The 72,089-nt window shown below is 38.9% G+C and overlaps 1 long non-coding RNA gene across 1 annotated transcript; it reads right to left on the minus strand.

The window, feature by feature from the left end:
• Positions 1 to 7,574: 7,574 nt before the first annotated feature.
• On the minus strand, positions 7,575 to 57,223 carry LOC146763511 (uncharacterized). The gene is made up of 2 exons (XR_014951814.1): positions 13,162 to 57,223; positions 7,575 to 12,577 (listed from the first exon to the last, which is right to left on the minus strand). It is a non-coding gene; the product is annotated as an uncharacterized LOC146763511 (long non-coding RNA).
• Positions 57,224 to 72,089: the final 14,866 nt, after the last annotated feature.

A 72,089-nucleotide genomic window follows, 5' to 3' on the forward strand; every position in this document is an offset into this window, starting at 1 on the left:
TTTCAGAAATACTGTTCATAAGCTCTGTTTTTTTGAAAAGCAATATTTGTAAGCACAAGATCGTTCTACACATCTCTCCTAACTCCCTCTAGCACTCAAAACAAAATCCAAAGGAAAAATCTAAAAATCTACACAAACATCAGCCTAGGATTGATCTCTGCCATTAATTTAGCAGAACAAAAATATTGCAATTCCTTTTCCTTCTATTCCTGCAGCTCAGAGATCCAATTTATGTAACCTATTTTAAGATGACCAGCAAAGGAAGTTTTTCTTCTGGTTTTGGAGAAAATTCATAGTAGAATACAGTAACAACTCTGTGGATACATGCCATGGCTATGTTTTAAAAATGCATGGGCTATAAAGAAGACAGTAAATTTTGTCTACTGGTTATATCACGGGAAAAGGCTGGCAAATTGAGAACACTTCATTGTGAGTTTATTTTGTAGAAATATTTCTTTGCTGGGCAGTGAGGCTTCTCCTGTGCTTTGAGATCCACAGTAGAGAAAGACCCCCTATAAATACAGAGCCTTCTCTGCTCTGCTCATTTTTAAATAAAATCCTGAGGATGATTTCTGCCTCATTTGCTGTACCACGGGAGAATGTGCTAAAGAGGTTCAGGAAAAGGCCAGTTCTTGCTTGACTTCCATGCTATGGTTTTATTCTCTTCTGCTTTGTCCTTTGAAATGCAGCATGTTGTGGCGTGGCCTGAGAAAGGCAGAGCCTGCTCCCTCCTCTCTGTGAACCTGCGTGGGTGGGAAGTGATGCTTGGCAGAGCCCAGCCTGGTTCAGGGGCTCCATGTGGTGGAAAAGTCTCTCCTCCAACCTGTGCTTCCAAAGCAAGGCTCAGCAGTCTCTGTTCAATCTCCAGACAGTTTATTGTAAGTTATCTAAAAGATTTTCTTCTCAGGCTGCTGCAGTTTGCTCAGCAGCTCAGGCAGAGGCACACACACACCCTGACATCCTCTCTGACTCCCGACTGCTTCTCTCCCCCTGCCCAGGGCTGCTGCTATCTTTTATATGGTACATTACGTGTTACATGTTTACAGTTTTTCCCCAATACCTACTACCTGTATTAAATGGTGCTTTTCTACTCTAAACCAATTTGTGAGTGCCAGCATCATCAGGAACATGGAGGTAAGGAAGAAGAAAGAGGAAGGACAGAACTGGCCTACATCCCTCCTTCTTAAAACCTCTGACCCCAAAACCCTCCTGTACAGGTGTTAAAATTCCCCTGTACAGCACTAAAAAATTCTTCCCTCTACTTTGTGACTACTTCTACTATAACATTTAAACATTTGTGACTTCTTGTTCTTCCTGCAAGGTCGGTAAATCGTTCCATGGTTCAAACCCAAAATCACAGCTGTTTCCAGCTGCCTGCCACGGTCTCAAATGCTTCTGACCGGGGCCTGGAACCTCTAAAAATGTCTGAGGGACATTTTGAGTTCCAACAATGCTTAGAAAATTTCACTTTCATAGGCCATTTTCCTAGAAGCAAAGAGAGAATAGAGATCTCTGGTTGGAAGTGTCAAACCACACCTTGAGTTCTGCAGCAGGAATACCCTGGGAGTGTAGGACTGCTGTCAGCCATCAAAGCACGCAGCCTTTTCTGGAGAGCAGAGGGAGAACCTGACCCTCCGGAGTCAGGAGCATGGGCTGCCTTTGCACCCAGCTGCTTGTGCACCCTCCACACTGCAGTGGATGTTTGCTTGAGGATACAATCCTGCTGCCACTCATTTCCAGGATTCCTGCTGAATCCAGTACTGAGTTTTGAACTGTGATGAAAATAGCCATCACATAAAAAATAGTAATTTCTTCCTGGAACTTTAATCAGCTCAGTCATAATTACGGTACATCTGTTGTTACTAGATTATTTGCTAGCACACACACATGCCTGCACACTCTCTGATAGAGTAAGGACATGCTGGCATTTCTCTGAGATGTTGACAGAGAGACAATGTGTGCAGGCTGAGGCATTCTAACTCCATTGTTGTTTTAACTCCCTGCATTATCATCAAGGACTGAGAACAGAGGAGGTCAAACCCACAGGTTATTCAGGCTTATGGCTGCTCTGATTTAGAATGTTCTTTTAATGTTTCATCGCAGAAACAAAAGGAAATTCCTGCAGTAGTGTTGAACTGGCCACTGTGTATCATTTTGTCAATTTAAAATACTAATTTAGTTCAAGATGTTAGATGTGGATTGCTTGCTGATGAATTTTATTCCTATATACCTCATGCTAAGGCTTCTGCTCTGTGTTTAATTTGCAGTGAGAAGGCAGATTACCTTTTATTATTTACTCTAAGTCATAGATTTTTATTATCAGATGCCAGTGTGGCTGGCCTTTTTTGTGCTTTACACAAATACTGAAACAAATCAGCATGGAAATTCAATCAAAGTGCAATTTCACCTAGAAAACTTCTCTAATGTTACACTCAGCTTATATTATTCAGTTATTTTATTATATAATATAATACAGAACCCCTTACAGATCAGTTAAAGTATCTAACTTTCTAATTCTGAATGCCTGTAAGATAGTACCTGGCTTTCTGTGTTAGGCTTCCTAAAGCAAACAATACTCAGTTTGAGCAAAAAAAATTGTTTGAGACAAAATGTCAAGTACCACAAATTTGTTGTAAATGTTCTCTGCAACTCATTTCTGTATAGCACTTTCAGTCAAGAGCCTGAGGAGGCCAATTTAGACTCAACTGAATGCTAAAGAAGTGACTAGAAAATTGCAAACCTCTCATTAATCTGCTGTGCTTACTTTCCCACTGAAACCATCTTCCAGATTCTGCATAGGCTCATAACTTAAAATAGATCTGGAAAAGGTAAAATACTACAAGTCCAGTGATGAATGTATTCCCAGGTGTGTTCAGATCATCTGAACTTCTTTGTTTAGAAAAACGTCAGCAGCATTGTTTAACAAAATATAAATCAGTGCAGCATTTCCCTTGATAACACTAAAAAGACAAAGCCCATTTTGTACGACCACCATAATCATGAGCTGATTACTTATGGAAAATAAATGCTTGGCCTATGCTTGGCACTGATCCCTTTCCAAGGTGATAAAGGGTAAAGCTACTTAAGGGATTGATCTACTAGACAGAAAATCAGCTCTTGTCTGCATGCCAAGAGAAGTTATGTTAGCAAAACTCTGCATATCCTAGCTGGAGGCAATGATTCAGAATTAAACCTGCATAAATAATAGAGGATTCATTGTGGGATAAACCAGAATGTGTTGTTTGACCTCAGAATAAAGGAGGAAATGCTTCATTTATGGGTTATAAAGCCTTTAGTATAAAACTTTTTTTTCTAATTGATGCTAATTTAAATTTGAAAAATTATGTTTAAAAAAGTCAGTCATTTCATAAACTCAGAAAAAAAAATTCTTACATGGAAATTAATTTTAACATTTTTGATTTTCTGTTGTTTAAACAGACCCTATCTATGAAGTTTTCAAAATAGTATTTCAGCTGAATGCATTATTTGGTGGGGAAAATATATTGTCATCTACTCTGATTCATTTCTGGCAAAATGAATCAGGCAGAGGAGAGCAGGAGATCACAGTGGGGTTGTTCTTCTACTTAGCTCTCATGGATCTGAGGTTTGAAGTGGCCAAGTTCACCTGGGTGGCAGAGAGCAGGTGCCTGAGCTCATCCTGCCTCCCAGAGCTGGGACTGTGTCCTGCTCCCAGACATTTCCCTGGAGCAGCACCCTTGGTGCCATTGACTGGGCTGTGGCTGAGTCCAGCATGGACAATTCACGGAGTGCCTGATAACCTGCCAGAGAACCAGTGTTTGAAGCCCAACTCTATGAGCACTCCTGCTTAAATCTAGCTGTAAGATACAAGATCTGTCACCAGTCATAACTTTTCCTTGCTATAGAACCAGCTGGTGTGATTCCAGGCGATATCACACCCATTATTTCCTGTGTAATTTTGTTGCTTTCCTGAATGATAGTTTATAAGTTTCAGTTAAAAAAACAACCAAAAATATGGTCAGAACAGCCTGATTTTCCAGCCTGATTTTTCCTGAGACTACTTTTTTTGTGGTTTTCCTAGTATATCTTTAATTTGAAAAATGCTAATGTTCCATCATACTCAGCATTACTGCTGTTCACTGCCTAATGAATTAGGCTTTGACACACATTCTGATAACTGTCCAACACATCATCTTTCCTCTTTATATCCCATTACTCCTAATTACTCTTTTGTGCATCAAATACTCAACATCTCTGTGATTTAATAAGGCAATTAATATCACACATTACTGCCAACACTTCTTTTTAACTTTTTGTCTCTGTATGCATCTGAAAGCATTTCTGTTACTGTGTGTCAAGCCACTGCATGAGAATTTGCACCACCAAACACCAACAGAAAGGACAAAGTAATGAAGACATGCAACCTAGCACATCAAGTTCTCTGCCAACCTGCTTCAGGATGTCAGACTTTCCTAATAACACACAATCCATAACAAATTTTACACCTGCATTCATAGCTCAGCATCAGCAATAAGATGTGAGTGTAAAGTGTGAGACAGCAGTCTGGACTTTTAAAGTTCATTGAAACCAGCTGAGTTCTCTAGTACAAAACAGCTGAGCATTTGCTCATGCCCTGTGTTACAGAGGAAAAGAATCAATTTTTTATGGAGACTAATTAAGCTCCCAGGACACTCTTGAAATTGCTTAATATTTAATAAGATTAGCATTTAGTTTATTGAATATTTATATCAATATTTACATTAATTATATTTAACCATTATTAAATAACCTTTGAAAAGATATTTGTACAGCTAGTAGGCAGAGCTCTTTTAATAACCTGGGAAGGAGCAAGGTGTGGAGCTTTGTACATTATTGCTCCCACAGCAGAGACACAGTGTAAAAAGTACAGTTTATTGCTGCAAGAAATCTTGTTGACCAAATGTAGAATGCAGTTTTCATTAAAGCCAGAAATGAAACTTCTAACATCAGGTCCTGGGTAGCATCCTCTGTGAATTGGTATTGATCTTGGATACCCCATAACCTTCTGCATCTCTAGATAGGCTGTAATGTACAGGCCATTTTCACTCACTGGGATCTAAATCCATTCTGCAAGGCAATTAACAAAAACCTAGTGGTCTGGTTTATTAATTATGTCATCTAACAAGTACAGGCATGATTGCTAAAGACACACATGGATAAGGCACAGGGCAGGTTCAAGGTGCTTCATCAGTCCTTGTGCACAGGGAGAGCCACGAGAGAAGGGTGGGAGCAGCATTTGGAGACAGGGGCGGGCCCAGCCCTTAAGGCAGGAGCTCCTCTGGCCAGCAGGACTTTGCCACTTTTCCAGCTGAGCTGGGGACCCAGAACAATGAATACGGATGGTAGTTCTGGTTTTCATAACTACTCTTTGTAAACCCTCCAGTAATCATTCATAGATATCCTCGGTTTGGAGACCACGGTTAAAAGAAACAAACCAGAAAACAAAAATGAAAAAACCCACACTAAAAAAAAAATCCTAAAATTGATGCAGCCAACTATTGAAAGGAAGCTGGCTTGGACTGGGGCTAGAGATGCAGAGCTATGAACCACACAACCCTGCCTTGCAGATAGGCATTATCCCAGACACTGAGACGTTGAACACCCTTAGGAGGGTCCTGGAGTCCTTCTAGGCCTCCAGCTCTCCATCCTCCCCATTTCACACTCACAGAAAGTTCCAGGGGCAAGGGGGCTCTCACAGGTCTGCTTTCTCAAGGCCTGTGTGCCATCAAGGGTACACTGCTGTCAGTATGGGAAAGCCAAATTACAGATGTGACAAATGGGAAAAGTCAAGTTCTTGTCCAAAGAGATCTGGGGAGGAGGGAGGCTGCACCTCTTGCACTGTCAGCACAGGGCATTCACTGGCAGAAGATGGAGGAGTCAATCACAGCTCTCAAAAACAGCTCCTTATCTGCATTTGCTGCATCTGCTACCTCAGGGTCCTGCCCAGTGACTGCAGCAGTTCAGTGCTAATGTAGGAATGATGAAGTGCAGACAAGGCTGGATAAGCAGAAGTGTTTTGGATGGTGGCAGCACACTCAGCTTATGCCTACAAGCAGGTTTGATGGCAGGATACTGTGATGGAATGTTAATCAGCATATTTGTTTCTGTAATATTTGCAAAAGCATCCAACAGGTTTTGTCTTTATTGACCTGCCATTTCCAGCACCCAAAGCAAATTGAGAATGGTTATATTAATAAAAACTGAGCTCAGTACAATATGATGCATTCACTGAATTTCTACATCGCAATTAACTGATATCTTTTGGTAATAGACCTTATATATTTTAATGTCCTTGGCTACTATCCATCATTGGCCTATATATTTCTTTTATATGAGACTATTTGAATTTGCCAGTTAGACATTTTTTCTGTATTTGCACAGGCTATGTCAATTTCTAAAATAATAAGAGCAGTGTTCCCCATGGTGTGATGCTTGTCTCTCTCAGTGACAAAAAATTAGAAATATGTTTGCACTTACATATTTCAGCAACTCAGAATAAAGTAAAAACTCCCAATGGTAATTTGAGTAACAATGACTAGGTGGCTGATTGATACATAAATTAATTATGTGAGCCTAGCTGTGGTATGTCAATTAACAGCTCATCATTTAAACTTTTAAAATGTAAATCTTCTTACTTTCTCAATTCAGTTAAATAAGGGATGTAGAGATGAAATTCTGCATGAATGGTCATGAATAATAGCAAAAACTTCATTCCAATTAAAAAGTCAGTAACCAAATGAATCTGATAGATACCAATCAAGCAGTGGTAGCTCTCTTCTCTCAATTTTGCTCCTTAGAGGTCTTCAGGCACGTTAAATTTACATTAAATCCATGCAAGTCATAAAGAATTGGGTGGAATAAATTAAGAAAAACCAATAAAAAGTTAATCAAATATTACATTCTGAAGGCTAAACAAAACTGCAGTTGTGCACCTGTGTGCCTCTAACAGTGTGTCTACAAGGAGCTGCTATTGCAAAACACAGTAAGAATTATGCATTAGAACATGATTATTATTCTGTGTTATCTTCCCAGCTTCCATTGAAGCTCAGAGCTGTAGGAGAAACACAGAAGAGGGAAGAGCATCTGAGCCCTACTTATGATTTTGGTCACTGCTGCTAAAGCTCCTCTGGAAGCAGAGTGGAGTGGCCACAGTGAGGGACCAGATGGAAGGGACAGTAGCCATCAGAAAGACCAAAAAAAAAAAAAAAGAAGAAAAAAAAAAAAGGAGCATATTCTGGCATCCTCTGTCTGCAATGCTGATGGCCTACACACTAAACAATTGTCATGCACAGGTACACTTGGCTGAATTGGAGGGACTCAAAAAGTCCAAGGCTGATTTAAACCAAAGTAAGTTCAATGTTTTAATTTTTTTTTTTTTTTACTCTGGTTTCTTTCAAAACTTTGCTTTCTTTTGAAAATAGATGTGATCTTCTTTAGGATACCAATTTAGATTTAGAGTTTTATGACCTCTCAGAATTCTATGAAGTTGTGTAAAAAATTATATCAAGCTAAACTTTTCTCCCCAAAATGAGTAACTATACTACAAAATCTGTTGGTTTTTGTTTAGGTTTTTTTTTTTTTTTTTCAGACAATTAGCACCATAACAGGGTGCAGGGAAAAATAAAGATAATTATTTGAATTATTTTAAAGTTCTCTCTGTGTCTGAAGCTTCTTGAAAGTCAGGTACTAGCAGACAAATGAAGTATGTCTTCTCCAACACCTGTGCATCTTCCTGCCAGAGTGCTTGATAAAGTACCAATAAAGTTAATTGCCTTTGCATAGCACTGATACAAAGAACAAAAAAATATGTGTTCAAGTATGGCTCCCATTTTGAAGTGAGTTCCTTATGCATTCTTCTTCATTCTGTATGCTGTATAATCAGGAGCTGCATCTTAGAATTCACAGCAACTCCCCTCTCTGTGCTCAACATTTATGAGATTTATTACTATTTTTATAGATATGGTAAGTAAGTATAAACTGGGAAAGTGTCATAAAGTATAAAACTCATCAACAGATGCTGATTAAGGAGAATTGTTATATAAGCTATATATATTTTTTTCCTTTAAGGTTTAGCTTTGCTGGTTTATTAGAAAAGGGCTCATATGAGAAAGGCATGGCAAGGGAAATGGTGGCAGAAGGCACTGTGTGGACACCAATGGAAACATATACTTTGAAAAACCTTTACATCCTACCATTGTTCCCTAGAAAATAATAAAAGATGAGTATTTTAAAAAGTTATTTAATTTGACATACTATACTATAGCCAAAATCAGTCACCAAGCTCACTGAAAGCAATCTTCAATCTATTTATAGTATGATAGAATGTCTTGGATTGAAAAGGACCTTAAAGATCTTGTTCCAACCCCCCTGCAGTTTTCTCAAAGCCCTGTCCAATTGGACTTGAACAGTTCCAGGGTCATCCACAACTCCTTTGGGCAACCTGTTCCAAGATTTCAGCAGCCAAGAAACTAAACTTCATTTAGTTACTTCAACTTTATACAACTCCTTGCTTAGTCATCCCACATATTAGGAACGGAAGGATGCAGCAGACCCTCACACCATGTAGAGAATGATGGATAAATTCAGAAGGTAGAGTGGGAAAGACTTTTGAAAGTATCAGGCTTTTTGGCCAGGGCCAAAGAGAGTTTGTTGAATGAATGCTATTAGCCCATAGATAGATTTTTCAGTTGCATTTATCCCCATGTTTTCCTATGGCAAATATCAGCTTTCAAAGATGAGCAGTTCAAGGAGGAGATGCTGGATTCCCAGTCCTGAAACTGATTCATTTGCAGTGCTGAATGCCTTCACCTGCCAAATATGGGGACTGTGACCCAAAAGGAGGAGTAGGGTTCAGGGTAGGAAAAGTCACGCAGTGAATTCCTGTTCCCCGAGCTTTGCTGAGCTGAGCTGCCACAGAACACGGCTGCCTTTGCAGTCAACTGAAAAAGAGCTAATTCCTGTGTCCCCAGAAAGAGCCTGTGTTTCTGCAGCTGAGCTGTAAGTTATGGCTGCCACAGGCAGTGGGTTTGCTGCATTAGGAGCGACACACTCAGCTATAAAAGTAACCTAATTGCTGTTTGACAGAAGCGTTAAATACACAGTGAGTTCCTTTCCTGCAGAAGCGAATAATTGCTATGTGCAATTTTACACTTCGAAGGTCAGATTTTGCTGTGTTAAAATCATACAGTTCAAAAGCAATTGGCTTTCTTCTAGCACAGAGCAATTTGGTGCTGGTGTGGGATAACATAACCAGCAGCAATTCACTGCGGCACTGACTCAACTGCAGTATTCCTCAGGTGCTGGTTGGTCAGTGCAAATCCATAGCTCAGGGCTTGATCCAAAGCCATGTTGCTGTCACTGTTTCCAACGGGCTCTAACTAAAAAAGAAACCCATTGTGAAAAACCAGAGAGCTGAGTGTATGTCCTACACAATTCAGCTGACTATTCCTATGCTCAGCAGCTGATAGTTTAGGGCTGCAGTATTGATTTGTGTTACTGTACTTTATAGCTAGTATGTTACAAGATTAATTTTGTGCTACTCAGCATCTGCTTTCTCCTTGGGAAGTTTTGTAAAGATTTTTGCTGACTATAAAGAATTGACTTTTACTTTTTTTTTTCCAAACCAGCTGAACACATTCTTTATACTCTGCCTTTCCAAAGCATAGCATGACAGATAGAGTTAAGATGATTATACTATATACTTACACATGCTTCTGTGCTCACAGGTGAATAACTGAAGTCTTATTAGTACAGCTCAGCATCCTTGTTCAGTCTTCTCTCACTTCCAGCCAACATTACTGTGGTAGATTATTATTCTGCTAGGATAGGCTATGTTTTGGCTCCTGTCCAAAATAGGATATAAATCTATACACTTTTATGGATTAGTATTTTCTTCTTGCATTTACTTATACTTTTAAATGGGAAATAACAGGAATTGGTTATAGGTAAAAGGGTATATATTTAGTTCAAAAAATAAATATATAAGTAGCTCAAAAATAAAAAAAAATAGGTATTATCATGAATAAAATTTCAGATTTCAGTTGTAATTTGTTGATTTAGGTGTTTATAAATATCAGTGAAGTGATATCTAATACTGACATCTAATGCCTTTTCACCAAATCAATATAGGCAAGATTTTGAGCACCTATGATCTGGCTGTGCCTCCCTTTGGGAGTCATTTAGGGCCAGGCAGTGTGTGATGGATGGCAGGCAATGAAATGGGTCTTTACACAGCTTAGCACCAGCCCCTGCAATGTGCAGGGCCAATTTCAGGGAAGAATGGGAGAAATAAGTTGCATCATTTCAAGCCCTGACATAAATCCTTTTCCTTTGCTTCAAAGGAAAGGAGCTCTAACCCCATTTGTTTCTGGCCTGAGCAGTTTTGTGCTGGCTTTGAGTGAGTCTGTGCTTCATTGCACATTGCTTTGTATGCTTTTGTGCCTGCACTATGCAGCAAGACATAAACCTCATCCCCCAGCTTTGTTGCTGAATTAAAAGCAATAGAGATGTGAAAATACATACTCAGTCAAAGTGAGAAGAGGAAATGAAAGCATGGATGCTTCTTAAAGGTTAACCCAGGCTGTGTCTCAGAGGCAGGGGCAATGACACATGCTTTTTAATGAAGTCTGAATGTATTGCTCATGAAGGTTCTTATAGAGGTATTTCATCTACCTTGCTCCAGATTTGTTTTTATTGGGCTTTATGGAAGCAAAAGCCCTGTTTTATTCTTCGGGGAGTGCCACATGGTGGTAGGGCTGAGAGAAAGGCAGAATTACGGTGCCAAAGATTTCAAAGCCTAAATCAGATCATCTCTGAACATGAACACTCACACCTGAGCTTTCTGTAGTAGAAGCATGCAGACTTAAGCCCAGTGAAGCTCTGTCCCTTTTAGCTGGGATCACGCCCAAAGGCTAGAATAGAAGAACAAGTTTTTTGGTGTTTTCTGTGGAAATCTGGAAGCATGCACTTTTAGTCCAAAGAAAACAGAATAACTACTCTCCTCCATAAAAAATCCATGTTCTTCTAATAGCATAAGCTGTACACCATGACACAGAGAACAATTCAATAAAGTTAGCAGTGTGTGAACAAAATTGTCAGGGTCCTTATCTGCAATAACCAAAACGTACATATAAGTAATCCTTCAGCCCTGGACACTGTAAATAAAAAAAGGTCAAGAAGCCTTGGCAAAGGATCTATGGCAATGTACTATTATCTGGGTAAAGGCTGCTGTAAATCACTTTGTATGGCACATGCTCACAAGCAGAAATGGTTTAAAATCAGTAAGAATAAACCTGGGAAAACTGACTGCAAACAGCCAGCAGATGGTGGTAAATCTTGGGAGATGAGTACAATATGTTTATTGCTGCACCATAAATGAATGTGGTTCTGCAGATGTAAATAGACCATAAATCTGATTTTGCCCTCAGTTAACAAGGCCTTTAGTGCTTACCAGAGATAGAGCAACTACAGCTGTGGATTTCTGCCTCAGAGATAATCTCTATCCATGTTGCCATCCCTAACAACTCTACAACAGAAAGAAAAACACTTTAGTTCTCCTAGAGCATTTTTCCAAATTTTGTTCTGTGTTATCTTCTTGTAGCACCTTAACTTTCCAAGTAATAAAGGCAAACAGATTGACTCGACTTCACATTAGGTGTCAAAATCTCAGTCTGAGGACGTCTCCATGGGTTCCAGGACGTGACCTTGTAGAGGGCAATTCACCTGACAAGTGTAACTGAATGGACCCTTTTGTGCTCAGCACTGAATACAGGTCAGACTTGAGTCCAGGCAAGACTTCTAAATTCAGGTTTCTGTAACACAGGTGTTCACATCTGAACAAGCTGTTTCAGGTCCAGTGCTAGTCCTCAGAAGTGAGTTTTGTGCACCCAGTTGAACCACAAGGCAGGTCCCCTGGGTTCAGTTCACCCCAAAAGAGACATGTCTTGATAAGACACATAAAATGGGATTTTCTGAGATGTTCTACTGGAAGAAATGGGATTTATGGGAAACATATGTGCTTCAGGAGGGGCAGTAAGAAATGATGTGGAATAACCTCAGGCAACTCAAACAGGTCCTAAAGTTTAGACAACTGAATGATACTCTTCTGTGCAGACCATTTCATATGAACATAAACTGAATCCAATCTCCAGCTGCTTGTGTTAGGACAAATCAATCCCACCTGTTATATTATCTTCTGTCTGTGAGATCTACAGGCTTTATATATTGGAAAAAAATGAGGTTTATCTGTGGTGTTAGCCCTTATTTCTGTATCTTTTCTATTCTTAAGATTGTTGAAGACTTTCTGCTGTCACCAAAAGGGCCTGGATTGAATTTTGTCATGTAAGAGGCCAGGGTTGCTGCATTCTTCTTTGTCATTTATCACCAACAGATTGATATGCACCACTCAGAAATTCAAACTTTTATAAACTTATCTAAAAGGCTTACAATTAGCACAGGCTCTGTTAGAAATCATCCAAAATCAAAATGATCTTCCATAATCCATGCTGTGTGTCTCCTTTTTTGTTGTATTTATCATTCATTCTGTGTAATGATAAATCTCCTGAAAATATGTAAGGAAAAAATATGCAGTATGTAGAAGAAGAGAAGTTCAAATATAAAATAACAGGATCCTTAAACCAACATGAAAGAAGATTCACTATCAGAAGAAGAGAAGGCTAAATGCATGGTGACAGAGCACTTTTTACTGGAGTTTTTTTGAAAGCATATTTGTTTGATAGTTCCCAGACCCTTTCAGGGCCAGACCCTGAGTATGTTCATCATCACAAGTGTCTACTACCAACTATAGTGTGTTTCCTTCTTCCACTCAAGTTTCCAGCACTGAGATGCAGCAGGAAACATTTGAGGAAATGAAGATGAAGGAGATTAAGAAACCCAGAGCAGAAAAAAACTACAAGGAAGCCAATGGAACAACCTCTGCAGGTTTCAGCATTTTGGACAAGACTTGATTGTGCTACTTAATTTCTATCATAATATATTTAAAACAGTAGATATCAGTACTCAATGTGAATTTCAATCTCATAAATAAATAAATAAATTTGGAGAACAGGTTGCTAGAGAACAGAACTCCTAGCAAGTATTAATGCTCCTTTCTGAAAGATAAATCTCAATTACATCCCTAATTACCTGTAATTATGAAGGTCAAAGTCATAAAGTCAAATACTGAGATGCTTTTTCTCCATTCTGGTAAAGTCATCTTTGAGAAAATCCTTTATGTTTTAGTCTGTAGACAAGAAAAACAAATGTTAATGAACCATTGCAGAATATCTTTTCATCTTAACACTGTATTTGTTTCCTTTGACATTAGTATTAGCAGTTAATAATGGGACAGGTATTAATTGCATTTTAAAGTACTGGGATTGATGTACAGAGGTGGGACAAACTGGTACTTATGCCAAGCACTGCAGGCAATTATACATAACCTTCTTTTAATCCCAATTTCATCCATAATAAACTATAGCACTAGTGTGGAGACAATAAATCACTTACAGACAGTAGAAAGGTTCATTTATCTTTGTAGAGATGCTGAAAAGAAGTCACATCTGAGTTATTGCAATGAAAAGTGGATTTTTGGACACTTGTGAAAGTACATTTGCAAAAATATTTATTTTTCAAGCTACTACATTTTACACATTTTCATTTACACCTGCTCATGATTTTTGAAGCAAATATCATTCTTCTTAAAAAAAAAAAAGTCATTTCTTTGAGGAACACAATGCCAGATGCAGAAGGCAACCTACAACGATGCAAGCATGATAGCAGAGACAGATTAGAGTTAGAATAAGCAGGGAGTGGTGCTTGTCTCATACTCAAGAAAATTTTAAATGAATGGATCTCACAGTAAACAGCACTGACAGCAAATCACTCCATTTTCCCTATCCCTAATGCTGTGTCCAGTTACAGTCCCAGAAAGGGAAAGGCTGGATATTTTGGCAAATGGAGTTGTTTGGCCCACTTGGTATACACTGTGGACCAGCATGCATCTACTCTTCTTCCATCACTTACCACCATTTTTGCCTTTTTCACCGCTCCAAGTGCCTGCTCCTCATTGCTGGCCTCACCAGGCATGTCCATAGCAATCCTTCCTGCAGACTCTGTCCCCATGCCAGAGTCAGCCACAGATGCTCCTTGGCTCCATGGCCTCTGATTTTATTCTCTCTCTGGACACCTGAAGATGACTGAGGTCACTGAGGACATGCATCCTCTGAAGTTTGCCATTCTAGCAGGCAATTAAGGGTAAGGTAATTAGCTGGACTGAAGCCCATGGCAAAGTCACTCCAAGTTCCTTCCTTTCAGCAAGTATTTTGGGCTGAAGAGATTCTTCCCTGACACTTTACACCCTTTATTTGTTAGTATATTTTTTAAATTTCAGGTTGATTTATTCTTATCTCCAGTACTTCTTTTCCCTGTAACTGTCACAGCTGGTTTGCACCAGAGATTTGGATATTGATTCATTGTCAGTGCCTACACACCATGTCCCTGGCATGAGCTGCAGGCAAGAGGAATAATTAAAGAGTGCTTGAGACTGCTCCAGAGTGCATTTAGATCTGTGTGTATAGCTATAGATATAGCTAGATATAAATATAGATATAGATGATAGATATAGATATAGATATAGATTAGATATAGATATAGATAGATATAGATAGATTAAATATAGATAGAGATAGAGATAGAGATAGAGATAGAGATAGAGATAGAGATAGAGATAGAGATAGATACAGATCTGTGTGTAAGCTATGGGGAACACTTGCAGCAGTCCAGAGGATGAATGTGAGTATCACTCACAGCCCACCCAAACTGCTCTGCCTGGCTGAGAGGCTGGCATACAGGCTAATGGTGAGGGACATGGTTGGTTTGTGGCTCCAGGCAGAGTGGTGGCTGCTGCAGAAATATATCTGGTAAAGCTGGGCTCTGCCAGTGAACTGGTATATTCATAGAATCATAGAATGCTTTGAGTTGGAAGGGAATTTAAATATCATCTATTTCCAAACCTCCTGCCATGAGCAGGGACAGCTGTAAGAGATGAAATGTTAATGGTCAATGACTGAAAACAGTTTCCCATTTGTGGAGTGGCAGGGTGCTATGCTGAGGCCAGGTTTGCAGCACCCAAGGGGAAGGAGGTGAGGTTTTGGTGTAATGGCAAGACTCTGGTCTGCATAAGATAGAGGGGATGAATGATCACCACTAGAGGTTACAAGGCCTTTAAGGGTAATAAGAGGCAGATCATGCAAGGTGGGATGGTGCTTTTTGTCATGCCAATGGCCCTCGCCTACACAACTCACTCTGTTGTAAAACTCCCTCTCTCCCTGTGAAGGTCCTGAGGATGTTCATCCCTTCTGATGGGACATTACTGGCTCAACTGTGCTGATGTGAGAGCCAGCTGTCCTCTTTTAGAAGGTGTCATAAAGCATCAAGGACCCCCAAAGTACCCCCAGACTCATTTCTGAGACTTTCCACCAGAGGACTGAAAGCTCTCCCTGCTCAGGGGAAGTACCTGGGTGTTCCCACCTGAACCTCAGTTACTGAGGTTTCATCTGACTTTGTGCTTTGTAGGCTTTTTCCCCAATCTGATGCATCAAGATGGTGACCATCACTTCAACAACCACCACTTTGACAAATGGACACCTAAATTGTAACAATCAAGTCTCATTGTGAGATCTATAGGTGGTGATATGTTTTTACTTTTAACCTTTATTTCTTCCTTCTTTCTTTCTTTTCCCTTATAGAATTGCTTAAGTGATATTTTCATGCTTTCATATTACTATATTACAGTAGGTAATAACCAAAATGACTACATACCTGCTTTCAATTGCAGCCACATTGCTCTGAAATAAATACTACATAACTATATTTATAAGCACTGATTGTTCAGTGTTGTTTCACTCTAATCCCCACCACCCCAAGGGATCTATTACCAAGAAACTGTGTTACCCTTGCCTTTAGGGGAGGGCTGTAACACCACCTCCCACTAGACCTGCTTGGTCAAAGGCCCAGCCAATCTAGCCTTGAACTCTTTCCCATTTTCCACATAGAAACTTCCCTGCTCTGGACCTGAGCTTGGCATGTGCTGAGCCAGCAGGTTCAGCCGCTCTTGCACATCAGATTTGTGGTCCGTGCCTGGACTTGTTTGTCTGGCTAATTTGTGTGTTTTCATCTGTTGGCTCCTTGTTATTCAGATTTGTTTGTTAGTGGTGAGGATTTGTGCATCAGTCACATAATTGCAGTAGAAGAGAAGCTCTCTAGTGGAACACTGCAGCTGTTTGTTTGTATCAGCAGTACACAAACTGCAACAATGCAGGGAAAGAACAACCCTCTGCTAAAAATCCTGGAGAACAGAATGAAAACTGCTACTCGAGGCTATAGAAATCTCAGCTTTCTGAAAACTGTTATAGAAACTCTAAAGGTGCCTCAATGAATCATGATTTTACAGACAGAGTGGTAGTGCCTCTTGGAAACCTGTGCCAGAGCTGTGCTTGTGTCACCTGGTGTATGAGGTGCAAAGTCACAGACAACAAAAATAAAATTAATGAGTTTTTTCTCTTGAGGGCCCTTATTTGGGTGAAGTAGGATTTTTTTTTTTTTTTTTGTTTGTGGATAACTGTCCAGATTGGAGTTTGCACCGGCCTGGTTTAATTTCCTCTGCACACAGTATAATCACTGAAATAACTGAGCTGGCTGCAATTATTGGCCATGCAATTTCATGCATCCGTGAAAATTTATTGAAGTACAAATCCTTGCATTTGCTCTAATTTGTGCTAATGAAAGGCCTTGGCACGTTTGCTAGTAAGTCTTATAAAGAAGACGATTCAGAGGGAATTCAAAGGGAATCGCCGTAATGATTTCAAATTAGAGTAATAAATTTGACTTTATCACATTAAAATTAATAAAACCGTTGTTAGTAATTTGATTTTCCACTACTGTGCACCTAGTATGAAATATAAAGATGGATTGTTTTTTCAAGAAGTTTCTGACCATCCACAGTTAAAACTTCTGGTCAAAGCGAAGCTGTGGATTTCCATCTCAGCATATGTCTCATTAAGAAATTTATCTCTGAAGGAATTATTAGAAACCACAAGAGTGGGATACAGAAACACAAAGGCTATCCAGCTGTAGAATGACAACAAAGTTTAATGAATATTTAGTTTACAATTTTTAACTTATGAGCTGATTAATGATACAAAGTTGTATTTTTTCCTCCAGATGACAGTAGAATCAGAAAAGTGATATGCAGTAGCAGTATGGATGTGACATCTTTATTTTTCATACCTAAATACTATTTGCTTGAAGAGCAAACATATTGTTTCTGTGCTGGTTGAGGCTGCTCTACAGTGAACATACACATTATGCTCAGGCCTGGAAATTCATTTCTTTGTCCGTCATGTTGTACTTCTCTGCAATGAAATCAAAAGCTTTCAAATGTGCTTTTTTCTTCTGTATTCACAAATATAATAAATTTCCACATGAATAAAGATGAAGATGTTGAGGGAAAAAAAAAAAGCAACAAAACCAGCCAGCTGTCTCTTGAAATTCAGCTGCAGTGCATCCTGTTGCAGCAGAATGGCCCCTTGTAGCCCCAAGGTGGGGATCACCAGCCCATGCCCTGCCAGGAGAGTGCTGAGGGCTCTGCTCTGGGCTCTCTCTCTCTCAGTGGGGCTGCTGACTCTGCTGGGACGTTATAAACAGTGCCAGAAAAGAAACAGTGCACAGATAGAGGTGCAAAATACATTTTGATTGCAATCACAAGACAAATGGAGCAATCTTCCTTTGGTACAAGGTGCGAAGGTGGAGGAAGATGGGTGGCTATAGGATTGTCTTTAGGGAGCAGGCTGAAGAGGATGGAAAGAGGAGAAGGACTATTCGGATACTGATCCTGTTTTCTCATCTTCTCTCTCCTTCTCATTAACCTCCAAATTCTCCCTTCCTTCATCTTTTTTCCATCTGACCTTAGATGCCCCTTCATCTTGTCACCTCTAAGTCTCTTCTCTGTCTGGCCAGATGAGTTACTGAGGATCCACCTTGTTGTACCTGTGCTGTCTCAGGAGTACAGCGACAGCAATTTGAAAGCACTGGCCAGATACTCTTTGTGCCAATAAATTACTCTTAGAAGAGCAAGGCCCACCCTCTGGTCCCAAGGGCATTTCCAGAGCCTGGCTATTCAGCTGCTAGCACAGCTGGTGCCAACAACACCTTGAGGAATAGGTTTTTGGCACAGGGTTATCATACGTAAGAAAAACCACACAATGCTAACCCTCTTCCTGGGAAAACCTGGACACAGGAAAATTCTATATCATCGTGATCTTCAGCCAGTTCTTGATGCAGGGAACCATTCCTTGGCATTGGATAGCCAGGCTCATTTCAGGATTCCTGGAATAAAAGACTGCCTAGGTGACTTTAATGGCTATTTATGTTCAGGTGGATTATATAATGGCAATAAACTATTTACAGTGAAAGCTATCCTACAATGGATTCCTCCTCCTGTGAGAAACTGGTTTGCAGCACCCAGCTGTTCTTTGTTCTCTGATGTCAGGAAGCATCATGGCAACACACATCACTCATGTGTAGGGAAACAAATCTCATGGCCATGCTTCTCACGGTGCTGCAGACAGCTGTGAAGCTGCTCAAGTAGTGACTAAGCCCCTCTTTATTTTCATTGGAGAATGGCTGTTTTCATATGATCACCAAAGCTATCACATTAAAAAGCAGCACTGTCATTATGTCCCTCATCAGCAAGGCACAAGTTGGAGTTAATACTTTTTTTTAAGATTTTCATCTGCTTGGCATTGCCCTTAACTAAACAGCATGAATGTATGCCATAAAATGATCATGGGTGGGTAGTGATTAAGTGCTAGAGCTATGGAAATGAAAGTCCCTCAGCTGACTTCTGTAAAGCTTTGCCTTACATACAGCCTAAGCTATGTCTACTTCTTTTATTAACTATACATTAGAGACACAGGTTTCAGTGAGAAAAAAGAAGTATGGAAAAAGTGTTTCCAGGAAAACAGAATTGCTCCTGGGTTTTGGAGATATTTATGAAAGGGCTCCCTTTGCAAGGTTTTAGAGTTGCTTTCTTTCCCAGAAGCCAATGTAGAACTGCTGTCCAATAACTATCACAAATTGATTCATTGTTCAATTTTTCACTCCAAGACCCTGACAATCTGGATCAAGCAGCTAAGTAGCAATTAAAAACATTTATGGATGGCTGATGCAAAATAGAGATTGACTACAAGGTGATCCTTCTGCTCGGCCTAGTTCTTGAATTTGTTTGCAGATGGAAGAGTCAATGAGTAATTTATTTATATAGAGAACAGGATGTACAGGGAGAGCACCATCTTCTGAAAATGTTCTGAACCAATTTGAGAAACAATAGCCTAGTGTTGTTAGAGTTATTTTCTAATTTTTTCATTTTAAACTTTTGGTTTTATTTTAAATCTAAACTCTCATATTACAAATCCTATAAATAAGAATGTCCTTTGAGATACAACAGTTCAGCAGTTGAAAGGGACAGGTATGAAAGCTAAGCTCTTCGAAAGGATGTAATGGCACTTTTTTGAACATTGTAAGACAGAAAAGTTTCTATCTAGAACTTGCCTTTTTTTTTTTTTTTAATTTGACTTCCTGTTTACAGAACAAAAGCGATTGCATCGTGCCCTGTTCGTTTTCATACAACACACTCATCTAGAGGAAGGTATTGTGGTAGTAGGTGTTGTTTATCATGAGGTGCACCAGAAATTTAGAACAAATACTCTAGTAATGTTTTGGGGTTTCTGAAAGAGCTGTTTGAAACAGGTAATTTCTAACTCTTCTCTTCCTAAGCTATATGCCTCCCTCACCAGGAATTCAACAGCATAAAGAAGTCAAAGCCAGCTAATAAGAACCCAAAGAAACTTTAAGGTATCAGAGCTTTAACAGATGTTTTATTAAGGCTTCCTTGGACTCAAAGTGAGAAACTGAAATACTATGTTTGAAGAGATATAGGTCCTACTTGCTGGCTTTCAGGGCAACAAAACAATATCTCCATGGCTGGGAATTTTTAACTTCAAATGTCAGATTAGGCTGGTCCACATTCATGATGTACTTTAGTTTCGAATCAATTTGGGCAGAAGATCTTATGTTTGCAGGAGACAAGGATTTATTCTTATCTGCCTTGCATACCACTTACCTATCTGCTTGGTGGATTAAAATTAGACTGACTCCTGGGGGAGAATGATTAGTGAGCAGAGAAGAAGGAAGTGGCAAAGGTACTTTATAAATAAATTTATCACTTAACTGCACTTTATGACTTACATATTCTCTGCTAGCAGCAATGAGAGTGCTGCAAATTACTTTGTTACTAAAGAAATAAATATCCATGTCTTTCCACAACAATCTATCTCCTGCTTCATATTCTTCAAGGCAGGGATACTGCTTAAAATTATACATACAGATTGATTGCAAAATAAGGTTGAAACTAATTTTAATTGTTTAATGGATGTTTTTCGAGAAACTGGGTTGAGAGCTCTTTCTGCATCTCAACAACCCATTACAACAAAATTCATAGTTTGCCTTTAGCTCACACTGAACTTTGAAAAAAATTATTCTATCCTGTATAACATTTCCATAATGGTTATAATGGCCATGTCAAAATATGTGGTGCTTCTTGCTACGGTTTATTCCTAATAAAGGAGAAAGAGGGAGCAGGGAAGGAATTATTCCCACCCAGCAGTCATCTTGGGGTACCCCTTGTACAGCTTATGCCTTAACCTGGGTCTTGCCCTCCTGCCAGGAGGGTGTAATGAAGTGACAAATGTTGGTTGTCCCACTTCCATCCTCCCCAGTTCAGCAGCACAAGGGTCCCAGATCAACCCTCTATCTGCATCCATTGAGGAGAATAGTTTGCAACCAATTTTATGGATGTGTAAGGTGAACTCCAACAGAAAATGCAGACTTTCTCAGCTCCAGCTTTCCAGGAGGTCCAGCCCTAATGATGTTGTTGCTGTAATTATCATGCCCCATTTGATGTTTGCAAGACTGAGCAATGATCACTTACAGCATCAACAGGCAAATGTGTTTATAAAGATCAAACTGATGAGTGACTTAGAGACATCCAATTTCACATATTTCATTTGCAAATTGTTCCTTGAAGATTTTGTTTACTTTTTAATAAAATCCTTCAGCTTTATAGAAAATCAATTCTCTGTCATCTAAATGTTGTCTTATAGCTCAGCATGCCCTCAATTTATTTTTGTATTGCTCCCTATTAATGAGAGTGTATATTAGAAATAGCTATGAAATATATGCTGTGCTTTTTTGCTGGGGACAATTTTAAAGAAGTTTGATGAAATTATATTGAAAGTGAGTGTTCTAAATTTTAGGTTTGTATAATTTATATGTCCAGGGTGACAGATTAATCATAGGTGCCTGTGTAACTTAAAACTCCAATTAAAATAAACAAAAATTAACTTGTTGGAATTGTCATGTATGTAAGAAATCAGTCTGAGTAATAAAAAAAGATTTTAAGCCAAATTTTTCTTTTCAATGCTCCCAGCCTTAAGTTAATGGAATTAATGGGCTAGTTTATCATAGGCAGTTATGTGTTTCAGAAGAGACTGAGGTAGACAAAAAGTAATGATGGCTGTCAGCTTTGCATGAAGAATCCAATAAAATCACCTGCAAGAGAGAAGAGCTATTTTTTTAGACTTCAAACTAATGCCTTGTCCTTATAAAAACTTGTGAAAAATCAGAGTGACACTGAGAGTCTACCAAGGCTGTGTTAAATATCATTGAAACATATGATAGAAAAATTTAGGGTGGGGTGGAAGTCATTGCTATTGAAAACCAGTTATTAAAATAAACATTTATTTTTTTGATCACTGGAATTTATCTGACAAGCTATAATCTTCAATTGATGCTAGTTTCCTTCTCTTTATCCCAAATTACTAAAATCAGAGTATTTTTTTCTTCACTCTCCAATTACAAATTCTCATCAGCACTAGCAACTCCAACTCCATGGGAGAGGGGAAGAGAGGTATTGGAGTGAAGATGATGGTCAGTCTGGAATTGACTACTAATATGTCTGGGAGAAGCAATAAAGGAATGAGGGTGAAATAAATATAAATATAATATAAATAAATATCATGTAAATAAAGAAAGTATGGCCACTGAACTCAGAGGAGAGAACTAGTCTTAGAAAAATCACATCTGTGAACTTCACCAATTAAAACTGAAACTCCCTAAACTAAATTATAAAACACACTTCCAATATAATAAATATAATATAATATAATAAATATAATATAATATAATTAATGTAATATAATATAATATAATATAATATAATATAATATAATATAATTAATATGTATCATATTATTTTAATAAGGGAATTAATATTTGGGAATTTAAAACATTTACTGCAAGTAAATCCTGAATTTAAAAGAAATATTGTACAATAAATCAGGAGTAGAATCTGAATATTGCCTTTTTTTTTTAACAATAAAATTAGTATCTAAACTTGGCTTTTGCAGATAAATGAATGCAGTAACAGGACAAACCAACCCTTTCCTCATCCATTTATCCCCAAGTAAATGTGTAAATGTATTAAAAAAATGCACAAGTACTAGTCAAAACATAATGATGTATTAAAACCCCACCTCAATGTGTCTAACTGTGAGAGGGAAGTCTTTTGCAAATGGAAATTTTCACTCCACAAAATGCAAATGATGAAATTACAATGAAGACAAAAATTGAACAAAACAAGAACTATGTTATTCATAGTGACAACAAAATCTTTCTTAAGTCTGGCAGACCTTGACCATCTTGTTAACAGACCAGGAGTATCTATGTAACATCCTAGCAATAGTCCAAAAGAATTTTCAGGCCAAATGATTCTTATTTAAAGACTGTACTCATATCTCCATGGGAAAAGTACAATATAAGTATATTGTCATCCTGTGCAAAATGGCTGACTAATGATCAGGTCTTAAAATTTGAACCAATGTTGTGATAGATTAATCATGGCTATGAAGTATGAAGGAGCTCAGATGGGAATACTCTGACAGCCCATAATAAATCAACTAAGAGCAACGTGTAGAGCTAGTAAATAAGTTCAGAACCAAATATAGAGCATATGAGTCAGGCACAAAACTAGAACAGCAAATAACATAAATAAATATGGAAACTGTAAGAAAGATGTATTAAATTGCTGAAAATGCAAAAATACATAGATAAGAGGAAAAACAAATGAAAAGTAAAACCTAAGCACTATTGGCACTTTAAGAAAGGCAAAAATATTTCCAAGTTATTAATCTATAAAACAATACTGACAGCAATACCAGTATTTGACTGCTGGAAGAAGGGATGAACATTCTGCAAAGCAGGCCTTGACTGGAGCAGTAGAACAGCCTACAAATGACCCAGAGTCCAGGGGAAAGACAGCAGCATCAAACTGGGACCACAGACTCTTCAAAGAAGTAGTCAGCATATCTAGACGTGGATAAATACAAAATGTTGATTATTTATGGAAATATCGGGATACAGATGCTGAAAAGAAGAAATCATTACAAACCCTAAGTGAACATAAATCAATTCAGAAACACTATAACCAATCTCCAAAGCTCAAAATATCTCTCATAAATCACAGTTATTTGCTAAATCTGAGGCGCTGATTGACCAGAGAATGAAACAACCATGGTTTCTTCATCTTGATGCATTTGTCCCATGTCAGAGAACTAGTGACCTATTCTAAAACACTTATGATGTAATGAAAAGGTAAAGACAAGAGTGACAGCACAGCCTTAACTTCTCAGTGACACTAGCATGAATGGAATAGACAATAATAGAAACAAATGTCTTGCAGTGATGGTTGTGCATGAAAAGTTCACCCAGCCCTTTCAGGAGCATGAAGTCATTCAAGTAGAACATAGCCATAAATCCCTGGAGGGAATTTTTTAAAAGCAGGCTGCTCCAGAGTGCTTTCAGCACATGCTCCAAGGGAATAGCACTATTATTTTACACATATGCTGCAAGAAATTGACTGCAACTACTGACAACTTATCCCGGCAGGAATTGTAACATTAAATGAAAAACAAGTGAACAAGAATAAAAAATTGTGACCCTATTCAGAAATATAAAAGATGGGAGAACACTGAGACCATTGGACAATAAATTTTCACATCCTTTTTAAGAAAATCTCTGGAGAGAATTGTATGAAACACACACAACAAACATTTAAAACAGTTCATAACAATTTTTCATCCATCTGTCTCAAAAACAGAAAGAAATTTCAGTTCTCCTGAAGTATGCTAGAAAGACGGATATGAGACAAATATCCAAGAATGCATCAAAATGTACTTTGTAGTCAAACTGCAGTGTCCAGACTACTGAGAAAAGAAATTCTCCATTCCAGAATATAGGCCTGTACCAGAAAGCTTAGGCATTCTGTGTATCAGCAAACAGCCCTGGAGATCTCTGAGATCTAATTAGATGTGATAGGTGTAGGAGAAGTCCAGGCAAGTCACAAAAGAAAAAAAAAAAATACAGTCTTATAGCAGAAGAAAAATAGATCACTTGAATGCAAAGCACTCATGACTGTGGCCTGATTCCTTGACTGCCTCAGAGGCAGATGAAGCAATGTGTTTGCTAAGTACACTTGTTATCACAAAGTATTACTTGAGAGAAGGGCAATAAATGAAAACAGGAACCATTCAGGGTCAGATGGAATGTTCATCTAGGAAGAGGAAATATTTGGGATTCTGTAAAAGAACAGGTTGAGCATAGAGGAAGTTCGGCAAGATAGCCCTTCACTTTAGTATGGCTTAGGACTTCCTAAACCAAAAGTGTTGGGTTTGTTTATTAACCTCCAAGTAATGTTTCTTTCCATACAATTTTCTTTATAGCCAAAGTACTCGATCCTTTCAGTACCTTTCAGGTGCAGTATGCTTGTGTGTAACTGAAGTGTACTATCTTCTCATTTCTCCACCTTCTCTTCTAAAAGCTTTCTCTAAAAGTAATTCAGTGTTTCTTCTGGTAGCTGCTGTTGATCTCATGTGAGCTTTCTCATGTGTTCTCGAACATTTTGTAAGTACCATGACTCATACCAACATCTCTTTTCACATGAGGCTTTGCTGATGTGGCATAGAGCAGAAAAATAACCCAATATGTTTTACAGGTGAAATACACATTCCTTAGAAACCCAGAATACCATAGAGGCAGAACAGCTGGAGTTTTGTTGGCTATGATGTTGTTTCTGTGACAACAAAAGCACATTTTTTTGTTTTGTGCCAAAGTACTGCTGGGATGCTATCTAGAGCAGGGCTGATTTCACTGCAGGTTATACCTCTGCTGTCTTTTATTGCTTACAGTGAAGGAGAGAGTTCATGCATAGTGCAAGGTATGAGCAGCATTGTAGAGTCATTCCCTACTTATCTGCATGACTGTTCTAAGCTGTCTGTTACATAAGGATGAACACTGAAGAGTCAGTGCCTAGATGTCAACATAATAGACAGATAAGAAATATCTTGTATGAAAGGAAAGATTTTGTACATCAGTGAAGAACAATGAGCTAATGAGTCATGGATGTCCTGCATGAAATGTCTTAAGCCTATTTAAAGGCTTATCCCATTCTAACCCCAAATTATCTCACTAGGTCGGACTGGGAAAGGGGGAGATGTTTTCATATTCATCTTTTAACAATTTTCCATCTACGTGATGCTTAAGTGGGTTTGCTGGGAAAAGAGGATTAAAAGAAATCATCTAATTTGGAGCTGTAGCATTTAAGGATGAAATTAATATTCTCAGCACACACAACATCCTCCTGCAAGGCTGTTCCCACTCCCTGGGGCCTCTGCCCTTGTTCCCTTCACCAGTCAGCTGCAAGGGAACAGCTGGAGAGAAAACAAGAGCAGCAAGTGCAAGGGCTGCTGGTGGCATCTTCCAGACATTAACCAGGTCATGTCCAACACTCAACTGATGATCCAGCCAAGGGTGATGGGGATTTGCAGCCCAAAACTTTCCCCAGGTCCTGCAGACGTCTCTGCTGCACACTGAGCTGACTTGGGGAATGATAGAAATTATGAAATTTCTGCAGGGCAGGGGGAAAATGGTTCAACTTTTGAAGTTCCTCATCAAAAGCACTTAAAACACTTTCAGTGCTTTCTCAACAACTCCATAGTAGGTTCTTAAGTGTTAAGTACTGCAGAAACATTAATCCTTTTATCAGTTTTGCCATGTTTGCAATTCTTATGAAGGCTTTAGTATCTCTTACCAGTTAAAGTGAATTCTATGTTTCTGAAGTCTTTTTTTATTTTGACTCTACTTATTTTTTTCAGACTAAGATAACTTTATTTGTACATCTTCCCTGAAAATTCAGATTTTCTTAACACATTTTAAGCACATAAATGTCCAATTAACACAATAAAAATCCCAAATAAATTGGAATTAATGCTCTGTAGTAAGTACTATGGTGCTTTGACACTTCCACATGTCTATCTTGATATCTTCAACAAACCTAATTTAAAATCTATATAAAGTATATATAAAGTCCAAGGTTGCTATCAATGACAAGCACATATTCATTGCAACATCAGTCACTCAGGTTTCAGAGCTCCATTGCCCTCTCTCTGACTGGGTTGGCAAGTGAGTAGAGCTTCAGCTCCTTGTCCTGGACATATTATTAACTAAAGCATGGACAGTGAAGATCTTAGTTACCATGATGAATGAAGCCCTGTCACTATCTGTATAATTTAGAAAGTACAGCTGACCCTCTCTTCTCTCCTTACTCATCAGGTATAATTGCTTAATGACTGAAATCAGAAACTAAATCATACATTTATCAGAATGTTATATATATATATATATATATATTACTGTGAACTCATCTACAGTCAAAAGTTCTCCATCTTATATGCCATGTATTGCTTTATGATAATTTCTTGCCATTCTTAGAATATATAATGGGCTGTTAAAAATAATCTTCACTACCCTCATTACTTGAAGGGAGCAGTGTCTGAAGAGCAGCAACACTGCAGCAATATTTCCATCCTATATTAAAGTCACCCACAAGGCATCTGAAAAAGGAGTCTGATTTTTTTTGAGCCAATCTTGAAAATACTGAAGTTCAAAAAATTGAAAAAAAAAAAAAATTAACTATACAAGGAAGGCAGAAAATCTGGATCTCAAATTCAGGCTGAATATAGCTGAAGAAATTCCTAACAATATACAGTAGCCCATAGGAAAACTTCTTCCAGGAACATCCTCTCTCCACCCCACCTCAGCTGCAAAATCCCACTGCTGTCAAGGACACTCACTGGAGTTTTATTTAATTCACCCTTGTTGCTTTCTTCCATAGCTAATGCAGCCAGGCAAGCATTTCTGAAGCCAAATATCTGATGAGACTGTCATGAGTAAGAATAACATTTGAGCTGTGTGAAGCTAAAGAACCAGGAAAGAATCTGCACCCTAAGGAAAGTTTGTTCCAGCTGCTTGCACACAGCTGGAAAACCCCATCCCATTGGTAGCTAAAACAATTTAATTAGCCCCAACTTGAGCAGCTCTGTTATTACACTGGGCCTTGACACAAATGTTTCACAGCTTTTCTCCTCAATGTTTTCTTTAGCACATCACTGCTAGGAGGGATATTTTTAAAGCACTTGGGGTCAGCTGCCTTTTCCTCCTCTCCAGCCCGCGAGGAATGCTGAGTAAGTTGTTTTTACCTGCTAAACTAATATTATTACCTCCAGGTTACAGCAGTTAGTGGGTAAACTAACAGTTCCCACTTAGGTAATTCAGGGTCATATATTACACATGGCCATCAGATCTAATGAGGGATCAAAAAAATCTGCCAGAGTGTAATTTTAATTAAAAATTCTGTCTGCCATCAGAAGCTTGTAACTGAGGAAACTGATCTAGGGAAGAATCATGAAGATTTTCAACTCCAGGTCATGGATGCTGGTTATCCCGTCATCCAGCTGCTCCCTGGTGGTATCAGTCCCTGCAAATACATGGCCAGGCCAAAATCAGTGAAAAAGGGTTAATGCACCTAGAGGAACCCTTAACAAGGGTAACAAGGCAGTGAATGCCCTGCTCTGTTCAGCATAGTTGTCTGTAAAGTACCTTGGTATTTTGAGAGGAAAAGCAATGCATTGGCCCTAAAATCCTATGCATTCTCTAAATTAGCAGAGCAAATACGTAACTTTCAAAGCAGGAACAGTTCTACATTAGAGAAAGTGGTACCTATAGTTTTAAAAGTAGGGATTAAAGATGAGCTGAGCAATTAATAAGGTTGTAGCTCCAAATGGCCTGAGTTTCAGCGTCATGCCAAAACATAGCCACCCTCAGTAATTTATTTATGGGGTAGCTGGTGTTACCTAAAACTGAGTCTTTGATACCAGCTTAAATACACACTTAAGCTTTTTATAATATTTAGCTACTGATATACTCAATTCCATCTTTCCAATACAAGAATGGACAATTTCTTCCTCCTTTATATTTACTCAAAAGCTCAGGAATATAGTCACAGTGTGACATTTTCAATAGACTTTTATCAAAGATAAGGGAACATGAGGTAGATCATCACTCTTTCTCCCTGTAGCCTGTGCAAGGAGGTAGTCAAGAAACCAAAAATTCAAATATTAACAAACATCTCTTAGAGAGAGACTGGAAACTACAGTCAAGGCTGGAAACAGTCCTGAGCCATCAATCTTTGAATGCATACAAGGACTCTGCTTTCCAGGTTCTTACATTCTTCACCCATCTAGGCTAAAACTTTCTTGCTGATGAATGTTAGCAGATATTGCTAGACAAAACCACACAGGAACACTGTGTTGATTTTTGATAAAATGTTGTATCTAGAGGGTATATATATTAAAAAACTGAGATGAATTTTTGTCTTTTCTGCATAGCAGGAGAAAAGAAGCAAGAGTTATTAAGAGCATTTATTTCAAAAGGCCTGCAATGGAAAATGAAACTGCTCAGTGCCATATTTCAGAAACCTTGATGGGCCTTATCCTTCTAAAATTCCACATTGAAACATAATTGTTCACAACCATTATTACTTAACTGCATCTTGTAAGACAGCTATTTCTGCCACAGGGCTCAGTCTGGCAGTTGTTCACTGCTTGGTACCTGGAACCTGTTGTCTTGGGGATTGAAATTATTATGATGATGCTGCTTTGTTGGTAGGGCATATAGTCAATACTGAAGCCCAGAAAAGCACTAGCTATAACCCATGTTTTGGCAGCTTGTCAATAATCCTGGTGTTATGATCACAAGGGCTGTAGTAAGACTTACAACCTGTGTCAGGTGAACAGAGAGATTGACCTTATTGAGAGTAGGGTGAAGAAAACCCAAACATGTTAGGTTTATTGCCAGGAAATACAGAAAACAACAGATTGCTTGGCAAAAACACAAGCAGATCTTCTGAACTGTACAGTTATTAATAGGAGAAATAATAATTCATTAGATAATTGTGCTTTACCACTTGATCACTTCCAAATAAAAAGTGAAAATAAAAATCCTCAGATTTTAAAAAAATATTTAATTTTAACTATTCTGTCTTGCCTTTTAACACTATTGCAATCCCGCAAGTCTTTAAGGAATACACACAGCAAAGCTTTATTAAAAAATGATCCATATTTTGTACTTTTATATTAAAAGTTAAGCCAATTTCAGTCAGCACTGAAGAAATATCAGCCCAAGTGGACAGGATATCATGAGTCAGAAATGTCTCACAGAAACAAGAGGATTCATGGAAGCAAGGTACAGGAATAATTGAAATGCTTTAATATCTACATTATTTTATATTATATTTGAAGCTCATAAGCCCTCTGGGTGGAAAACACTTCTTTAATTTTCACAAAAGATGAACTTGGTGCTAGTTTGGAGCCAGTGCTGTTCCATGGTGGGCACCAGGGAGAGGATTTGAATTTAGTCTTCTCGAGGCACCAGCATGCCTAACTGAGCCCCTCAAAAGTACTTGTTTGTTTTCATTGCCTTCACAGAGCACAGCCTTTCGAATCACACCTCTGTGGTCTTTTAAATCACGGTTTAATTAAGATACCTAAGTAGCCTGAGTAGACAGTACCAATGTTACCTTATACTTCACCATAATTCCTTGGAATATTACAGCATTTACAGTTCACCACACCCTTGTTAAACCTGGCTAAAGTAATTTTGCTTTCATTAATAAGAGAATGCACATTAAGTTATTTTGTGTTTGGTTAAGGTTTGGGGTTTTTTTGGTGGTGAATATGTGTGACACTTAAGGTCTCAGTCTATTTCAGCAAAGTGCTTGGAAGGCATAGTAATTAGTCAAGCAGAAACCACACAAAGGGAAATTAAATAAGACATAAACAGAACAGGTATCACATGGCATCATTATTAAGGAGAGTTTCACATGAGAAGAAGGATGAGTAAGAGGAAAATGCAAACCCAGGCTGGATCAAACAAGGTGATTTCAGTGAAGACAAGGAAGCACTGATGACAACACCCATAACAGTTTAAAAACCTTATTTGGAATACTGTATAACACTTTGATCATATTGACCTAAGGGGGGAAAAAAACCTCACTCCACAAATAATGGAAAAGGTGCAGTGAAATGCTGCTACGGAGCTCAGAATATGTCCTGCAAGACTAAAGGCAATTCCTTTTTACTCTTAGGAAAAAGTCTTAGAACAGTAGGATTTTGCTCTGTAAATATTCTAACACAAACAGAAAAAGGGAAGAAGTGGGATTGAAGAGCTAAACCAAAGTCAATCCTCTTGGAAGATCAGTGCAGTTGGGGTCTGGTCTGGGACTCCACGTTGTGTCCTTTAGCTGACAAAAACTGAACAGCCTAAATATTTCTGACAGCAGCAGTGCCTAATCATTCTGCATTTGTGAATTTGCATGCTATAAACTGACCTCTCAAAGACACAGAAATATATTCACACACAGGACTACAATTCATGAGCCTAGGAGAGACAGTACATATGAATCTTTCAAAGGAAAACATCACCAAGAAAACTGAAATAATTTAAGTATGGCTTTGAATGTTCTGGGATATGAATGCATTAAAAACAATGTTCCATGAAATAAACCATTTATGTGAAAGCACAGTCTTTGATCTTGCTTATGCTGGAGTTTCTGAAAATGGAAATACAGGAAACCTTGCAATTGAGCAAATATTTGAGATTGATGGCATATTCCAGATGAAGAGGAAATCAATAATTCAATCTTTCCATCATCCTTGGCTGAATTTCCTCTGTACCTGTAATACTCTAATGCTGATCCACCAAAGCAAGCAGCAGCAGCACAGACATTGTGAGGAGGAGGACTATGCAGCCCCATCCTGGGAGTTATGCCTCTCTAAATTTTCATTCCTTAACCTGGCAGTTCCACACAGATCAGCCTTATATCTAAGTCTTCAAGGAATGGATTTCCATCATTTGCTGTAGCAAATGCAATTTCATTATCTGTATCCAGGGCTGAATTGCTCAATGTCGATACAGCTGCTGAGAGAAGACTTTTAGATGTGGATCTTTAGGTCTAGTGAAAATGTAAAGCCATATACTATAATAAATTCCTGTCCTAGAAATTGGTTTTGTACATGAAAAAGTACTTAGGATACATAGGTACATAAGTATGTTCATCCTCCATAATATAATTTTAAAACTTTTAAATTTTATTAAATCAATTTGAATTTTATACTTTGTCTGAAGGTAGTAAGCTGAGATAATCTTATTTTACTCCATTCTTATTGGTCTCTCACTCCTTATAGGAAGTAAAAGACCATTTGCAGGGGATGCATTGCAATAGATGATACAGGCAACAAATTGCAAGAGGAAGCTTAGGAACTGAAGGACAAAGTGGCTCATGCAGCTGAATTAAAAAGAGGGGTAGGGAAAGAACCCAGTTTTCTTTATTCTTATTCCAGCATCTTTCTTGGTAGAAAAACTTAAAACCCTTCTCTATAAAATGTTTCTGGTTGTTGTTTTGTTGTTGTTGTTGCTGCTGGTGGGTTTTTTTTGGGTTTTTGTTTTTGTTTTTGTTTTTGTTTTGTTTTGTTTTGTTTTGTTTTTTTTGTGGTTGTTTTTTTTTTTTTCTGGAGAAATATGGACCTCCAACAAAACACTTCCATATCTTAAGTTCCTTAAATTATCCAAAACTCATTCCTGTGACAGCTACAGTTGCTCTCATGCTTGACTATCAAATGTCAGAAATCAGACTTTACATCTTTTTTTCCTCTGAGGGAGCAGGCTAACCCCATTGTGTGATATATAGCTATAGAAACTGGTAAAGTAGTATGTATATGTGGTAGCAGTAACAAAGAATGGTTTCTAGTAATTTTATCTTTTTTTTTGTACTAATTATTACTACTGCCAAACAACAGAGATTCATCTGCCATCTCAAACATCATTTAATTTACATGAAAATCTGTCTGTTTACACAAATACATTGGGAGAGCAGTGATTAATTCTAGTAAGCTAGGCAGGTAATTTAATTAGCTGGTAAGAATTCTGTCTTGAAATGTCCCATTAATTTCTTGTGAGCAGCTATCTCCAAAGTGCATCTATTAATCCAGTGCAAGGATATATTCAAATGTGACACACACACAAACCCAAAACAATACAGATAGAAAACTGCTTTCAATAACTCAGTTGGAGCTGTAAAATACTTTTGTTCAGTCCTTGACAGTCCAGAGTGCTCAGTCCTTGACAGCCCAGTGTGTTTTGTATCTTTTAGATGTCAGCAACTCAGCAGAGAGCGAGAGAGGAGCAGCTCCTGAGGGGTCATCACTGAGCAGGGGTGTAGGTCTGAGCCTTGGATGTGCTGCAGGAGACACACAAAGATCTCCTCCTGCCTCTGAAATCATTCCTGAAAAGAAATTCATCACAGCAGTGCCAAAAAGATCCTACTGCAGAGGGCAAGGGTGTTGACAGGTAGAGAGATAAGGACAGAGTTTTCCTCATGGTCTGAGATTCCCAAAAGAGGCCAGAAGAGACAGCAGACCCTATTCTTGGATCTGATGTGTTCCCTGCACCAAAAGGAAACCTCTTCTCTGTGCCTAAGCTTCATAACACAGACAGGTACTGAGATGATGGGGTCACCCAGCTGCCAGCTCACTCTCACTGTTTTTCCCCTTCCTTCTAAGTTACTGTAGCAGCAAGAAACTATTTCACTGTCTCATCCCTGGAAGGAAGAACACTTTGAATACCAGGAAAAAGTGAGTAACAAAGCTTTATGGGCTTCTCTAAGTGAGCTAAGCTACTCCTGAGAGGAAAATAAACATGTTTTGACCTGACAAAACCATCTTTAATGGATCAAGGGATATACAGATTCAGGCTATGTCCAAATCATTAGGAGGTAGGTGCTGCAGTGTAAAGCTGTACCCCTGCAGCCTGTGCATCAGCTGTGCTCTCTGTGGGAAGAGGCAGGATGGAGTGGGGTGAGGTCTGCTGGCTCACCTGGATACAGCTGTGTGCCAGAAGGCACCTGCAGGTATTGGGGTTAAGCTGCCATCTCCAGAGGAAGTGGAGACAGCTCAGAGGGGGCTAAGGAGACACTGCAGCCACTTGGGAGCACCTCCCTGCACCTCAGGGCTGTCCCTGCTCCACTCCTTGGCAGCTCCAGGGCAGCCTGGGCACAGGGCTGGGTGGCCACGTCCTCTCCTGCACAGCAGGGACCCCTTCTCACAGCTCTGCCATGGGGCAGCTGAGCTCCACCTAATCCTGGGAGTCTGCTCTGCTGGACCAGGGCACAGCCACTGGCACAAGGCAAAGCAGTGTTAATTCCCTGGCACTAAAAATCTGATCTAACAGTGGGTGATCTCCCACTAGAGCTAGGTTTGATTGTCAGCCTGGGAGGTTTCAATTATGTGATTTTTGAGACTCCTACAAATGTATCATTCTGTATGACCTCTCTCTTCTGTAGCTGCAGGTGTTCTCCCTCTGGGTCCCCCTTCAGAGTCAATGTCCAGAATTAACACAGCCAGGAAAAAATGTATTAATTGCAGAAGCCTGCCTGTGCCACCAAGATACAACTGTCCAACAGGCACCAGTAGGATACTGAGCCTGAAAACCATCCACTCTATATGGAAATATTTAGAAACACCTCTGGATGATTTAGGAAATGCTTCTCTCCATCTTGGTCTTGACCTTTGAACAGAGGAATTCTTAGTGATGGACACTCCAGAGAACACCCAAACTGTTTGGTTTCCATCACTGCTAACATCACACACAGCCAGGGAGACACTCTGGATGCCCAGGCTCACAGAAGTAGGACTATTGAACATAAAATTTAAATATTCCTCTTTCCTGTACAACCACACTTAAAGATGGTATTCATAGCAATAATTGGGGAAACCCAATTCAGACCAACCTTGCTTCCAAGTGGGAACAGCACAGGTGACTGAACTCACAGCAAGGACAAGGAATGAAGCCAGAGGCTGGGAACAAGGTAGGTGCTTCTTTCTGGCAAGTAGGAAATGGGATGCTGGAAATTACATCAACCAGAGACAAACATGCCTCCAGCAATTATAGATTTTATGACAGAACTCCCTTCTCAGTTGCCTCAGGCTGTTACATACACAGCTAAACAGGATAATTTGTCTGTCTCATCTTTAGAGAGGCACATATAACACAGTCTAGAGCATAGGCAGATGTGCCATATTATATAATATTTGTTTTATTTGATGGGTTAATACACCCAAAACTGTCAACTCCTCCTCCACACACACATGCACGAATGGAGGGATGCTGCTGATGATAATCTTTACCCATAGATACAGTATAAATAATTTAAACTAATTCACACTACTGTGGCTACACATGCCATAGCTACTTCTCTATCAGCTTAGGTCTTGAGCAAAAGTCATTGATGGCATGAAAATCCTTGACTTAAGCTGATGTTGGCAATTTTTCAAAATTGCTACATTCAGTTTTAGGAAGCCAAGGGATGCCTCTGCTCTTCAGTAGTTGTGTGCTTGAGTAGAACCACACACACATTTCTCCAAGGGTCTGTGATACAGACAATATTTATTTCTATATGACCTGGTCATTTTCTAATCTACCTCTGTGATACCTGTAAAGAAAACAGAGCAGAGAAAAGATTGTAAGCCATGAAATATCTGTGACCTTTCTGAATAACTTATTCAGTCCAGTGCACAGGTTAAGCTCTCGAAGAGTATTTAACTACTGGGAAAATACTCAGGTGATTAGAACTGGTTGCTCCTTTTGCTCTTCCCTCAAAAGAGCCTGACCAGCTTTGGATGCCCGGCATTGCCCAGGTTTAACTCTGTTCTAAGCAAGTAAAAGCTCAGCTCATAAAATGAGATGAGCTGTACCTATTACTAATTGAATACTGTCTTCTTTTCCTTTCTCCCCAAAAAATTAAATTTTGCTAAGTAAAGTTAACAATGTCAGAATTCAGGTAAATAGAGATGTACTTTATTTCATATCCTAGGAGAAAATGTACTTTGCTGAAAAAAATAACAAAACAACAAACTGTGTGTGGGATATAAGTAGAAAGAAAGCAGGAAGCATGATCCAATTCAGAGATAAATAAGCAGCTCTCTATCTCTGGGTCATGAAATAGAGGCAACTGCAGCATGGTCCACATGCCAGGACCTGGGTCAGGGCCAGTGCTTCCAGGCTGGATTTGGGAGGAATCCTCTCCACCCAGACCATGCAGGCAGACAGAAATTTCAGAGAGCAGCACCACTCTGATGTCCCCACTGCTCCACCTCACAGGGTGGTGGTCACCTGTGAAAGCAAAGAGCAAGGCCAAGCTGGTGTTGGAAGGTTCAGGCTCTAGGGAGGCACCTAGAGCAAAGCTGTGACCCTGTGATAGGTTTTACTGCCATGTGAGGCTCTGTGTGCTCCAGCACTGCAGTTTTTGGAGCTGTGATGGCTGTTTTGCCATCTCTGTTTTCCATTTCTCCAGCACGGCACGAGACAAATTTTCTCCTGTGGAAGAAAAGGGAAAAACAAGGAAGGAACTACACTCTTTAGGTTTTTCTAAACCTCTCAAAATTGCTTAAGTTTAATGACTTGCTGCACAAAAAACTGTATTTATAAACTTCAGTCCTAAAATGGTTGTGATAGGTGGCATTTAAACTGCAACAAAAGCAGTTGTGTCATGTAGTTAAACAGAGAACAACGAAAAAGCAGCTGATAACAACTGCAGGATCATCTGTGAACTGTAGATCAGGAGCTGAGGCTGAAAGAGTGTAAATATCCAAGGGAAGGAGAAATGAGATTCCAGCCTGGAGTGAGACAGCACATTTGTAGCACTACCACGAGGCCAGCCAGCCTTTCAGAGACCCATATTTCTCAGGAGCTGGTTATGCCACACTCCTGCAATGCTCTGCAAAGAGCACTCCTGATTACTGCAGTAAATGTGCCCTTCATCAAATGATGCACCCTGACTTTCCTCACTAGCTTACCCCAAAGGGCTCTGTTGTGCTGCATTCTACACCCTGGTAAACCTGAGCAGGGGATGTTGGTTGGTGGCACTCCTGCAGTAAGTTTTACAGTAAACAATGTCTTGAGAGTCATCTGACTGAGAGTTAATAATTCCATTTCGTATGTTGGACAATGCATAGGGTTCCTCAGCAAACACGGGGACAGGGACAGGTATCAGCCCTGCCTCTTCCCATCACACCTGGAAGTGCATCTGTACAGTTCCATGACTCCCACAGGTTTCCAAAATCATGCAATTGCCACTGGTCCAAACCAGGTCTGCCAGCAGCAGGGAAAACAGAAGAGTCAATCTGAGCCATGGTGGTTCTGTAGTTGATACTAAAATCAAAAAACATGGAGGTGTAATCTCTGGCTGAGATTTTCAAAGGATCCTAAGAGGGTTAGGATTCAATTCAATGGTGGTTTGGAGTTACTTTGAAAATCACAGTCTTAATCACTGAAGTACTGCTGTGAGAACTCAGCGCTGTGCTGTTGAGTAAAGGATCATTTTACCAGTCTTTTTCACAACAGAATTGTCCTGCACTGACAGTTACTAATAATCAAAAGCTAGTAATTAAGCTCCTATTTACAGAAAACACAGACAAAATGATGACTAAGGAAATGGTGCTACAAACTGACCCTTCTCACTTCAAAGAATGTGAAAGGTGCAGCAGACTTTGCACTTGCTCCAAGATAAATATCTAATTACACGTATCTCCTCATCCTGAAAGCTGTAAGAGGAGATTGCACATCTAAGTGAGAAAACTAGCAACTACCCTTCTTGAGGGTTTCTATAGGTGATGTTCCCCTCCTCGCACAGCCCCCTGTATATCAGGCTAGCCCAGAGATCCAAGGCTGTGAGGGGAGGAATATCAGGAGATGGCAAAGATTCCCAAAAGAGCCTCTTACCCTGATATACGTTGGTTCAGCTATCTTTATTCTGTGATGTCCATGGGGAGAGCAGGGCAAAAGAGAACAAACAGGAAATGTCAGGGGTCTATACAGACTTTGGACAGGCTGGGCTTCCCTGGCTCTCTGCCAACCCCGTTGGGGCAGGAAGGAGGCGTCCAGGGTTATCTTGATCAGAGTCACAGAGTCCTGAGGAAGGGAGCACAGAGTGCCCATGAGCTCACTGTAACATATAGGAAAGAGTTAAATGTGCCCTATAGAAAAGTGAGGAAATGCTGTCTTTGCCTACCCTGTGAGTCTTTACTGAGAAACAGAATCACTTTGTAGAAGACATCAATAAGACATAGAGAGAGTTGGGTTTTTGGGCCACTTTTAACATTTCTGCAAGACGAGGTAGATCCTTCTGCCAGATATCACATTGGAGACATCCTTCCAATCTTTCCCAAGTGGGAAGATGGCTGGGAAGACTCCCAGCCCCAGAGTCAGCCCAAGGGAGCAGGTTTGCACTGCGTGGGACAGTGCAGCTTGGGACTGTATTTGTCAGTGTGGTCCATGGTTTTTGTGGACCCACTGGCTCACACAACCAAGCAAGGAATCACTGCTGTGTGCTACAGCATGGAGCAGGCTAGAGAGGAAAAGGAGAGGAGACACACACAGACACTAAACTCTCTCAACCCTCTCATCATTTCAGAGCATAACAGGCGGGCATAATGCCAGTCCTCCTCAGCAGTGCAACAGGAACATACTGCATGTCAGATCCAGGGAAGGCTGTGGGGTGAAATCTCTTTCTTTGCCTATCTGGGGATCAGAATGCAAGTTCACAGTGCAGGTGTGAAATGGATTCATTTCATGTGTGTTGAAATAAACTGCTGCCAAATCTCAGGCTGTCTAAAGCAGTGGTAGGTATCTATTTGAAGTTATGAATCATGAATTGTGCCAGGCAGCCTAGTCCATCTCAGGAGTAGGTAAACCATAGATCTGATAAGCTTTGTATTACCTTTATAAAACTTGAATCAGGCCCTGGGGTGTTCTCCTACATTAGTGTATTTAATATTAATAAACCTAGATGTTGTGTACAGTTCAGAGATTTGGGGGGCAAGTCCTATGTTTGCCAGGAAAGAGAGATGAAATTGATACTTTGTGAAACAAATATTTTTAAAAAAATTTTTAAAAGTTCAGAATTTGTGTCTCAAAGGACTAATGAATTTTAACATTTATGCTAGAATGATTACGAGGCCTTCAATGTTTCATTTCCCTTGCCTTTGAGCAACATGATTAATTTAAATAGACAAAGAACCGAATGGTAAATCACAATTCTTTTGAAGTTTAGAGCTAAGTCTGCTGAATCAGTATTAAGCTATTCCTGTATTTCAATTAACTCTTTGAGAAACCACTGCCTCATGGAGACCTTCTGTAATTACTGATGTGAATGAGTGGAATTCCAGAGGTGATGAAGACCTTTCAGTTAATTGATTTTGAGGCTCCAGCTAGACAAGCCATGAAAAAAAGGAGAACATAGCCCTGAAAGTGGCTTAATCTTCAAGGCTTCTTGGTTTTATTTTTAAAAAGAAAGCATTGAATAAGAATATTTATTCTCAGAGTTCTTTTGAGAAGCAGCTTCTATAGTTGAAACAAATGTGTTAGCAGTTAAAAATAAAATCAATGACCTCAGCAGCCTCCTCTAGATGCAATCCTAAACCAGTGCTGAACTGAGTCTTTTTATTTGCAGATTTTTAATTATATGAAGACTGCCTCTTCCTTATTCTGCCATCAGTGCAATGGAACAAAGCCACTTGCAACCTTGTTTCTACAGTGGATTAGGTTCATTTTTTAAAAATTCAGGAGACAACAATTTGGGAGATGAGTTGCAGTTATGAATGATCTTGCCAAGGAAGTACCAGAACATGTTTTATCGTGTGGCAAGAGCACTTCTCTCCATGCATGAAATCAAGGTTAGACAAGAGCAAGGTTCATCTCCTTTCCAGGTCACCTGAGTTTTATTGCTTCTAAATATGTTGGCAGTGTACTGAAGCATTGACTAATATACTACAGCATGAATATTTATTTTTTTATATCACCTTCTCGCTTTCTTATTTCCATGCCTTCTTAAAGTAAAAGGTGATAGAATTTCAAGAGAGCTTAAAATATGAATTTTTACAAATTCCTTGAGATGTAGACAACTTGGACTTTAAAACTCGGTTATTAAATTCTCAAATCTGCTTTATATACATAAAATCTTGTGTATGTGTGAGAAGTAGGAACTGTCACAAATCAGTAAATTCAAGCAAAAAGCATTTTTGGGAATAATATTCATGCTCTGATAAAGAAAACCGTAACTGACAGGTTGCTCCTTCTGTGCTAGACGTTGTAGATGCATTATTGTAGATGGGATTGCTGAAATCACCAAATAAATTTATGCTGTGTGTTGGCAGAACTGCCCCCTTGGGTTCTAGGCCCCCACTACCACATTCACATTCATACAATTTTATTGCTTTGAGCCTTACCATGCTCTTTATACACCTGGCACAGTGTTTTTGCTCCTCGGGACATGGGCAGCTGTGAGCATGGACGGCTCTGAGGATTTGATCAGCAAACCCACAGGCAAAGCCAAGGGGCATCCTGCCCCAGGACACAGCCCATGAGCTTCTGTGTGCTTGAGGCTGTCCCCCACAGTGTCAGACCCAGCATTTGGGCAGCTGAGCAGGTCCCTGATGGCATCTTCAGAGCTTCAGCCCAAGCTGAATTCCTTTCCAGCCCCCCCTGAACAGAGAGGTTCAGGGGCTGCTGCCCTGTGCACACCTGGGCAGCTCCAGAACCCACTTGGTGTCTCTACGTGTCCAAATCCAGACCTAGATCCCCCTTCCATCTTCAGTTCCACCATGAAACTGGCCAGTTTCAGCCTTTCTGCTCTTACTCTTTTCCTCCTGGCTTTCTCTGGAGTGGCATTTTGTTTTGGAGAAAAAAACCTTTTATGCTGGGGCTGGAATACAGGAACTTAGAATTTTGTTTTGATCAAGCAATTCATTTATGAAAAAAAAGGTTTTGCAGCTTTTCTCTAGCAGTTTTGGTGAGAAGCATAAAATACCATTACAAACTGCCTCACAAGCCAGTCAATAGTGACCTGCTTCTTAAAGATATAAGCAGAAACTATTAACAATGTGGTGAAAAGATAAAATTGGGGCATTTTTTGAGACAAACCTTTTGTTTGATTTGTTTTTAATTCATTATAATGAAGTGTTTATTTTAGTCCTCGATGAATTGAAGTGACTAACATTTTTACAAGAACAGTTTATCAAAATCAGTGATAAATAATGTTATTAGACTTAATATTCCAGCCTCATTTGCTTTTCACAGAGAAATTCATAACAGCCAATAAAACACAGATGTGTAATAATATTGTGCTAAAGCCATAAACACTGTATTTGTAAAGTTGACATGCAATAAAAAAGGACAAAAAATATCTTCTAACAAAAGAAGATTGCAGCCAGACTTGTTTATTTCTTCCCTGTGAGTGAGGAGGGAAGGAGGGAAGGAAGGAAGGAAGGAAGGAAGGAAGGAAGGAAGGAAGGAAGGAAGGAAGGAAGGAGTAATAGATACAGATACAAATGTAAAATCTGTAAATTATTTCGAAGAAATAAAAGTATATGTTTTAAGCCTACAAATGAAAATTATCTCATTTTTGTATGTGATTTTTCATTTCAATATTCTGATGTTTTCCAGCTTCTACTTGTTTGGATATCAGCTAATTACAGTTGCATTAACTATGTCATATCATGGTCAAATTTATTCTTTGGTTGAGTAGTTTCTATTAAATAACTGAAGAAAGTTAAACTTCATAAACTTCATATGATGCAAGTTAATTTTATAATCACTGCTAAGTCAGAGAATTCATAAGGAAGAAAAAAGCATGAGGAAATATGAAGCTTAACTTCCAATTCCTTTCCAATCTCTCTGCTCCATTTCCCTCCCGGGTTCACAGAGCACAGCCTGATGTACCCATCTGTTTCCAACTAAATATTTCATTCTCTGTCTTATAAAGGCTTTTTGGTACAAGCCCAGAAACATCCTAAAGCTGTGACTCAAACCAGACCTGTGCTGCTCTCCCATGAAAATACAAATTCCAAACAGAGAAGGAAATTTCCTTTGCCTCCTTCAGAGCTGGCTGGTGCTCAGAGATACCCAAACACCACTAACAACACATTAAATTTGTCTGTATTAGCAAATACTGGCCCACTGACTTTGGTATCAGCCACGAGCAGAGGCCATACAGCCACAACATTTTACAACCTGTGCATCTGAGTGCCACAAAAGGTGGTATTAAAGGCAGGCAGGAGGTGAACACTTCTCATTCCTTCCAAAAACAAGCTGTTAGCCCAGTGCCCAGAGGCCCAACACACTCATTTCAGCTGGGCTCAGGCAGAAGCACACAGAGACATCAGTTCTCATTAGCTCTGCCACAAACAGGCCAATGGAGGCTTCTGGGAAACTCCATCAAGGAGATGGATGAAAACAGCCATAAACCATGTAATGTTTCTAATGTCTTCCAAATCTCATTAATATATTTCAAATGGCATGGAGTGGTTTATGCTTATATATGATTTGATTTCTTATGATCAGTGACAACATAAGCAATCCCCAAACTGCAGTGGCTGAGATTTCTCCTGGAATTACAAACTCACATTTCTCTAGAAGTGTCTTCTCAGCAATTCCAGCTGCATGATTATCATACTTATATAGAGTCTATATAGTCGTTATTTTTTACTGACTTGCTTAATTGTTTATAACTAGAATGCAGTTTGAAACTGAATTTATTGGGCTGACTGGAAGCTGCACAGCTTTCAAGTGTGTATGGAGCCTTCCCAGATTCCATTTTACCACTTTCATTGCCAGAGGCCACTTTGCTGCCTATTTAGTTTGGTGCCTTTATAAAATAATGCCATCAATATATATTCAGACCTGAATGAGAAAGCACACATTGACCTTCTTTTTGCCAGTACCTCTGGGCTGTTGTTATTATGTTAAAGATCTATAGGTCAGTAAAAAAGCTTATTAAGGTGAGGTTACTTAATGAAAACAAGACAGACAGTGGGGTCAGTTGCCATGTGCAGCTCAAAGCAATATAAATATAGACTTCTCTCCTTACTTCCCTCTGTTTTAGAAGTGACTTTAGTGCTTTTCATTTCAGCCCCAGTTAAATGAGTTGTGTGAAATATACTCAACTTATTTCAGGTGTACAGAATCAAAATAGCTCAGTTTTACTCTATAGATACTATGCTGCTAGAAATTATTGATTTTGCTTAAGCAATAAAGTATGAATTCTCAGAAATTATTGTGAATTTTCTTACTTTCTTTTCCTTAATTCTTTTGTCTTTGAAGCTAGGTGCAGATCTATACTATTTCCCTATCAAAAACCCCAAACAAAACAAGCCCCCCAAACCACCAGGAAAACAGAAGAAAACAACCCTCTGAAAAAACCAAAATCCTTGAAAAATGGAAGCAGACATCATTGACATGATTTTCACTTCTTTTGGCCAGCTCTAGTTAAAACACACTGTACACAGTAGCACAGTGTAGCATTCTGAGCTGAAATAAATGACCTGCCTGAAGTTCACATTTATCTGTTCATTTGAATGCAATTTTAGTAGACCATCTGACCTAGATAAACCATATAAGTTTATTGCATAACATAAGTATGATGAAAGAACAGGTTCCTGAGAATATTTTTCATTATTACATCAAGAGACTAAAATAGCCAGGACTAAGAAAAATAATGTTCCAAAGAGCATAGAAAAAGAGCAAATAGGGAGAAAAGAGCTAATCAAGTAGATGGCAACAGGTCACATATTAAAACTTCAAAAGAGCTGGTCACAAGGGAAATTAAGAGAAACATTTCAGAGAGCATATGATTAAGATGTGTATAGAAGTGCTGCAGTCAGCAGTGGAAGCTGTGCTCTTGCTTCTCCTTTGACTTACATCTCCCTCATTTCAACAGCACTAGGGTGTCATCAGACAAAAAAAATGAAAATGTGACTGCAGTGGGCTACTCTTATTCTGAAATTACCAGAAATTAAGGAGCCTGGACTCAAAGCACAAGCTCCCATTTGTATTGCACAGTGACTTAACTAACATTACTGTTTGAAATATGGATTTAAACTGCTATTGGTGATTCCCCTCTTTTCCTGCTCATGGAAGAAATTTCCATTCATAGTGGTGACTGTCAGTTCAGGTATGTACTTCCTCTGGATGATCCCATAAATGATTGTCGGGTGGGAGAATATAACATTTATATAGTCAATGGCAAATAAGACCTGAAGAAGATCCCTGGAGGAGAAACAACTTCTCCCAGAAGAATCCTCAGAAAACTCAGGGCAACAGAAGAAAAAGGCTGCAGATGTCCCCTTGCAGGATGCAATTTATCCCAGGAGGGAAAATATCAGTGGCAGCACAAGTTCTTATGCTCAGCCTCTCTCTAACACCTAAAAGTTTTCCATTGTATATTTTTTGTTACCTCTATTTTTAACATAATATCCTTACATTATATCCAATCAAACCTGAGCAGCAATCATGTCCTGGCATCAGGTTTATGCTTCCCTAGAGAGCATCACTTTGGCCTAAAAAACTGAAACCCCAATGAACACAAAAATAAAAATCCCCAAGTATTTATATTTACCCTCATATTTAGGTGTTCGAATCTATTAAACTACTTTGAACTCCTGAGGCACCAAAAGAAGGGAGACACCAAATAATAAATTCCATAATGTATTTTTTTTCTCCAAAATAATAGGGAAGGTAGTTTTGCTCACTGCTCTGAACTAGGAAAGATTCCCATGAAGTTATGTTATTTTCTTCTCCTTTATCCTCTTTTCTTCCTCCCTTTCCCTCCCTGCAGCCAAGTCACTGATCTGGTTCCTGAGGTTCTCCTGGCAGAAGTTTACCCATCTGTTCAGCCGTGTCTCTTGTAATGATGCTGGCATTATTTTTCTCTGCATTTTGTTTTAATGGTGTTCATCAGAAATGTGCAATCTTTGAATTGCAGCCAGCTTCTCATCAGAGTGGTGAGTTGTTTGAGTAAAGCTCTGGAAGGCAGAGATCTTTAATTTTGCTTTAACAAGAATTTCAGAGATGGGCAGAGATGGGCAGTGGGAAGGCAGACCTGAGTCCCCTCCTAGCTGACAGCTTTTTTTTTTACTTCCATATGCATTAAACAAGAGAGGTTTACTTCAAAATACTTCTAAAAACAGAGAGAGTGAACTGCTGAAGTCAATTAAATCAGGTTATTCAACATGTTGTAATGGACTGACAGTAATTTTTTTTAAGCACAATGCTCTTTATCTCAGTCCTGATCAGAGCAATGCCTTTTTCAAAGGAATAGGGCATTAAATACAGGAGGTGAGTATAAACAACCTTGCTCTCCCTTTGACCTGTGATAGTTACATTTTACTTTCTAAGAAGGCTCAGGAATTCATAGACTTGTGGGACATATTTTCCTCCCACTATAATAATATAAATCAGAGGAATTACATTTTAACCAATTGATTTTCTGTGAGCCTGCATAAATGGAGCATCACAAGGTCTGCACCTTTTCCATCTTTTCTATTCTGAAGCTCATAATTTTCACAAAAAAATTACCAACTAGCAGCTAATAATACTTTATATATTTAACATATGCTATTCTATAACTCCTTCTGCAAATCCTGCATCACCCTTGAGGAGAAATTTAAATTAATACTAATAGATAAGGAGAGATCTATGGGTTAGCTGTATGAGAAATATGTAACTCAGTAGGCATACACTGCTCTCTAGTGACAAAAGCAGGAAGTCAATACACTGCAGCCCATAACCACACATGGTCTAAAATACAGGATTTTTTTATTTGTTGCTCCTTTTTTTAACAGAGAAAAGTAAGGTCAGTCAGTACCTTGCCAGTTTCTGATGTCAGCTCTCAACAGCCGGTGTTTGTAATTGGCAGTAGAGTCTCTATTTTAACTATATTTATGATTCTGTGAAAAGTGACTGAAGCATTTTAAATGCTAAAATATTTTTTATAAAATATGAAAAACATTTCTATATTTAGAAACAAATATTCTTGATAGAAGCTAAAACAAAATGTCTAAACCAAGACACCACTGTACATCTTCTAAAAATTGGCTGAAGTAACCCTTGTCAAATCAACTCAGTCCAATTTTGTAAGCTTATAGGTCAACTAAATATTTTCCCATTTTTTGCAATGATTTCTAATGATAAATTTTGAGAACACTTAGGAGATTTACTTGGAAAAGGATAAATTAAGTTATTTTCAGGGCCCAAAATTGTTAAAAGAAATTTTTCATTTCCTAATTTAACCCAAAATCTAAGGAACAGTGTTTATTTCCAGCTCTCCCGCACCCAGTGCATTGATTCATCATTCTCTGCTTTATGAGGGGGAATTTTTGCCAGCAGGAACAGCAAAATGGACCCTGGGTTTGTATTGCAGCCTATTCATCCTCCTGCCTTATAATGAGAACCCATATTACTTATGTGATGCCCATGGCTGCAGACATCAGTTGAAAGTGTTGTGAAGTTAATCTCCTCAATGTTTCTGAAAAAAAAGCTCTCAGGATCTGATAGTGGTTGGTATTTGATTAATTGCTTTGCTAGTTTGCAAAAATCATTTTATTATATGGCTTATGAAAGATAAATCCTACATCGTGTGACCCATGGACAACAACCCCTATGTTGAAAGCCAGTTTAAATTAACTTATATTTGTCTTTTTACATGTGGTCCTGAAATAAAGCTGTGCCTGGAGGGAAGTTATTAAGGGAGGGTCACTGAATGGGAACTCCTATTTCACTGTATAGTCAATGGAGAGAAATTTATGCTTCCCAGAAGAAAGGCAGAGGCAGAAATCTGACCTCTTTCAAACAGCTCCTCTGGGCTGAGATGAATAACAGCCAGAAATGTCCTTTTCTTTGCTTATAGAGGGACCAGGAAAGCCATCTCAGAGATTAGTTTGCCCAGAGGAAACTTGCTGAGGTCCTCAGGACTGAGCAAATTGACCAGTCATGGTTCAGGTCTTGAGCACTGAGCAAAGATCCTCACTCAGGTGGGATTGGGATGTCCATCCAGTGCAGAGGCCATGAAAAGGCAGAGTGCAAGCAGTGGTGCAAGAGAGATGCTGTTCAGTGACAGGGCTGCTCTGTGATTCACTCTTCTGCTTTGGTCATGAGAAAGTGCAAGTCATGCTCCAGCTCACTGGGTATCATTGATGTGATGTACCTTCCATCTGTGTAATGGAACTGTATGTTGTCCAAGGAATGAGGCAGTTTATTAAGTTTTATGAGCAGGAATCTCCATGAATGTACTACGTTAGCTTAAAAGCAGCACAAAGATCTGTTTTAAATATACTTTAACTCTTTGATCCTTGCAACAGCCATTTACTAAACAAATTATCAAGATTTCAAAACAAAAAAAAAAAAGTGTAGGAACACATTAACACAGAAAAACAATCCTGTAGGGACTATTTCAACTATTTTCAAATATTTCAACTATTTTATAAATCCATAAATTAGCTGTATATTCTGAATTTGTTCCCCATGATTTTTCTTCAGTCAATGGGGAGGGATAAGCACTTTAAAGATAACCTAAAGATATTAGTAGATACATTTGATAAGGAATCTTAAAACCTCTTTTTGGAGATGCCCATCTCTCTACCTACAAAGAGCCTACACAGGTAGATATTCTTGTGCTCTTGTATTTCCAGGAGCAAATAGCAAGAGATGTTCCAGCCTTTATCTTTGCCTCTTCACTTTCTTCCCTCTCTCCCCTCTAGCTCAGGTTTATGGGCCATATGAAAACCTTCTAGGGCCATATAGCAAATGTTCCTGCCAGGACCAGAAGGGAAAGCACACAGGTAGGAAGGAGTAACCAATTCCAGGGGAACCACTCACACCTTAATGCTCAGCAGATATGGCAGCAAAGTGGAATCCCATGATGACCACAGGGAATTTAACTGAAATCTTCCTTATCACAAGATAATTAGCACAAGCACACTATTTTATTTACGTCCACATATGATGTCTGTATTTTGCAGATTGGATTCCTGGCTGAGAAACTCCAGTCACACTTGGCATGTGTGAGCCTGACTGCTTGGGGTGCCATGGGCAGGGGGGTGGTTGTCACCCTGAAGGGCACAGCAATGATTCCAGAACAGTGTCTGCAGCTGTGAAAATAGACAACAATTATTGTAGCTTTTGTAGTTTGGTTTTGGTTTCAACATATGAAAGTGGATTTATTCACTGTCAGCCTACATTCACAGCTTCATTCTACAGAAAAGTTTTCACCAGCTCATCTGAAATACACCTCTATCCTTCTGAATCAAACATTTTTCAGAATTTCAGAGGCAAGAATTACCTTAGAAACCTCAAGTGTTGATTGATCTTGAGCTTAACAATTCTGGGTTTAAAGATTTCATTTGGAGTTTACTGAGTGCTAAATTTATCCTAGAGTGTATTTTCACAAAAAGTACTCCTTTAAACATCTTCCTTCTTATCTCAATTGTAATCAAAAAGGTTTTGGATCAGTATTCTCTAAATATGCAAACAAGCTGCTGGGTGGGATTTTGTCTGTTTACAACATGCCATTACAATCCTGCATTGGTGAGTCAGCTGTGACATTCTGCAATTGATCCCGGGGCAGAACTTTAAAAGGACTGTTAGTGTTTGCTCTGTTGAACAAATATTCTAAGATACTTGAAATCCCCAAATTTCATCTCTGTATTCCAGTGCAGTGTATACAGAACAATTGTGCCAACACTGCTGTATCCAATGTGAATAGCAAGGAGACAGATTTCATATATCAGGCTAGAAATATGGATCCCCAAAAATTAAAATGATCCTGAGATGCAGTACTGTGTTGAGGCTATAGGGCAGTTCCAGCATGCCACCAAGCCTGATGACTTTGACATTTGCAGGTTTTCAGTGCCACAAAGGTGTGCAGAGCCCAAGGGCCTAGTCAATCTGTCCATATCCTTGAGAGTTCAGAAACCCAGATCTGAGATATGGGAAAATAACAGATGGAAACAAGTGAGAGGGCAAAGCTGAGTTCTAAACACATCACATTGCAGAAAGTTGCAATTCAAACACAGGCTGCTCTGAGGAAGCTGCTTTAGTGCTCTGGAGCAGCTGTCTTGTATTTTATTGGATGTAAACTCCTTTTTCAAATGTGGTGAAATGCTCTCTTCTGACACCTGTCTTGGTTTGAGAGAGATTATCAACAATAGCTGGTGAGAGCTATGTACAGCTGGGGACAGAGGGCAAAAAGATATCTTTTGCAATTTTTCAAGAGTATTTTGGAATGATCCAGACAATTTGAAACTGAGATACATTGGCCTCTTTCCTCTCTTACTCTGAGTAAGGGGTCCCCAGTTTCTGTTTTCCTTTTACTCTGCAGTTTCAGAGAGATACCCATATGAATATGCCTCTCCAAGTAAACATTCACAGCTGTCATTAAGGACTACAGGAGAGAAAAATATCCTGCTTTCAAGTAGAACTACTGCTAAACTAAAAACATGAGAAAGGGTAAGTCCCAAAAGACTGATACTTTATGGCTCAGTTGTGAAGTAAATCTCATAAAATACAAAGGGTGTTGCAAGCTTATGGGATATTTCCTGTCTTAGTGTAGTTGTCTCTTGAGATAACCTGTCCAAAAGCATCTACTTTATGCATGAAATAGAAAAATGTATTTACACCTACTTCTGCACTCACTTTTAAGCACAGTTATTTTTATGAGCTTTTCTTCATTCTAATAAACCTCTAACTTCCAAACAACCATGTAATCTATAAAATCATTTTGAGGTTGGACTGAGGTGAGTGTATTTGTGCTCAATTTGGTAAATGAAAAAAAGAAGCAGTTTTATTCAAGTATTGTACTAAAGGGAAGGGAGTATTTTGAGTGATGAAAGTCCTTCAGTGCAAAGCATCTGTGACACTTTTGTATGAGATAAGCTGTTCTCTACCTGTGACTTTAGCACAAAGAGTTGTAATATACATACTATACATATACATGGTAATATAAACAGTCGATCATTTACATTAACATTTCTACCCTGCAATTAAAGAGTAATTCAGTTGAAGTTTCAGACTTCCCTTTTGTTTCTACCTCACCAAAAGAATTTAATCCAACTGAATACCTGCTTCTCATTCCTGTAACCAAAGGGTTTGGGGATTTTCATGACTCATTAGGTTTGGGGGTTTTTGCTTGTTTGTTTTTGTTCCTTAAAAAGCAAATATAAACTACACACATACACAAAGATTGTAAAATATTTCTTAAATTACAAACTTGCCTGCTTGGATGAGTTTTTCCTCCCATAACTCAACATATCTTCAAAATATTATTCTTGTTTTGCTGTGAGATTTCAAAGCTATAGGGACTGAAGAAGCAAGGAAAGTAATGCCACATGAGCTGATAGTTCTGCATGCAGACACAAACACTGAAGATAAACATTAGTAAATACACATTTATGACATAGTGTTTCTATCAAATTTTCTATTTGTTTATTTAGAGGGTGGATTTACATCTAAGTATCATGGAGAGTTTTTAAACATATAATATCTATATAACAATCCTGGTTTATTTAATCTTCCCTGTGGCTATCATTAAGGAAAGACAGAGTTCAGAGGCACTGCAAATATCCCAGTGCAGGGAACAGCTCACTTCTCTCTGATATGAGCAAGCAGGAGACAGTGTGAGGTTTTAAAGACATGTACCTATTACAGGTGCCTGCTTCATGAGAGATAAGAGATTTGGGGTTTCTTTCATCCTTCTGGGAGGCAGGATTTAGTGTACAGTAACAGTGCTAAAATTATAGCTACACCTTAAGAGTGCTGCTTTCTTGTTCAAAAGGAGCTGCTAGATCCCAAACATTTCTGCTTTGCTGCTTATAACAAGCCACTCTTGCCTCTAGTAGTTGCAGAGTGATTGGGGAACTGCAGATGTGATGTTTGGAAAAACAAACAGGACATATGATGTTTAATTTTGTCACAGCCTCCATGCTCAAATAAATCTTTGGTCTTCCAACTGCTTTTCCTTATGTGGCATAATCCTACCTTAGTATTCTCATCTGCTCAGCATTTTAAGTTGGTTTCCATAAAGCCTGCATATTAAGAATTCATAGGCAATTCTTCTTATGATAAATTATTGCTTTTAAAGCAGAGGGGGAAGGCAACATTTTCCAAAGTTGCTGGCTGCTAGAAAGCATTTAAAATAAAGCATTCCTATTGCAAAACTTCTTTTTAAATTAAAACCAATTCTTTCAAACTACTACTCTTGCCAGAATTGCGAGTTTGATGACTGAGGCCTAAAACAATAAAAAAGAAGGATAATCAGAGCTTAAGAAGTCCAGTGACAACATATAGTGAAGGCAGAGGGTGATTGATGAAAGGAAAAAGCTAACAAGCAAGCCTAAGTGTCTTTTTTATCTTCCTATTTTACTACTAGTGAAGACATCCACATTAATCAGATCCCCAAGCCATAAAGCTGAGAGAGCCAGACATGGGAAGTGTAAGCAGGAGCTGTGTGAGCATCCCAACGTGATGCAGCAGTTTGTGGCTGCAGACTCCAGGGCAGCCTGGGAGAGGCTGGGCATGGAGAGGGACTGAGGGCAGGTGGCTGAGCCCCAGGAATCAATACCTGAGTTCAGTGCATCCCTGAGGAAAGCTAGAGTTTTCCACCAACTACCCTTACTAGTCCCTCCCCTGAAAGAAGAGAACATTGGTACTGCTGACCTTTGGGAATATACAACAATCCTCTAAAGTTAAATTTTATTCACGCTGCTAAAAAATTGGAACTGCTACTGCAATCCCGTTAGCAGCAGATGAGGTAAAATTGCTCCTGAAGCAAGCAGACTTTTCTGCCCTGAAAAGAAAACAAACAATTCCTGCTTGCTTGTTTAGGCTTCTCTAAATGTCCTTACTATTAGGCCAGGTTGTTTCTCCTAATGATCCCTTCTCTGTCTGCACAAGAATTTCTCATCTCCAACCAGACAGGTCTGAGACAGGTCCAGCTGGTTACTGCTCTTCTAGAAACCATGGAGCACCAATTTTGTTGCACTTTAGAACAACAAGTGATCTACATGTAAGAAAAAGTGACTGGCCCTGAATTTTGTTCCCCCATCTCTGCACTCATTTCGTGTGCTTGCAGAAGGGGAAGGCAAGATGCACACATCTTACATTACATTTATAGGTGTCACACACACACTGTCGTACCTAAACTTAACTCCTTTGTGGGCAGAGAGCCTCATTCTGTGCTATTACACATTTTAAACTATTTCTTAATCATGAATGTTATTATTTATTAGTTGTGAAATCTCTTTCCAGCCTTACACAGGCAAAGAGTGGCCAGTCAAACACCCCCTGGAACTTTATTCACTAGTTACTGCTAGCTGGATTTATATGTGCTTTTACATAAAGTGATGAAGTGTAGAAGAAAGACACACTTTTTTATTTCTCCTAGCTATTCTTTCCTATCTCCCACATATTAATATGAAATAATTATTTTACAGAAGACTGTGTAGTTTGCTCTGTGCTAGACACCCTTGTTACTTTGCTAACTTTTTGCCATATGGTTTTCTAAACTTAAAACCTACAAAGATTAATTTTAATTTTATAACTTGGAATATATATTAAATATTCGGTATAAATACTAAAAAACAATAACAAAAATAAGCTGTTCTGCATGTTTTGGAACAATGTAAAAATTGTAATAATGCAAAATAAGAAGTATAGTGTTTTATTCAAGGCTATAAAATCAACAGGCGTTTTATTGCTGAGATTTTGTTGCATTTGTGCAGACAATGAATGTTTGTGAATTTTAAGCAAGACTTGACAATGTGACCATTTTAACAGCAAAAGTAATTAGAGAAGAGAGGTAAAATACTGAGAACAAATGCTGTTGTAAAAACCCCACTCACTACTGAAGTTAGTGGGAAGCCAAGACACTATTAAATGGCACTGCAGAGGTGTTTTGAAAGCATAGAGTTAATTTGTTAGCAAATAATTATCACTGCAAACTGTATTTTAAGACACAAAGCATAAAGTGTTATGTCAGGTGGAGCTGAAGATTTCTTCAAGAAATGTTTTGCAAGGTCCAATAAAAAAAGTGAGTTCCAATGGAAACATTAGAATTTCCTGTTGGGTATTCTCAACAAAGGCTGACAATTTTCCCTTGCAGGAACTCTTGAAGGAACAGATATTTCAGCAGCAGGAAGGTAATTTCCTATGAAGAAATTTGTAGAAATGTAGAATTATACAAACAAATCACTGGAAAAGCCTACAGGTATAGAGAGATATATGGACTTTTCCCATCTGTAGTCTACAAGGATAGCTGAAATACTATCCCTAACATTCAAAAGAAAAATAAATTTATCAAGAAATACTAGTAATAAAGATTAATGTCTTGATGGAAATTCAAAGCATTTCTGATTGTAGCTACCTCTAAGCAATTGATTTTCCAAGATTCAATGCTTGATCAAACAGAAATATATTTAATATCATTAAATTAAAATTATTGTGTGTTTAAGAGAGTCTATACTCAGCTTGTTTTAGGTACAACCACCTAATTTCAGCCATGAAAAAGGTCGTTTCTATTGTTGACAGGTGGTCAGAAGTGAGTACCTGGCTGCAGGCATGGGGGTGAAGGGCAGGGCCCAGGTGATGCCCCCTCAATCTCACTGGTGAAAGGGAAACACATGAGAAGGAGAAGATGGTCCTGCAAATCAATACCCAGTTGGGCAACTGGTGTCATCAAAAGGCTTTTTGGCTTTTAAAAACACAGGATCTTTAGTGAGGATTGAGGACTGTGGGGAGAGATGGGGTCCACCTGACAAAGCCAGACAAGGGAGAGTTTGCTCACATGATGGTGCACCTGGTGAGGTGTGCTTTAAGCCAGAAATCATAAAGGTTGGAAATATCAATCTCTGGGAAACAGCACTGAATGGGGTGGAAAGCAAAGGGGAAGGAAGGCAGGGCCAAGAGATGCTTCAGAATAAATTAGAAAGGTAAAGAGACATCAAATTTAAGAATATACAAAGACCTGCAACCTGTGGAATGAAGCAGGAGAAAGCAGAGATCTGCATGGAGTCACTGAAATATTGGAATAACTCAGGGTGGAACAGCTTGCAGAGCTAGAGGGAGCAACCAGATGGAGCAAGTCCTTCAGAAAAGGTGGGCAGGGAAGGCAAGGAGAAGGAGTTGCCCACTGTGTGAATGTACAGCTTGGATTTATGGAGTTCTTATATGGGATGAATGCCCAGCTGGTGGAGAGCCTGTGGGTCAGGAACAGAGAGGCTGGGAAGACAGACACTGTGATGGGTTGTTGTTACAGGCCCCCTGGTTATGATGAAGAAATGCACAGAGATTTCTTTAAAATTAAGGGTATTTCTGGTCACACACCCTGGTTCTCATGGGGAACTCGACCCAAGATCTGCTGGATGGGCAGCTGTGGAACATAACCAGTCAGTGGTTTCTGGGCATTCTCAGGGGTAACTTCTCAATACAGGCAGTGGATGGGGCTGACCAGCTCTCCCAGGTATCTGCTCTTGGTCAAAGTGTTCAGGGAAGACATCAAACAGCAGCAGAGCTCTCACTGGGAGATGGATTCAATGTCCACTCTGGGAGGGTTCAAAGACTGGACTGGACAAAACCCTGAGCAACCAGGTCTGACCCTACAGCTAACCCTGCTTGGAGTAAGTAGGAGGTTACACTAGAGACTTCCTGAGGTCTCTTCCCACCTGAATTGTCCTATGGTCCTATAATTTGCTGAAAAACAACTTGCACAGATGGATCATTAAAGCCAGTTCACAAATATCCCAGTTCACTCAGCCAAGCCAAATACTGTCTGTTTACCAAAGAGGTGAAGCTGAAAAATAAGGGTCATAGTTTCAGGTTTCTACACCATGACAACCTGGGTCAAAAGCACAGTAAAACAGTGAGTTATATCAGTCAATTGGCACATGATGACATATGCACAAGGAAGAAACCATTGTTTAACAGTTTACAGATGTCATGAAATAAATCATTTGAATAAATATAAACACCCTTATTGGGCATGACTAAAAATCTGTATTAGTCTTACCAAGGTTAAAACATGAATGAAATAAGCGGTTTTGTATGAGATCTGCTAGTAATAAAGTTGGGTGTGAGTTTGACTTTATTTTTAAATGCAATTCTTTAATTTTTGGGAGAGAGGAGATATAGTAGAAGTTGAACAATAAATACATTTAAGATTCATATTTGGCAGCATGAGTTAAAATGATTTTCTGAGGATTTTTTTTATATTTTTCTTTGAAATGTATTGAGGAACTTTAAAAAATTTAGTTCTGCTTTTGCCAATTTACATCCAGTTCTGAACTTTGTCTTCTTGCCCTCTGAATTTTGTCTTAATCCTTTGAATAAAGCTTTTCCACTTTATGGGAATTCATAAGTAGTAATTTGCTTTCACTTGAAAACCCTTGTCAGTCTGTTTGTAAAGGAATATTCACAAGGATGTCACATAACAAGAGGCAGTTAGAAATGAGGAGTGAGGGCTTGTGTGTGGTGGTCAGTCTCCTGATGGCTCTGACACACTGAGTCCCCCTTTTGAGGGTGCCCTCAGCCCCTCCAGCTGATGTAACAGTGCACAAGCTGAGACTGTCACAGGGCTACAATCTATACACAATTCTGATTTCTCATTAGCTCATACAGTGGTGCCAATGACTGAGAAAAATCTAGAAACAGGCCATTTTCTTGGGAAGAAGTGCACATAATTTCCTTAGCATTTGAGGTCTTGGATGTTTTCCTTTCTATAAGGTGCTTTGTTTTAGCCAACACCATGCTGTTCTCATGAAGGTGTAATTTCACCAGCAACAATGAGCTAGCCTTCTCCAGTAAGACAAGAGCCTTTATAGTAAAAAAAAAAAAAAAATCACTGGAATTCTGGCATATATTCAAAGACTTATATGAAAAAAAAAATGCTTGGCAAAACACTCAGGAAGTGAGTTTCATGCAACCTCTCAAGAATAAAACATCAAAATCAAACCATGTTAACTAATATAATGCACCATAATATAACATCATTTTATTTCTCATTTTTGTCCTCTGGTTTATGGACAAACACAGCTGTTTCTGTGATGCTAAACAAAAGACAGCTTTGTTATAACTAAATACATCCCAGATGGGAGTGTCTCCTTGCAGTAAATCACACACTTAGTGCATGGTTTTGAAGAGACTTCTTTCAGAGATCCTGCTCGTTCAGAAGGGTTTCTCTCTAGGCTGCAGAGCAGCAATCTGCCCCCCTCAAAATGCCAGTGCACCTACAGCCTTGTTCCTGCAGCTCAAGTGTTAAAACACTCTGTTTGGTAGGGAATGCTGCTCAGCTACATTACAGAGTGAAGTCCTCTATCTACACTGAAAATCACAGCAGATAGAAACGTTGGAAAATTCCATTTAACTAGAAACCTTGAACAGAGCTAAATGAATAATTCTTTTCATTGTTAACAAAGTAATGCAAATCATGTAAATAAACTTTCCAAGCTAGGTAATACTTAAAATAAAGAAGTTGGTTAATTCATCCCTACAAACTTTCAGTTTCTGCTGAACATGTAGCTACTTTTCATAGTAAAATTACTATGTGCCTTCTTGGAAGAGTTGCCTGCCTGAACAATATACAGCTCACAGCACGATAAGAAGATGCAAGTTGGAGGAGCAAAAGCATATATAAGAAATAGAGAAATCACCACTAGGTGGCAAAATGGTGTTTTCAATGTAATAACATCGGGCTCCAGGTTCATTGATGCAATTTTTAGAAACTTGTGCCCAAACAGGGAGGGTTAGATATAAATAGTGCATCGTAATGTCGCAGTGTTTCAGGTTTCTGGAAAATGAGCATAGGTTTGTAGCCTGACTTCACACTGCTGCTGGTAGGATTTCTCTTAGTCAGTCTTTGGCAGAAATCAGCAGTCAGTACCTGCCCATAAGCAAGCCAAGCCCGATTTCCAGTTTCATTTCCATCTGGCATACCAAATTTGATGAGACAGATTATCACTCACAGCATAGCATTGCAGACTGAAGGATTTTCTTACATTTCATCTTGTCTGGCACACAACAGGATAGGAGCCACTCTGACCTCGTTAGAATCATGAGAGCATGAAACAGCTGAGATGCAGAGAAGAGTCAGTTCCCATGTAAAGGTAAAGCCTAGGTAACATTTTAAAGATACTGTGAAATAAAATATAATAACTTTTGGTACTACCAGAAAGATAAAACAGATTTCACCTGCCAGCTGGGATGGGATATGGTGCTGTGAGCTGCTGACTGACCTCCGTGGGCTCTGAGCATCCATCAGTCACAAAAACAGGCCTGTAATGTGCAAGAAGTGCAAACACTGCACTGCAGGAAAGGGACAAAACCACTGCAGTTAATATCTAACCAGAAACGTAAATGAAAATAGGCATTGTGGGACATCCTTAAATACACATCCTTGTGTAAGGCCACAGGACTCACCACTGCCTCTTACTCTTTTCTCTTGGTTTTTAGTTGCCATGGTGATGAAATAACTTTTTCTCCGTAGCCTGTCGTCCAGCCAACATTAAATCTGTTCCCGCCTCATCCTTTACAGTGTGCCCATCCACTTCACACTTGTCTGTTCTCTTCTCAGTCTGTATTGGTCTTGAACCACTCCTTTATCCCTTATCTTTTCTGCAAACTAAATTTGCCCTTATAAACCTGTCTTGGCTGCAGAGCACCTGGCTCCCCAAAGAAATACAGGATGCAACAGACCCCAAGCTGCAGAGCAACTGCAAAGGGAAAAGTCTACTACAACTGTTGCAAATCAAACAGAGGCTAAGCACAGCTTGCTTTGCCTCTGAGCCTTTTCTCATTCCCCAAGAAGTTAATATTTAAAGTAAACAGCATGATTTGAATGTGCTCTAGTACGGGACATTCCCTGGCTGTCAGTGAGCCAGCAATGTGCAGCAGCTGGGACCAACCCAGCCCAGTCTCAGAGGCAGCTTCGGTCTCAGACAGTGAAAACTCAACATCTTGTCTAAATTATTTCCATCCCACTGTGCCCTGTCAAATCAACACAGTGTGCTCAAGTGAGGAAATAAAATGAAGAGTGTGGTCCCAAAGGGCATCTCACAATAACACCCTCAGCTCTGCACTGCAGCCTTCACAGGGACTGCTGGTGAGCCTTGTGTACACTCACCCGGGGTCACATCCAACATGTAGCTCATGAAGTCATGAAATTTGGTTATTAATGGATGAACAGATGTAAATACCAAAAAAACTGGAATATGAAGTCAACATGAACTGACAGGAAAATGGAAAAAAAATCAAACCTCTAAATTATTCCCTACACTGACTGATTTAAATTTGCTATTGGAAGATCGTAAATTTTCAAATTCTCACAAATGCATCATAGTTATGCATTGGCTGACTTTTGTGCCTTTGGTTCATACTATAAGTCTCTCAAAATTAACTTTTTAAATTAATATTGGATTTTATAATAAGAAGCTTCAGAGGAAAATTAACTTTCTATTTACAATAGAAAAGAGATGCTGTTTGGGAGGGGGAAAATGTTGGGCTGAGGCTATAGGTTCTCTTACTGTCTAGCAAGTATGATACACTGTACCTGTCTTAATTTGTGATAAAGCCTCATTCAGAGACCATTTTCATAGAATCAGAATGGTTTCAGTTAAAATGGACCTTAAAGACCATCTAATTCCAAACCTTCTGCCATAGGCAGGGACACCTTTCACTAGACCAGGTTGCTCAGAGTTCCATCCAGCCTTGTCTTGAACACTTCCAAGGATGGGGCAGCTGCAGCTTTTCTGGGCAAAACATTCTGAACAAATATTAATGGATCTGAAAGTAACACTCAACAGGTTTTTTTCTGTTGTTTTTTTTTTTTCTCTTTTTCTATAATTCCTATATTTTATAACTCCAAAGCTTAAATATACATTTGTACAGAAGAGAAACACAGAACCATGTTTGGTCTTTTGATAACAGGTCAGAGGACAGGACCCAGATGAGTAACATTCAGCTTCTGGCTTGATAAATGAACATTATTTCTGCAGAAATACAATCATTATTATAGGGTTCACAGTTCAACAAACAACCAAAAGCCTTTCCAAGAAGATGAAGAGAGGTTCCATGATTGTGTCAGGTGGGTAAATAATTTTCATCAGATTTGCCATACTTGCCAGTATGTTTCTGAGGAAACAACCCAAACATTGATAAACTCAACAAGCCCCAGGCAGGTCTGTTCCCTCCCAGGAACAAAGGGACTGGTGCTATTTGCAGAGTACTCACATTACAGAAAATCATGGGAATGAGAGTGCAATAAAGACTGCACTGGCAGATGCAGAGCTGAATCAGTCAATATTATTGTACATAATCCAGCTAAAAAGTCCCATTTGTAATCTACTACAAAACCTTCTTAATAAGGACATGCTAATGGCAAGTCTGTTCTCTCTTGAGTGGGCATACTGAATAAAAACCTGTTTTCTAAAAATGTCTGGAACGTAAAAATTTGAATGAAATAAAGTACTGACCTTCCTAAAAATAACACTCACCACCTTACAATTTGGCCTAATATTTTTTTGAAAAAGACAGTGGCTGTGGTGTATTCTGGGCATTTCAGTGTCTCATGTAATGCATCATGATTATCACTAGGTGATTTTAGAAGTTGTCTGAGTTTCAGTCTTCTATCAGAGTAGGTTTACAGGACCCAGATCAGATATAGCTGCCGGTGGTCATCAGAGCCTCAGAGGTGAAAAGGTTCCAACCCTTGCTGCCAAAACTGGAGCTATCAGGATGGGAGCAACCATAGGCAGGTTTTGTGAAAAAACAGAGCTGGTCAAACAGTAGGAAAGAATCCTGAAATCACAAATGCAGTATGTGGTGGAACTGAAGCCAGAAATATCTAGCTCACTGCAGCTTAAAAGCTTCCCTTTTAGGCTGTGCTGCATTTTGTATGTGCCACATGCACCCTGCTTCAGGACAGTAATGGACAACTTGGTTGCCCCTCAAATAGCACATCAGTTATTACAGACTTCCCATGCATCTGAAAGTGGCTCATAGTCTGAATTATCACAACAAATCATTTTAATAGATATACTTGTGTTAATAACTAAATGCAGATAACTAATGTAACATTGCATGTTACTTAAAATATTGCTCCTTAGTGTTTTATTAAACAGTTGAATGCTTTCAAATATTGGAATGTCAGACTGTCTCATATTGTACCATTTCACTGTTATTTTTAATTAAGCACTCTGACAGGAGTGAGTATTTACTTATTTAAAATAAGTCAAATTTATACTTAGACATATCACAGGCTCAGCATTTCTTACAAACCTGATGGGAAATGCAAGCTCTTGCAGCTGTTGGTTTGTCCAAGGTCACGAGCAGAACTTGTTGTTGGCCCTGTCAGTTTACTGTAAACTCAACACACCTTTCAGGCCACACCTGGTTTCTGTGAGGATGACTGATCTGCAGCCTTTTTCAATGCAATGTTTGGATTCCTTGTCCCTGTGACTGACAGGGAACATTACCAAGAGAATTAATGTTAACTCCGATACTTGGGATGAAAACTGTCAGAAGAATTTGGTCTGTTCACATGCTTCTGTACTATTTAGAATTGCTTTGAGCAAATGTTGTTTTAATAGAGCTTGACAAACATTTTTTGTTTGACCAAATTATTTCACATTTAACAGAATCATAGAATCACAGAAATAACTAGGTTGGAAAAAGTCTTTGAGATCATCAAGTCCAACCTATAACCTAACAGCACCATATCAACCAAACCACGATACTGAGTGCCACATCCAGTCTTTTTTTAAATGCCTCCAGAGATAACAACTCTACCACCTCCCTGGGCAGCAGAGGAAGTCAGTGACCTGTAAGTATAATGCATGAGAAAGAAAAGTCCAGCAGTCCTTCATATTCCACTCTAATGTCAGTAGCATTTCAAGCTAGGTGCCTCTCACACATTCGGTACAAACATAAATATGATAGAAACTTGAAAATATCCACAGCCTGATACAATAAGGCTTCTTGAATGTATTTTTTCTTTTGGAGTTGATACACACTGAACTCCTAGATGTGTGTTCACATGCCAAACCCCAGAGTCTGGCTCCTTGTCACCCTGCAGCTGCAGTCTGCACATTGCCACCGTGCTGGTGCAGACCCAGAGAGTTCACCCAGCCTCACGTGGGGAATCTGGGGAGGGGGTCATGCCTCCTGCTCCCAGCCCTGGCAGCTAATGCTGTTCTTAGAGTGGCTGAGTCAGCCACTCCAGCTGTATGAACAGTTTTCATGCTATTTCAGAGGAGCAGTGAGGTTCAACCAGCACTCCCCTCATTTCTCTGAGATCTCCTTATCCTCCTGGTAGGACCACAAGCTTCAACAATGCACCCACAATGAAATAAACACTGTGTTCCTAATTTAAAAGATGTATCTGAGCACCTAGTTCACAGAAAAAAAATGAAATTTAGGCTCTAAAGCTAGAACATTTCTTTGGGCGTGCTGTCAAGATCATCTATTTGAGGTAGTGTCAGCCCCTATTCAAAGCTACACAATATGCTCTTTGTTTACTGTGTGCTATAAATAAGAATGCACAAAAGAAGAAAAGATGCAATTGTGTTTCATCTTGGACAGTTAAATGGAGCAATTATTTCTGTTTTCAGATTTCTCTTTACACCTTTTAAATAATGTAATTATTTTTTTCAAAGCTTTCCATCAAAATACATAGTTTCAAAATCACAGTTGGCATAAATCAGTTTTGCTGTGCTTAGTGGAATTCTGTTTATTTGTGAAATTGCTAATTTGCTCACAGAGCTGTTGTGCCTAGACATATCCATAGCTCAAATCCATTAAAATGTTGTCAAACATTAGCAGTGCAAATAAAAAATACAAAATACATTTACACATTAACTAATTAAAATATTTATGATCAACCATAATTAAAATTATTCATAACTAATAATTTACAATAAAATTAATTAATTTTGAGGATTTTTTTCAGTGGAAACATAAATGTTTTAACGTACTACATGATGTCTCCACTTTTAGGGTATGTAGTAGGGCATTTTGTAACAAAGCTTCATTGCAGTAGAAACTCATTTGCAATACTTTACTACAATGATATATGGATCTATTGTTTTAGTACTTCTATTGTTTTTCTCATTACCTTCTATGCTGCCCTATATTTCAGCTTACTTCACTGAAATACTTCTTCAACCAATTTCCCTGCCATTCAGGTTAGGTGGAATTCCTGTGTTCAAGCTTTAACATCTGAAAAGTGTCACAATCTAGGTTAGTCATACAGGTTTCCTTTGTAATCACTGTATAGGGTCTAATAAATCTGAGGAGTGACTCATCTAATCCCCAAATGATTGAACACAATAGGAGAAAAAATGTCTTTCAGAAGTGTCTCTTGCACATTGCTTATATCCAGGTAACACTGACTAGACAAATAGTTTGCATTAGATACTTCATTTCTAGACTGTTAAAATGAGAAGAAAAAAAAGTCTTGACCCATTAGTAAGGAGAGGGGAGTTTGGAGATACCTTTAACCACTATGGCAGCACAGATGTCAGCATGCACTCTGAACCCACCTGAGCCAAAAAGAAAGGATGCTCTCCCTGTGTTCCTACAGGTACCAAGCACAGGGCAAGAAACAGGCCATGTGCTGCTGCAATGTCTGTAGTGACAGCCAAGTGTAGAGGTGAGAGGAATAGACAGGTCAGAGAAGAATAGGGCTGCACATCAGTCCACTGAACTGAGCACATTTAGCTCTCATTGTCCTGGAAGAATTTGAGGATTCTTTTTCTTTCTCTGTATAGAAAATTCTACAATGCATGTTCTCATCCACTACATACCAACACATTGTAAAAGACATTTTGAGTAATATAGCTCCTCCTGATACCTTTTGCACTAAAATGAAGATGTGTTAGCAGTATGAGTCCAGGCTCTCTCCTATTTCCTCCAACCTCACACACCCACTTCCTCACTTCCACCAATTATGACAGCAAATAAAGAGAAGGGCTCACGACTTTCCCTGGTTAGTAGCACTAATTGGATCCAGTCACCTCATCCTGTTACTGCCCTCGGCAGTCAGAAAGTTTTCTTTGCAGCAGGCTATTGCATGTGCAATAGGAGGAGCAAAAGTCAATGTGTACCAGCTTCTCAACTTTTACAGGCCAGCCATGTTTGATTAGAAGGATACTGGGTGATGATAGGGAGACTAGTGAGCTGAACACAATCTTCTAACCAAAGTTCTGTCAGATGTGTTTGCAAATTATTTAGATTTGTGTTATTTTTCATAGGAGTAATAAGAAAATCAAATGAACTTTGAGAACTCAGTCTTTATGCTAATAAAAACCACAAAGCTAATTTCTTACAAATGACACCAAAAATTAACAAAGTTGTCATCCTGATTAGTTACAGCTTGAGTGAATAACTGTGACAGAAGAGATGTGGAGAATTAGAGGCTCTAGAAAAAAATTCAACAACTCTTCAACCTTTCCATTCTCCTCTTCCTGCCTACCAAAATGACCCTTCTCCTTTCCTGAGATGTGGCCAGTGAAAGAACCAGAACCAGGCTGTGAATCTGAGGAAAGGCAACATAAAACTGCACAAGATCATTATTAAAAATCATCTGATTGAAAGAGGGAGAAGTCACTTAAGGAAAAATATTTATGATCTAGCTGTACAATGAATTATGTGAACCAGACCAGGTACCCAGAATGGCAACTGGAAGGTCATGACTGCAGTCAGAGTTTTCCTTTCTCACTATTAAAATATTTTTGTTGATCAACAGTAAATAATACAGTGTGGGCAGGAGTTCTGTACAGGGCAGAAATGCAGAAACAAAAAACAGATTAAGCTTTTGTTATATTTAATTCTAATTGACAGAAGAACAATGACAGGCATTTCTCAAGTATTTCATAATTAATTGAGAAGCAGAACTAATGAGGTTTTCTGGAATCAATAGTGGCAGTCAACAGCACCATCCCCTTTTAGGTATGTTTTTCACACTAACCATGGTAACAGTGTTAAGTGTTTCCATTAATGTGACTCTATATCACCTGCCATACTATGCATTATTTAATGGCCTTTCTCAGACATATAATTGCTTTTTAAGATTAGCATGTGATTTGTAAGATTGTATGCCTTGGAGTCAGCTGTCATGTCAGCCCAGCTTTATGCCGGTTTTAAGAGCACAGGAAGAAATGAACGGGCTAAATGGAGAGAGCAAGTGCTCACACAATGCCCAGACTGAAAACTCAAAGGGATTTCAAAGTAATCTGATGTTCAAATAATGTAATAATATAAATGACCCATTCAAAGGCATAGAAACAGCTGTAGAGTTTAGCAAAAGGTCTTATGATTCTCTGCTAGCTTCTCATTTCGAAGACTAGATCAATCCCTGATGTTTTCCCCATATTGATTCAATGGCTTTATCAGCTTTTAGTGACAGCATTTGATTTCTACATCCTTTTCAAAATTTCAATACAAAATCAGAAGCTTTTTGTCAGACTTGGTTGTCATCCCTCGTTCCTTCTTTTCAGCTGTGACTGTTTATTTATTGAATTTATTCCACCTACCCTCCAGCTATTAGCTATATATTGTCTCCATAGCAATCCCTCTCTTCTCAGCAAAAGAAGAGGCCTGATAATTGTGATTTGAGATGCAAGGTGTTATTTTAATGCTTTCAGCAGTGCAAACAGCAGGGAATACGGCACTTCTGACACTTTTGGACATCATCACTTTGTGCATTATGTTTTTCATATTCATGTTTCATCAACCATTTGCAAATTCTCATTTATCTTGACTGACTTTAACATTGGCTTTGTTCACATTTTATAATCAATATAAATTTAATGAGTCTGTGTTCTCATCAGGCCGCTTTCCTCGTGTAATTTTACATTTACACTATATGTCTTAAGAGGCTTTTAGAGATTTTCCTTCCCGTGGTATGGGGGGAAATCACTTGGTTAAATTCTCTAGAAAACAAGTGAATAAGGACTCTTTCTCCCACAAGCCTTTGCTATATATTTTCTAATTTTTTGGATTAGAATATTTATTTTGTATATGTATTTTGAATATCAAGAAAGCTCACTTTCTCTCCATGGCTGACAACAGTTAGTATACATCTATTTCCTTGAATCCTTCACAAGTCATCCTATACTTGTGAGAAAAAAACATTAAAGGATTGGATATTCTGTTTCTGTTTCATCCAAGGTTTGTCTTCCATGTCGAAACAGTCTTTGTGTATTAATAGAAATGGCAACTTATTTTTAGATTTTACTACAAAGAACTGAGTAATGTAGACATTTACCATTGATTGCAATGTTGTTTGATAGCAGCTGGAACAGAAAAATGACATGTCTGTCACCAGGCATTTTGTATTTCGTATTACTACTTATAGATGGAATTAAGTGTGGATGGCTCTTTGGAACACAGTGGGCTTTAGGCTCTGCCTTGGTTAGTTTCCTGTCTGTCATGAGCCTTGACTAAACTTTGTGTAACAGCACTACACTAGGGGTGGACACTTTTACATATAATAATGGAGTGGAGCAGCAAAGTCAAAAAGGGCTGGCAGAAAACTGATAAAAAAGTTAGCTACATTTTATATGAAAAAAAATCCAACTGAGCCTCCAAAGAGATTAGTGAAGTATAACATTTTCAGCTGTGAAGAACCACAGGGACAATTTAAATGGAGGTTAATGACCCAAAGTGAGTTCAGGCAGCATTGTAATATCTGCTTTTGAGAAATACAATAAAGGGTACCATGTTATTAAACACTATACTTATACAGATTAATTCACCCAAGCAAAATGAAAAGGATTAAATATTTATAAGTCTGTATTTTTGCTTTGACTTGAAGTAGATGACGGCCACTATTATATACTCTGTGCAGCAAGAGCATTATCAGAAGTTCTCTGCATTCTCTTACTTGTAAGTTCATTGGGATCAAGATTAAAGGCTAAATAAGATTTTCGTATAATTTCTGTTGTAAAGCACTACAATCCCCTTAATCTTGTTCCCATGCCCTTTGTAAATATCTCTTTTAGGCTTTTTTGTATCCCCCTTTAGCTACTGAAAGACTGCAAAAGGGTCTCCCCAGAGACCTCTCTTCTCCAGTCTGAATGACCCCTGCTCTCTCAGCCTGCCTCCATAGGAAAGGTGGTAAAGGCCTCTGAACACCTTTGTGTCCTGATCCAGGCTTGCTCCAGCAGGTCCATGCCCTCTATATATGGAGACCCCAGACCAGGACTCAGAATTCCAGAGGGGCAGAATCCCCTCCCTCTCCCTGCTGCCCACGCTGCTTTGGATGCAGCCCAGGACACAAGTGGCCTTCTGGGCTCCAAAAGCACATTGCTGGGTCATGTCAGGCATGTCAGGACCTCATCAACACCTTCTCCTCAGGACTGCTCTCAATCCATTTCTCACCCAGCCTGAATTTGTGCTTGTTATTGCCCTGATGCCACAGTGAAATGCAGAGATGATGCACTACTTCAAAACAAAAACAGCCTCAAGACATTAATTTGTATCAAGTACAGGACAATCATATTGGTAAGAAGCACTGATTGACAACTCAAGCTACAAAAACATTTTGTATTAAACAAAACTTCTTCAATGTTCAGTGTTGTTTTGAATCAGATTTAATTTTCACTTTCCTTACATTCAGTCTTTTGTATATTTGTTCCAGATTGACAGAACACATCTTGCCAAAAAGCAGTAGCAATCTGAACTAGCTATCCTTGAAGCAGAAGACTGCATGACAAGAAGTAAAGGTCTTTTTTTATGATTTAACATAAAAAAACCCATCTTGATAAAACTCACCACTCTAATTCAATTTATACGTATTAAAATCAGAAACCTAAAGTCAGATATGGAAACCTTGTTTTCACTGCAACTTATAATTCACTTCTTCACTACTATAAAGTAGTTTTGTGACTATAAGAAGGTTTAAGGAGGTGGAAAACAGACCGGAATGAATAATAAAATATTGTCTTTAGTCACACAAAATCAAGATTCCAGTACTTGGAGCACCAGTTTGTATAAACAAACAATTTAATAGTCTCAGCTACAAAAAGCTTGCCATGTTGATGTGTTCTTACCTGATTGTCCATATTTTGGAATACTTACTGGGCTACATTAAGAGCCAGCTATTCTCAAGGAAGGAATGCAACAAAAGTATAATTAATTTGAGATAATATTACAATTGTTGCGTGTTAGTAACTAACAGTCTCATCCTGGAAGTGAAAGAGAGAATGCAAAGGAAGACCATAAATTATCCTTCAGCATCAACAGATTTCTCTTCAGGTTACAGGGAAAAAATAATAGCAGAAATATCAAAAAGTTTGTGCTATAATTCCCCTGCAGAAAATGTATATATATATATCTATAAGACTTTTTACTGCAGTTTATTTTATTTATATATTCATATTTATATATTTACATATCTGTATCTGTGTATAAAGCCTTTGGCTTACACAGTACAAATTGTGTACACTGAAACACCACAATTCTATGTAGTTTATGACCTTATTACCACTGGGAGAAAACTCACACTGCTGTCATGTGGTGCTTACTGATGCAAGTGCAGTTCTTCAGATATTTTGTTCATATTTTTCTGTGAAATTACTGTTTTGGCATAAGAAAGAGAAAATAAGCATTAATACAAAGTCCTAAGCATCCTTTTTGCAGTGGAAGAAAAGTAGGGGTGGCAGGATGATTTAGCAGTGAGCTATATTATTTGAATTTGTGAATTCTGGAATTCAGTTCTGTAACTAAGTCAGTCTATGGCTATTTTAGAGTCAGAGTAAAATATCTCTAAATCAAGATATACATATTTCATATAGATCAATAGCAGATATGATCACTTATCTCTAGCTTCACAAACCATTTACAATATATTTCAGATGTTTTTACAAACAGGTGTGTCGAAGGTTGAAGACCTCCCAGATTTTTTATTTTGAGTCTTTACCAGTCTTTCTACCGGTATTTAGATTTCAAACAGCAAACAAATTAAATTCCAAAAGTTGGACTCAATGATCTTGGGGGGTCTTTTCAGTCTTAGTGACTCTATGATTCTAAAGACTCTATGATTCTAAATATTTCTAAATTTGGATATTAATAATTAGAAAATTGATCAGCACACTGAAAATGAAAGATTTTGTTTCCTTTTTTTCTTCATTTCAACTTTGTCAAATGTGATTCTCATTTTGCACAATGCTGAACATTTCTGAGTTGGCTGATCATGACCCATCTGCATTATGTAACTGTCAAAACCCTGTTTGGAGTTGGATAATGTTGAAAGCAAGTATTGTACACAGGGCCACTAGCCATTTTTATGTAATTTTCCACAGAATGTCCTAGTTCACATTTAAATGACTCTACGATACAAAATTTCTCCCAGCATTCAATCAGCCTTTTGTCTTGCTCTGAATAGATCCTATTAAAAAGCAGAAACGTATGAATAGAGACACCACACTGCCTGCTTCAACCCACTGGAAGCTGTGACATGCTTGTGAATAAACAATATATACACACGCATAAAGAGGAAGTTAAAATTAAAAATTTTGGTGTGAAAATAGCATTTATGTTTGGATGGGCTAGGCTGCTGTGGCCAAGGCAGTGCTGAAGAACACCTATTCCTAAGGAAAAGGCCACAGTTCTATGATGCCTTTGTAGTGCCTCATCCCTGAAATCTGGCTTGTTTGCTGCCTTATGGCCTTAAATAGGGCACACCATGAGCATTCATTACTGTTTGTACTGTGGACACTTGCAGAGGGTGTCCAGGTCACACAGACACTTTCAAAAGCTGTGGCAGGCACATTCTTCTCCCTCTCAGGACTTCGTCCTATAGGAGCACAGAGAGAAGAAAGAGAAAACAATTTCTATTTCTCCTCCTTTTTTCTCCCATGTAGAATGTGTTTGGAGAATTGTTTACCTGGGGTGATTGCTTGGTTGGATTCTGGTGAGGATTGTTTGAGCCTGATGGCCAATCCAACCCACCTGGGGCTGGACTCGCGAGAGAGGGTCACGAGTTGTGAGTGAGTTAGATATGGTAGTTAGAAAAAGTAGGTAGGTAGTTTTAGTATCTCCTTTAAATAGTATATTAATGTATTTTAGTATAGTTATAATAAAGAAATCATTCAGCCTTCTGAACGGGAATCAGGCATCATCATTTCTCCCCACCGGGTTCACCTGCATTTACAATAAAAGGTGCTGAGGGGCTGGGACCCAGTTCTGCAGTGCAGCCAGGTATGGCAGCACTGCCTGGCCCCACGAGCCCTCCCTGGAGAACAAGAATGCCAAGTGTTTTCCTTTCACAGCCCCGTTATCTCAGAACTTGTCCTGCTCCTGCACTGCACAGTGTGGGGACTCCTGGGCAAAGCCAGCTCCCTGTGTCATCTGCGCCTGTAATCACCACAGTCAAGTCACACAGCCACATCACATGTTCACCCATGATGGCACAACTGGAAAGCACTATCTCTTCTCTCCCCATTGTCACATTGATTCAGTTACATTCATTATCCTGTTTAGATATCAGATGAGAGATTGAGGAGTTGGACTACTCTGCACAATAACATCACTACCAAAGTGGGTGTTTGGTGCCAGCACCAACTTTTTTTTCCTGCCACTCACCGAGATCTGAAACGAGTAAGTAAGAATGAAAACTCAGCAGCCAGATCCAGTAAATGGCTCAGTAAAGCTGGTGGATAGCCCTGTACTGCATTATTATATGCCCAGATTTCTTTTTTCCAGAGGCTTTTACATTATTTTTAATCAGTAACATAAATCAGGCTTTGAACTATATCTGCAAGGCCCAGAAGCCATTTGGCTAGCATTGAGCTAAAAGGGAGTTCAAAGGAACATCAAAGTTGTCAGAATGAAATAAAAGGTTCCTTTTATTCAAATTACAGAATTCTGTATCACAGCTCTCTGTGGCAAGTCACACAGCTTTATTTTAACTAGAGGATAATCATGCTACTTTGAGAATCTGCTTCACTTTTGCGAGATCATACTGAAGCAATTTCTAATCAGAGATTTGTCACTGTTTATTCCTAAATTTTTTTACTTATTTTTTTATAGGCATACTGACTTTAATGAAGTATAAAAAGTAGATGATCTAGTTAAATATTCCATCACTCACTGACCCTTAAATTGTGGTTTTGCCATTGAGAAAGCATCAGTGGTCTCCTCAATGCCCTGCCTGGCATCTGAAAGCCACTTCCCATCCATCCCTACCTGTTCCCTGGTACCACTTGGATGTGTGACACCTTCTGAGAGCCTGTCCAAGCTTCTGCCAGACACAGGGCAGCCAGTTCCTTCTGCTGCTGCTCACATTTCTCATCCTTTTTATTAGAGAATTCTCCCTGGGCATTTTAATGATGATTTATACTGTATACTTTCAATTGCCTTTTTTTTTTTTTTTTTTTTTTTTTTTTTTTTTTTTGTGCATCCACATTAGTTCTCCAAGTAGTATTTCAATATTGGTCTAATTAAAACCTCAAGGAGAGATAAAACTGCCTCTTCATACACTTACTCTTTGTTTAGCTATATAAACAACTTTTACCTCCCCTTCCCAGGTCCCTGCAGAACAAGAATTTTAGGATATTGCAAATAACTGCTTTAGCCTCATCATTGCTTAATGTTTGGTTGGCCTGTGTGTCATGTGCACATTTTATCAGATATGGTAGGATAACTAATTTGAAGTTACCATGGACTACGTTGAACAAAACAGAAATGAGTCCTGCTTTCTGCAGAACCCTTCTACAAATTCCACCCATCCATGAAAATCTGGACAAACTCTTTACATATATGTCACAAACAACAAAAATACATATATATATATATAAGGACACAAAATTTCATATACATTTCAAAAATCTAACAGCTCACTTCTCTGCAATCCCTCTAAGGTCTGAATCATAGAAAAAACATTTTGCTGCATTTGAAGTCTGAGTGTCATGGAATACTTAGACAAAACCTCAGACATTTTCATCACAAAAGTAAAATGATTTGGTTTTGGAAAACAAAATTCAGTAAGTATTGGCTGGAATTTATTTCACTCCTATCTTTTACTTCATAAAGAAGTTAATTGTGTATCTGTTTTCTGTTATTTTTGGTCAGACTGACCAGCCTGTTGTAGCAGGGGATATCTTAGCAGAACTATTGCAATGTTATTACCATAATTTTTAAAAAATCATTTTTCTATACATATAATCTCATTGCTGCTTTTATAATAGATAATACAATAACATCAGCTCTGGTTTTGTAGGAACAGATGCTTGTAGAGATCTTTTCTTTATACATTAATTGAAAATACTTCAGAATTGGAAAGAAATTAAATAGCCCAAACTCATGCCAACTTTGCCTAGCAAAACTAAGAGTTGAGCTGGGACTTACTCTTATTTTGCTCCAATATAGAAAGGATGCATAGGTCAGTGAGTGAGAAGGCTTATTTAATATGAAGGAAACCTATAAAATAAGTCAGTTTAGAACTTCTGAGAATGATTTGAGGGTTGGGGGGAGATTGCAAGTTGGGGGTTGGGGGTTGTTTGTGGTTTCATTTTTTTTGTTTAGCTGTTTTGAATATTTTGTAAAAATGCAATTTATGGATTCCAATTTTTTTTGCTCCCTTCCTACACTACTGATCTGCTTTCACTCTAAGAGTGTTCTGGGGGAAAACTGCCCATGGCTTACGGATCTGTTGGGAAACCAGAGCTCTGCCCTAGCTCTTTGCTCTAGGAAGTACTGCTGCAAGCTTTGGGAGCTGAAGCCTGAGAACTGCAGCTATTAATTGACAGAACCATCCATATCCATCATCAGAGGAACCACTGAGACCTGTCCAGCTGTCTCAACCAGCCAGTTTCAGAGCACACAAGGGATGAGTGGGCTTGTGAGCCCCTGGCCCAAAGGGAGCTTGTCTGTAGCCCACCTGCGACAGCCTTGGGCAGTGCAGCTCTGCACTCACACTGCAGAACCCCTGCCATGGTGGCATTGAGCTTTCCTCCTTCTCTGCAAGGCTCTCTGATCTGCAGAAGACAAACCAGTGAGTGCCAGCACTGTACCTGCTTGTATCTCCATTTGTATCTCCATTTGCACCCGCTTGTATCTCCAGACCAGCTCTGGATTAGTCTCTCTGTACTCGAACACTCAGCTCCAGCTGGAGCTCACTGCTTCTCTGGTTCCCTCAGTTTGCCTCTGACTTCCCTGACCTCAGCTGCAAGACTCTGCTTGATTAACATGCCCGAGATCTGGTCATAATTCTTGTTTCCAGTTTGGTCCTATTAATTTAGGGGATAGTTGGACGTCTGACTCCCTTGATTCTAATTCCTTTTTAAGCTTTCTTAACCAGTGAAGCACCTTGTGAACAACTTTGCACTGCTGATCTGGACTGCCTATCCTTGGATGGAGTGTCTGTCAAGCTCTCATAGTCAGGGCAATGGTCATTCTGCACACAGCATTAGCATTCTGCAGTAACAAACAGTACTCAGCCTTTCCTGTTTAAATTCCTGATAGTTCTTTCTCATCTAAAAACATTTCCTGTTTTTGTTCCCTTAGACAGTTTTATCAATACACAGATTTCTTAATCTGGGTTCTCCAAATTCTTGCAGCAGAGGCTCACAACTCAGTTCTATAGTTCTGGTCAGCCAGGGAAATATCTGGATCTTCCAAATATCCCTCATGAGAGAAGC

Source organism: Lonchura striata, chromosome 1A (assembly GCF_050655825.1).
Source record: "Lonchura striata isolate lonStrDom1 chromosome 1A, ASM5065582v1, whole genome shotgun sequence".
Taxonomy (NCBI): domain Eukaryota; kingdom Metazoa; phylum Chordata; class Aves; order Passeriformes; family Estrildidae; genus Lonchura; species Lonchura striata.